Genomic DNA, 72,089 nt, shown 5'->3' with positions numbered 1-72,089 from the left:
GCAGCTCCAGCAGCTCAGCCAGCAGTGGGCCATGCTCCTCCCCCCTGATCGGTAAACAGGAGCAGGTCATCCACATACTACACCAACTGCTGGGGTCTGCTAAAGCCCTTTAAACAGTTCGCCATGCATTGGTGAAAAATGCTGGGGCTGTTGTGGAAGCCCTGGGGAAGACAGTTCCACGTGTATTGTTGGCCCTTAAAGGTAAAGGCGAACTTGTACTGGTCCTCCCGTTTTAAAAGAGTGGACCAGAACCCATTTGAAATGTCCAACACCGTGAAAGTGGTCGCGGATGCTGGAATACTCCCCATGAGGTCCGCTACGGCTGCTACAGTGGGTGCACAGGCAGGGATATTCTTATTTAGTATTCGATAGTCCACGGTAGCCCTCCATGAGTTGTCCCATTTCTTAACCGGCCACAGTGGAGAGTTCACATGGGTAGCTATCGGTCTTAACACCCCTTGCTCTACCAGTGATCCCAGTGTCGTTGTCATGACTGCCTCTGCCTCCCTGGGGAAGTTATATTGCTTTTGTGGTTGGGTCATGGGGTCCCCTTCGATACTAACTTCCACCCCCGTTACCCTGCCACAGTCATGTTTGTGGGTGGCGAATGCTGCAAGGTGTGCCCGTACATATGCCTGGTACTCCACTGGTGTGTTACTGACCAGTAATTCCAAGTCATAACCCTCCTTTGGCTTCACGGTACACAACGTTCCCTTGGCCCCTTTTTCTGGAATCACCGCCACCTCACCTCACTGTGTAGAGGGAGATTTACTCTGTATCTAACCCCCTGTACCTGCCCTGGGAGTGTTTGATGGGATAGTGTAGAGGGAGCTTTACTCTGTATCTAACCCACTGTACCTGCCCTGGGAGTGTTTGATGGGACAGTGTAGAAAGCGAGAGTGAGAGAGGAACAGACAGAGAGAGAGACTGACAGAGAGACAGGCAGTCTGAAAGAGAGAGCGAGAGAGAGGGACTCTATATCTCACCCCGTGCTTTACCTGCCCGGGGAGATTTAATGGAACAGTGTGGAGGGAGATTAAATGCCCAACTCTCTCTGTCCCTCTGTCAGTCTCTCTCTCTGTCTAGTCCTCTCTCTCGCTCTCTCTTCCAGTCTATTTGTCTCTCTCCCACTGTGTATCTCTGTCCCTCTCTCTCCCTCTCTCGCTCTCTCGTTCAGTCTCCCTATCTTCCTCGCTCTCTGTATCTCTGTTCGTCTCTCTCTCTTGCTCTCTCTGTCAGTCTCGCTGTCTCTCTCTCTATCTCTCTCTCTGTCTCTCTCTGTCTCTCTCTCTTTCGCTCTCTCTATGTCTCTCTGTCTCTGTACCTCTGTGCCTCTCTATATATCTCTGTCTCTAACTCCCTCTCTGTGTCTCTCTCTCTCTATCTTTCCCTCACTCTCGATCTATCTGTCTCTCTCTCCCTCTTGCTCTGTTTCTCTTTCTCTCTCTGTATCTCTCCATGTCTTTATTTTTGCCTTACCCTCATTTTCTCTATCAATCTTCCCTGTCTGTCCCTATGGCTCCCCATAGACAGTGGTTCCTCGGATCCAAAAGGATCTAGTGGCTAATGATAAAATTAGCCCCCAGGATCCCTTTTCCCTCCTGCTCCCATTTCATCAGGACACACTTCCATTTGGTTTTGAGAGTCCCTAACTGAATGGTGAGCGGGATGGGAAACAAACCAGTTTGCTCGTTGCCTGTGAACCCCACTAGACTGTACGGGACCCCATTCGATAGAGGTGAGGTAGCCGGGTTATCTGCATGTACAAGGGTGCAGGAAGCACCAGTATTTAGCAGGTAGGTCCCATTCACTTTCTCCACCTCCATTGTAACGCACGGTCTCTTCCAGGCATCGTACTTCAGGGAACACAGGTACATAGGCTGCGCTGGCTCTAGTCATACACATGGGTGGGTTGGAGCAGAGGGTTTTACCGTACCGGCTACTGTACCGGTTGCGGTAGTTACTGCTCCCAGTCCGTTTATAAGTGTCTGCAGGGTGGCTACGAGTGTCTCATATGAGTCGAGTGTTCCTGCACCGGCCTTACGGGCTGGGGTTGGAGCGGCCTTTCCCTTACTCTCTTTCCAAGGGTTCCTACAGTCCTTCCTTCAGTGCCCACTTTTCCCACCCCCAAAACATTCACCACCTTTGTGGGGAGGGTGCCCACCTTCCTGATGCCACTCTCTCTTGCCTTGGCTGGGTTTAATCTCATGGACCTTCCCGTTCCGGTAAGCCAGGGTCAACTGTCCGACCACTGCCTTTTCGGTGGTTCTGGGGTCTCTTGGATCGAACCAGACCTGGGCTTTTGCCTTTACTACAGGTAAGCTGTTTGCCACCAGGCTGCGGAGCCAGTGAGCCAGCTCGTTAGGGGCCATGGGGGCAATGAAATTGCTTACTAGGGGTCCTGCTGCCCCATTTGCACCAGGTGGGCCAAACGTCTGCTGCCGGACCGAGTGCATTGGCCCTGGTTCCAGCCCTCCTTGTATTGGCTAGCCTGCTTCCCCCTGCTACCAAACCGATTTAAAACTCGGGACTGCCGGTGTTGGTAGTTCGCAATCCTTGTCTGCCCCGCACTCTGGCTGACACCCCCGCTGCTCTGGGCTGTTCCCGGGAGCTGCAGGCGGTGACTGCGGGGTTTCTCCTTGCTCTACCAGGTATTCCTGGGCTAAACCCTGGTTTTTCAAGCACACCATGCATTTAGCCCGGGATAGAGCAAGGTTCAAGCCTTGGATCAGCTGCTGGCAGGGGCCATGGTCACCAACCTCAAATTCCCTGGTACTGGCTACCTTATAGGCTACCTGAATGTCTTTCACCCTCTCCCCATAATCTTTAACTTGCTTGGCGAGGCAGGAATTCTATTCCCGCAATACAAGTTCGCTATTCTTGGCTTCAATAATCTGACTCTGTAAAAGGTCCAGTTGGGTTTAGTGCCTTTCTTTAGTGAGCTCTCTACTTTCCTTTCACTGTCCCACCTCTGTCCACAGCCTTTCCCCGACTCTGGCCCTTGCACTGGACCTCTCTTCTGCCTGCCTCAATACTCCCTTTATTTTCTTATTCTCCTCATCTAGAAGCCGGATCTGTCGCTGAAGGCAAATTAGCCAAATCGCCTTCTCTATTGACTTTTTATGGTCGTTGCTCTCGGTCCATTGAGCTGCAGCATCTTCTGCATGCTCAGCATACAATAGATCGAGTACCCACTCCTTAGCCACATTTACCCTCTTAAACACATACGAGGAAATCCTCTCTTCCATTTTGATTCTTTTCATGAAACCAGTCTCTCTCTTATCACGTCCCTTGCCCCAGAGTCCCTTGGTGGTCGCCATTATGTAAGGGGTGGTTTTCGGAGGGTCAGCTTTCCCTTCTGCCCTTAAATGAATCGCTCCCACACCCTTGGTTCTAGACACTTGAATTATAAAGGGGCTGTGACAGACTTGGGCAAACAATCGGTTTCAAGATAAGAAGCAGGTATGGCTTTATTGTGTTTAAAAGGAAGTAAAAGGCACATCTTTAATAACACACAGACTAGTAAGAGCAATAGACACGAAGGGTACAACATGTTGAATAAATTGTCAACATACAGCATATGGGGAAAAGAATACAGCTTCAACTCCAAATGGGGTCAAGAGGAGAATGCAGATACATTTACACAAGTTATCCAAGCCACTCCCCTCCCAATTCCCCTGACTAACTAGGTTATAGCTCTGGGGGTTCAGGAGCTATGCTCACCAATCCCTTTTGACTGTTGCCGGTGAATCGCAGTTTCGGGGTTCGCTGTACTTGGCCTTCTAGGCGAGCCGTATCCCGGACGGAGGAGAGGACTTCGGACTGCGTAGTCTTCAGTTGGGGTGATGCAGTAAGTTGCGTTTTGGATGTATGGAGTAAGTAGCCACTTTCTTTGGTTAGGAATAGTTTTAGTTAGTCCTTTTTGGTAATTTCTCACCCATTGGTCGTTCAGAAGTAGATTGTAGAGTGGAAATAAATGTCGATTCTTCGGTTTTTGCTGAGTTGGTTTCGGTTGGTCGTTTCGCTGGTTGTGGTGGCCCGGGTTGTCAATTTGGTTGTTGAAAACCTTCCGTTTCGTGGGCCTCGTGCTGTTTGCATGTCGGTCGGTCCTTGATGATTTCTTGCACTTTTCTCCACGACTCCATTTCTTCACTCCCCACCTCCGGCTGCTTGTGTTCTTTTCCTTGTAAAACTGGGAATAGATATATCCAAATAAAAGGCTTCCTTATCTCCCACCAAATCTGGCCCAGCTCTTTGTTTCAAGGGAGCTGCTCATTAGTTTTGAGCTCTCTTCTTTGTCAGAATTTGTCGGGCTTGTTCAGCAGTAATTTGATTAAGTTGTATAGTTTAGATAATGGTTGGTAATTTGATTATCTCTTAGGGGGTGAATTGGTGTTGCACAGTTCCCCCAGACATCTGAGATCCTTAATACACCAATTTGCTTCACAGAGGTTAGTCCCATGTCATGTATTCGGTAATTCTTTTTTTCGCAGCCAAAATGTTGTAGAATCTTAAAATTGATATGCTGCTTCCCAGAGGTGTTTAGGGGATCTCAGGCTTCTGTAATTTAGATCCAAATTAAATTCCCTTTCTTATGAGTTAAAACACTGTTGGGGCTCCATGAATGCATCCCCTTTTATCCCCTGCAGGCCTCATCTTCCTCTTTAAACTCATTTGTGTCCTGAAGTTTGTCCTTCCATTTTAGAAGTCCAGAAAGGGATTCTTCTCCTTTACAGGGGAACAGGTACAAGGAATCTTTGCGAAATATTGGTAAATTCTACATCTCCAAAGCAAGTAAAGCAAGTATTCAATATGGAAAACAAAACTGCACGCAGTATTCCAGGTCTTGCCTCACCAATCTCCTTTATAACTGCAACAAGACTTCTCTGCTTTTATACTCCATCCCCTTTGCAATAAATGGACTGCATCCCAGAGTACTTAAGGAGGTGGCCTTGGAAATAGTGGTTGCATTGACAGTCATTTTCCAACATTCCATTGACTCTGGATCAGTTCCTATGGAGTGGCGGGTAGCCAATGTAACCCAACTTTTTAAAAAAGGAGGGAGAGAGAAAACAGGGAATTATAGACCAGTCAGCCTGACATCGGTAGTGGGTAAAATGATGGAATCAATTATTAAGGATGTCATAGCAGTGCATTTGGAAAGAGGTAATATGATAGGTCCAAGTCAGCATGGATTTGTGAAAGGGAAATCATGCTTGACAAATCTTCTGGAATTTTTTGAGGATGTTTCCAGTAGAGTGGACAAGGGAGAACCAGTTGATGTGGTATATTTGGACTTTCAGAATGCTTTCGACAAAGTCCCACACAAGAGATTAATGTGCAAAGTTAAAGCACATGGGATTGGGGGTAGAGTGCTGACATGGATTGAGAACTGGTTGTCAGACAGGAAGCAAAGAGTAGGAGTAAATGGGGACTTTTCAGAATGGCAGGCAGTGACTAGTGGGGTACCGCAAGGTTCTGTGCTGGGGCCCCAGCTGTTTACACTGTACATTAATGATTTAGACGAGGAGATTAAATGTAGTATCTCCAAATTTGCGGATGACACTAAGTTGGGTGGCAGTGTGAGCTGCGAGGAGGATGCTATGAGGACTGCAGAGCGACTTGGATAGGTTAGGTGAGTGGGCAAATGCATGGCAGATGAAGTATAATGTGGATAAATGTGAGGTTATCCACTTTGGTGGTAAAAACAGAGAGACAGACTATTATCTGAATGGTGACAGATTAGGAAAAGGGGAGGTGCAAAGAGACCTGGGTGTCATGGTACATCAGTCATTGAAGGTTGGCATGCAGGTACAGCAGGCGGTGAGGAAAGCAAATGGCATGTTGGCCTTCATAGCGAGGTGATTTGAGTTCAGTGGCAGGGAGGTGTTGCTACAATTGTACAGGGCCTTGGTGAGGCCACACCTGGAATATTGTGCACAGTTTTGGTCTCCTAACCTGAGGAAGGACATTCTTGCTATTGAGGGAGTGCAGCGAAGGTTCACCAGACTGATTCCCGGGATGGCGGGACTGACCTATCAAGAAAGACTGGATCAACTGGGCTTGTATTCACTGGAGTTCAGAAGAATGAGAGGGGACCTCATAGAGACGTTTAAAATTCTGACGGGGTTAGACAGGTTAGATGCAGGAAGAATGTTCCCAATGTTAAGGAAGTCCAGAACCAGGGGACACAGTCTAAGGATAAGGGGGAAGCCATTTAGGACCGAGATGAGGAGGAATTTCTTCACCCAGAGAGTGGTGAACCTGTGGAATTATCTACCACAGAAAGTTGTTGAGGCCAATTCACTAAATATATTCAAAAAGGAGTTAGATGAAGTCCTTACTACTAGGGGAATCAAGGGGTATGGTGAGAAAGCAGGAATGGGGTAATGAAGTTGCATGTTCAGCCATGAACTCATTGAATGGCGGTGCAGGCTAGAAGGGCCAAATGGCCTACTCCTGCACCTATTTTCTATGTTTCTATGTTTCTATGTTTCTATGTTTCTATTCCATTGGCCTTCTGATCAATTGCTGTACCTGCATGCTAAACGTTTGTGTTTCATGCACAAGTACCCCCAGGTCCCGCTGTTACTGCAGCACTGTGCAATTTTTCTCCATTTAAATAATAACTTGTCTTTGATTTTTTCTGCCAAAGTGCATAACCTTGCACTTTCCAACATTATACTCCATCTGCCAAATTTTTGCCCACTCACTTAGCCTGGCTATGTTGTTTTGCAGATTTGTTGTGTCCTCCTCACACATTGCTTTTCCTCCAATCTTTGGCTATGTTACACTCGGTCCCTTCTTCCAAGTCGTTAATATAGATTATAAAGAGTTGGTGTCCCAGCACTGATCCCTGCAGCACCCCACTAGTTACTGTTTACCAACCAGAAAATGAACCATTTATCCCGACTTTCTGTTTTCTGTTAGTTAGCCAATCCTCTATCCATTCTAATATATTACCCCCAACCCCTTGTGCAGTAATCTTTTATGTGGCACCTTGTCCAAATGCCTTCTGGAAGTCCAAATACACCACATCCAATTGGTTCCCCTTTATCCACCCAGTTCATTACATCCTCAAAGAATTCCAGCAAATTTGTCAAACATGACTTCCCTTTCATAAATCCATGCAGACTCTGCCTGACTGAATTATTTTTTTCCAAAAGTTGGAGGAGCAGTGACCGGAGGAGGTGTGAGCAGTGGCCTATAAAGGCCCAGCGGGAGTCCGGGGATCGGCGGCAGTCGGAGGAGCAGCGGCTGGAGGAGCAGCGAGCAGCGAGCTACAGCTGGTGCAGGGTCAAAAGTAAGAAAGAAGTCAAAAGTAATCAAAGGGTGACGTCACAGCCAAGAGGGTAAGTGATTGGCTGGTTGAGTGGTGAGTAGTTTTCTGTTTCTTTGTCTTTCCTCTTGTTCTTAGCAGCAAAAAACCTTTGGCATGTTGCCAAATTAAGTAATCTAATGGTTAAGTCATGGCAGGAGAGCTCGGACACGTGTCATGCTCCTCCTGTGCTATGTGGGAAGTCAGGGGCGCTTCCAGTGTTCCTGATGACTACATGTGCAGGAAGTGTATCCAGCTGCAGCTCCTGACAGGCCACATTGCGGCACTGGAGCTGCGCATGGAGTCACTCTGGAGCATCCGCGATGCTGCGGATATCGTGAATAGCACGTTTAGTGAGTTGGTCACTCCGCGGGTAAAGGTTACTCAGGCAGATAGGGAATGGGTGAACATCAGGAAGAGCAGTGGAAGGAAGGTAGCGCAGGAGTACCCTGGTGTCATCCCCCTGCAAAACAGATACACCATCTTGGGTACTGTTGGAGGAGATGACTCATCAGGGGAAGGCAGCAGCAGCCAAGTCCATGGCACCAGGGGTGGCTCTGCTGTACAGGAGGGCAGGAAAAAGAATGGGAGAACTATAGTGATAGGGGATTCTATTGTAAGGGGGAAAGATAGATGTTTCTGCGGCTGCAATCGAGACTCCAGAATGGTATGTTGCCTCCCTGGTGCAAAAGTCAAGGATGTCTCGGAGCGGCTGCAGTGTATTCTGGAGGGGAAGGGTGAACAGCCAGCTGTTGTGGTACATATAGGTACCAACGATATAGGAAAAAAACGGGATGAGGTCCTACAAGCTGAGTTTAGGGAGCTAGGAATTAAATTAAAAAGTAGGATCTCAAAGGTAGTAATCTCAGGATTGCTAACAGTGCCACGTGCTAGACGGAGTAGGAATTGCAGGATAGCTCAGAAGACTAAGTGGCTTGATGAGTAGTGCAGGTGGGAGGGATTCAAATTCCTGGGACATGGGAACCGGTTCTGGGGGAGGTGGGACCAGTACAAACCGGACGGTCTGCACCTGGTCAGAACCGGAACCAATGTCTAGGGGAATGTTTGCTAGTGCTGTTAAGGAGGGGTTAAACTAATATGGCAGGGGGATGGGGATCTATGCAGGGAGATAGAAGGAAGTAAAATGGGTGCAGAAGCAAAAGATAGAAAGAAGAAAAATAAAAGTGGAGGGCAGAGAAACACAAGGCAAAAATCAAAAAGGGCCACATTACAGCAAAATTCTAAAGGGAGAAAGTGTATTAAAAAGACAAGCCTGAAGGCTCTGTGCCTCAATGCGAGGAGTATTCGTAATAAGGTGGACGAATTAACTGCATCAACAGCAAATATGATATAATTGGGATTACAGAGACATGGCTCCAGGGTGACCAAGGCTGGGAACTCAACATCCAGAGGTATTCAACATTCAAGAAGGATAGACAGAAAGGAAAAGGAGGTCGGGTAACGTTGCTGGTTAAAGAGGAAATTAACGCAATAGTAAGGAAGGACATTAGCTTGGATGGTGTGGAATCTGTATGGATAGAGCTGCGGAATACCATAGGGCAGAAAACGCTCGTGGGAGTTGTGCACAGACAACCAAACAGTAGTAGTGAGTTTGGGGACAGCATCAAACAAGAAATTACGGATGCGTAAAGGTACAGCAGTTATCATGGGCAACTTTAATCTACACAGAGATTGGGCTAACCAAACTGGTCGAAATAGAGTGGAGGAGGATTTCCTGTCGTGTATTAGGGATGGTTTTCTTAAAAAATATGTCGAGGAACCAACTAGAGGGCTGGCTATCCTAGACTCGGTGATGTGGAATGAGAAAGGACTAATTAGCAATCTTGTTGTGCGAGGCCTCTTGGGGAAGAGTGACCACAATATGGTACAATTCTTTATTAAGATGGAGTGTGGCACAGTGAATTCAGAGACGAGAATCCTGAACTTGAGGAAAGGTAACTTCAATGGTATGAGGTGTGAATTGGCTAGAATAGACTGGCAAATGAGACTTAAAGGGTTGATGGTGGCTAGGCAATGGCAAACATTTAAAGATCATATGGATGAACTTCAACAATTGTACATCCCTGTCTGGAGAAAAAACTGAAACGGGGAATGTGGCTCAACCGTGGCGAAGAAGGGAAATTAGGGATAGTGTTAATTCCAAGGAGAGGCATATAAATTGGCCAGAAAAAGCAGCAAACCTGAGGACTGGGAGAAATTTAGAATTCAGTCGAGGAGGACAAAGAGTTTAATTAGGAGCAGAAAAATAGAGTATAAGAGGAAGCTTGCAGGGAACATAAAAACTGACTGCAAAAGCTTCTGTCGATATGTGAAGAGAAAAAGATTAGTGAAGACAAACGTAGGTCACTTGCAGTCAGAATCAGGTGACTTTTTAATGGGGAACAAAGAAATGGCAGACCAATTGAACAAATACTTTGGTTCTGTTTTCACGAAGGAAGATACATATAACCTTCCGGAAATACTAGGAAACCGAGGGTCTAGCGAGAAGTCGGAACTGAAGTAAATCTTTATTAATCAGGAAATTGTGTTAGACAAATTGATGGGATTGAAGGCCAATAAATCCACAGGGCCTGATAGTCTTCATTCCAGAGTATTTAAGGAAGTAGCCCTAGAAATAGTGGATGCATTGGTGATCATTTTCCAACAGTCTATCGACTCTGGATCAGTTCCTATGGACTGGAGGGGAACTAATGTAACAACACTTTTTAAAAAAGGATGGAGAGAGAAAATGTATAATTATAGACCAGTTAGCCTGACATCAGTAGTGGGGAAAACGCTGGAATCAATTATTAAAGATGAAATAGCAGCGCATTTGGAAAGCAGTGACAAGATCGTTCCAAGTCAGCATGGATTTATGAAAGGGAAATCATGCTTGACAAATCTTCGAGAATTTTTTTAGGATGCAACTAGTAGAGTGGACAAGGGAAAACCAGTGGATGTAATGTGTTTGAACATTTAAAAAGCTTTTGACAAGGTCCCACACAAGAGATTAGTTTGCAAAATTAAAGCATATGGTATTGGGGGTAATTTATTGACATGGGTAGCGAACTGGTTGGCAGACAGGTAGCAGGGAGCAGGGATAAATGGGTCCTTCTCAGTATCGCAGGCAGTGACTAGTGGGATGCCACTGGACTCAGTGTTGGAACACCAGCTATTTACAATATACATCAACGATTTAGATGGAATCAACGGAATTGATTGTAATATCTCCAGGTTTGCAGGTGACTCTAAGCTGGGTGGCGGTGTGAGCTGTGAGGAGGATGCTAATAGGCTGTAGGGTGACTTGCACAGGTTAGGTGAATGGGCAAATACATGGCAGATGCAGTATAGTGTAGATAAATGTAAGGTTATCCACTTTGGTGGCAAAAACGTGAAGGCAGAATATTATCTGAATGGTGACAGATTAGGAAAAGGGGAGGTGCAACGTGACCTGGGTGTCATGGTACATCAATCATTGAAAGTTGGCATGCAGGTACAGCAGGCGGTGAAGAAGACACATGGCATGTTGGCCTTCATAGCTGGGGAATTTGAGTATTGGAGCAGGGAGGTCTTACTGCAGATTTACAGGGCCTTGGTGAGGCGTCACCTGGAATATTGTATTCAATTTTGGTCTCCTAATCTGAGGAAGGATGTTCTTGCTATTGAGGGAGTGCGGCGAAGGTTCACCAGACTTATTCACGGGATGGCAGGACTGACATATGAGGAGAGACTGGATCGACTGGGCCTGCATTCACTGGAGTTTAGAAGAATGAGAGGGGATCTCATAGAAACATATAAAATTCTGACGGGACTGGACAGGTTAGAGGCAGGAAGAATGTTCCCGATGTTGGGGAAGTCCAGATACAGGGGTCAGAGTCTAAGGGATAAGGGTGAAGCCATTTAGGACCGAGATGTGGAGAAACTTCTTCACTCAGAGAGTTGTTAACCTGTGGAATTCTTTGCCACAGAGAGTTGTTGATGCCAGTTCGTTAGATATATTCAAGAGGGAGTTAGATGTGGACCTTATGGCTAAAGGGATCAAGGGGTATGGAGAGAAAGCAGGAAAGGGGCACTGAGCTGAATGATCAGCCATGATCTTATTGAATGGTGGTGTGGCTCGAAGGGCCGAATGGCCTTCTCCTGCACCTATTTTCTACGTTTCTATGTTTCTATGTCCTGCTACTGCTTTTTTAATAATGGACTCCAACATTTTCCCAACCACAGACGTTAGGCTAACTGGTCTATAGTTTCCTGCTTTTTGTCTTCCTCCTTTTTTAAATAGGGGCATTACATTTGCAGTTTTCCAATCTGCTGGGTCCTCCCCAGAATCCAGGCAGTGCATGTCCACAGATCCCTGAAAGTAGCAGGGCAGGTCGATAAGGTGGTTAAGAAGGACTATGGAATGCTTGCCTTTATTATCCGAGGAATGCAATACAAGAGATGTGGTCGGTGGGGCAGGTTTGGTCACTGCTGGAGTATTGCGTGCAGTTCTGGTCGCCATATTACAGGAAGGACATGATTGCACTGAAGAGGATACAGAGATTTACGAGTCCGTTGCCTGGAGTGAAGAATCTTAGCCATGAGGACAGATTGGATCGGCTGGATTTGTTTTCCATGGAACAGAGCCTGAGGGGAGACTTCATTGAGGTATATAAAATTATGAGGGGCCTAGATATAGTGGATAGAAAGGGCCTATTTCCCTTAGCAGAGGGGTCATCAACAAGGAGGCATAAATTTAAAGTAATTGATAGAAAGTTTAGAGGGGAAATTTCTTCACGCAGAGGGTTGTGGGGGTCTGGAACTCACTGACTGAAAGGGTGGTAGCGGCAGAAACCCTCACCACATTTTAAAAGTGCTTGGATGTGCACCTGAAGTGCCGTAACCTGCAGGGTTATGGACCTCGAGCTGAAAGTGGGATTAGGCTGGAAAGCCTCTTGTTGGCCGGCACGGACACGATGGGCCGAAATGGCCTCCTTCCGTGCTGTAAACTTCGATGATTCTATGATCTCCTTCACAAAGAGTTGAGGTGCGTGTGAGGTGACTTGGGCACATCTTTCCTCACGTGACAACATTTCAAAGGCAACTCAACGACTGTAAAGCACTTTGGGGCATCATGAGTTCCTGACAGACGCTGCAGAAATGCAAGTCCTTCTTTGCAAAAGTTCGATGCAAATTCAAAATTCGCGCTCGTCTAGGATTTGAACCCGGGATCTCTCGCATATTTCAAATAACAACCCCGAAGCGAGAATCATACCTCTAGACCAACAAGCCAACTATGCAGTTTATGTGGAGATAAGGTGTAACCATTATTAAGCATTTTTAGTTTGTTGCTATTCCTGATTGGAGGAACACATGAGACGGAATCAGTGACTTTGTCTTTTTGACATGTCTTCTGAAGCGCCACACGGTCCCACTCCTGCAGTCAATGAGCTGTCGGGACGTTAATGTATCCATCATCATCATCATCATAGGCGGTCCCTCGAAATGAGAATGACTTGCTTCCACGCCAAAAAACATGAGTTCATGGTAGTATGCTGTTACTCCTCAATGTGCGATCCCCAAGTTTGGCCAGGGAGCATACAGCACCTTTGGTGCCTGACCTGACGGCCTCTGCGTTTCACTCAACAAGTGAGACACCATAAGTAAAGAATAATCGCGAGTTGACAGACAACCAAAAAGTGCGAATTCTGATCCCGGCAGGAACTTCTATATTTCTGAAAATGTCCCACCAAGGTGGAATTGTGATCTCTAGAATCTTTCTCCCGATCTCAATTGTTTTCTGTTCTCGAGAATCGAAATATTTTTGTGAGATTACTACAGCTGCTAGCAGAGCAGTAAGTTGTTCGGGTAGTGGGGAATTTCATCGCCAAATGTACAACATAATCCTGCAGGTTTGTGATGTTTTCTCTCACAGTGAGGTGAACAGTGGAGGGTTCAGGAATGGGGACAATCCGTTCCTGGGACACTTGAATTTCTGCCTCGGGTTTAAAGCAAAAACTGCTGTCACTGACCGGACACCAGAAGTGACCATGTTGGTAGTGGGGCGCACTGGTGGTGACACAATATGTCCCACCCCCGAAGTATGCTCCCTGTGGGGGAACATGGTTTTGTGCCATTACCTCCATGGTACAGTTGATAGACTGTGCACCAGTAGCTTTAAACCCACACTGTGGTTTAGAATAGTGTTCAAGTGCTGGGGACACAGTATTATGTGTGCACCCGGAGAGGTCAGTACCCGTCACAGCGTGTTCCCACTTTATGACATAGGGTGGGACTGCTGTGAAATGAACATGTGCACCTCCTTGAATGACTCCAATGTTCTCCACCCTGTATACAGTGTGGGAAGGGCTGTCCCACCCATGACCGACATCCTTAGTACTATCCCCATGATGGTGTGATTAGAACATCGCGATCGACTGGGACAGGGTAAGTTTCAGAAGCTAGGCCGAGCTGGCACGGGCTTAGTGAGTTACTGTACGGGTGGAGGGCTGCGAGGTGCTTGTTACTGATCCAGGAGGGGACTAAACCTTGTTTTAAATCCTCCAGGTTGTTGCGGCCCTCGCCCAACAACCATGCCCCGTACAGCACACACACCTCGTTCTGTGCAACCTGGTCAGAAGCATTCCTATCCTCCCCTATGAGTGCATTCCCTGTCTGTGCATGTTTTTCCAGCTCAGCCACGATTTCCTTTCAATGGATCATCATAGCCTGGTTCTCGTGTAGCTCTGAGCCTTCTCCTGTGTTTTCTTCTTTCATGATGTTTCTCAGTTGGTTCTTTAGACCATTTATCTGCATGTGTAGTTCTATATCGTCCAGGCTATTTATCACAGAGGATCCTGCATGATATGCAGTTAAAATGTCGTTCAAGGTTCCCCTTCTAGGTCTTCCCGTGCCCATGGTGTCCCTAGCGTATAGGATGTATATATCTGTTTTGTCTACATTCTCAAATTCTAACTCATAAAAGTTCTTGAACATTTCTCTGAGTAGGGCCTGGTATAGCTGCTCTGTTTCCTTCGGGCACCAGTCAGGTATATGCACCTCGGTAAAGTTTAAAATAACTGAAGCTACTGCATAATGTAGCCCCTGGTATAACACCTTTTCGGTTGGTACCAATACTAATCCGTTCCTGAGTCACTTGGTGGTGGTCGGACACTTTTCTATTATTGTTCTCACTGGCGGGGTCGTGGGCCGGGGTTTCTTAATGTGTGCTATAAGTTCGGTGGTGTTAATTGGGAGTGGGGAGTGTGGGACCACACACCCGTGTAGGCTGGAATCCCACCTCATCCCTTCCCCCTCATCTTGCCATTGCCTGGCAAAGGCGATTGATATGTCTGCAGGACAGATCTCCTCTGACCACCACATGCAGACGTAAATTCCCTGTTCAGACTCCCACCACTTGTTCTAACACACCTTCACTCCTCCCCGTGTCCCCGTGATGGTACGGTACGTGTCATTCCCGAGTCTTTCCCAGTCAGAGTGCTGATCCCCCACATCCTTGCTCAGCTTCCTGAGCCAGCACCATCTACCCAGGGAAATCTTTCCTTTACAAGTCAAACATACACGTTTTCCCTCCGTGACACTGACCCACGCAGCAATGACCCGTATCCTGGGGCATGGAACGGAGGCCTCCCCAGAGGTAAACCCTTCCTGGCTGGAGTAGTGGGTGGAATGAGACCCCATCCACCCTGGCCACCTTCCCTCGTGGGCGTACACGGCGAGCTATTCCACACCCGGGGTGCCACCCGCTGCAGTCACGATCGGTGCTCTCTCTCCTGAGACCATAAATGGGGTATTCTTCCACATGTCCTCAGCTGCCACTGCTCATCCTTATCAGGGTCAGCAGGAACAGGACCCTGTTCATGTTGTTATCGATCTTGTAGTGCCTCTTTTACTGCCGACAAGGTGGGCTCTTTTCCTTTCCCCAATACATATGTCACTATTTAGTCACCGGCTGTCGGCTGAAACTCTTAACTTCTATATTCATATAAACATCCTTATCCTATTCTACTCGTTTCACACCTTCCAGACGTGTGGTTTCTTTTCGGTTGTGTTGCCCTGAAATCATTAGACGCATAATCTACTCTACGCTAGATTCTTACTAAACATACCTTAACACATATCGTATTATTTATGTACATCTGCCACCCATCTCCGGGTGGTCAGGTTAATTCCTGTCCTTCTCTTTTCTTCTCTGGCCTCTGTGTTTCCAGCGGGGCCGGTCGTAGGTCGGACTGTACCGCAGGACCTGGAGTGTCCTGACCGGAGGTGGGTCTGAGTCCCACACTATTGGGGGAATGTCCCCTCCGGTGATACAGCACACCACTCCTTTGGGGGTGGCTGCCTGGTTCATTTTGTCCCCTGGGGGTTCTGTCTGGTTGAGGGCCGTGGGCCGGGGACCCCCAATTAGTGGCTGGTCCACCACTATCACTTCTGGGGCTCCCTCGACGCCCGAGGCTACCGGCTGGGTGTCCCTGCTCGCAGGCTGGTCCTTGATCTTAGGTACCCTTTCACGGCAGGTCCTTCTCCCGGGGCTGAACCACTTAAATTGGGGCGCTGGTGACCACGGTGCCTTCGGCCGTGGCGTGCGGAGAGTCCTTCTCAGGGTTTTGACCCCTGGGGGTGCGTCCAAGTCCCAAATGATTGGGGGGATAGCTCCTCAAGTTACTCAGTCCATCGCCCCTCTGGGTACAGTCTGTGGGTCTGCCACGTCCCCTGTGGGATTTCCACAGTCGGGGGCTGCTGGCTGAGGGTCCCTGCCTTTAACACGGTTCTCTGTTCCTGGCTGTCCCTTACGTTTAGCTGCTGTCCCGGGGTTGAAAAGTTTGCACTGGTTTATGTGGAACCACTTTGTACGGCGAGGCATTTTCACGGCACAGACCATGGGGCTTGCCTTGTCGACAATGTGGTACGGCCCCATGTACAGTGCCTCATAAACCCCTACTCGAGCGTAGTTCCATACCATAACCTGGTCCCCTATCTCCCATTCGTGGTGTTTGCGGGGATTTAACAGCAGTCAGTTGCTCCGATGTTGATTTCCCATATTGTCAGCAGCCTGCCAGTGAATCTGTTTAACGTGTTCAAACAGGTTCCTGACAAAGCTGTCCCAGCTCGCTTCCCTAAGCTGACCTTCCGTGAGTACCGGGGCTAATACATGGGTGGGGGTTCGCCTGGCTCTGTCGGTCATGAGCTCATACAGGGAGTACCCCGTGATCTTTGACTGGCTGGCCCGGATCCCTATGAGGACCAGTGGTCGGACCTCTACCCACCTCTTGGGTGAGTCCCCTGTCTCTTTTCGCAGCCTTTCTTTGATGTTGCGGTTTAAACGCTCCACAGCCCGGATGACTGCGGGTTGTGGGCGACATGCCATTTACCTTTAATGCTGAGCACCTTAAGGATCTCCTGCATCACCTGCCTGGTGAAGTGGCTCCCCTAGTCGGACTTCACGTACTGGGGTAGTCCCCATCGGGAGAACACCTCCCTGACCAGGATCCTGGCTGTTCCCAGGGCAGTGGCTGTTCGGCATGGGAAGGCTTCCACCCATTTGGTGATTACATCCACCAACACGAGACAGTACTTGTAAACTCCCTGGGCAGTGGGTAGGGGCCCAATGTAATCGACCTGGATCGACTGCCAGGATCCCTCTACCCTCCTGATATGTCCCTTAGACACTTTCCTTTTCTGGGGGTCGGGGCTGTTGGCAGCGCACACCAGACAGCTGGCACAGAACTCGCGGACGTCTTCCCTGAGTCCTGGCCACCACCCTGCCTGTTCCACCCGTTGCCAAGTGGTCTCAGGTCAAGGGTGTCCTGCTCCTGGACCCTCGTGGGCCAGCTGGAGGAATTCTCTACGCTGTTGTTGGGGTACTACCCATTGCTCCCCCCTGAACAGCATTCCTTCTGTATGGGCCGTCTACCCTATCCCCTTTTTCTAGTGTGTTCAGGACAGTTTTGGGGACGGTGTCTTGGATCTGAACTGTTTTTTGGTCCGGGGACAATGCTATCCCTGCCCTCCCTGTCATCCCAATCCTGCCCCTGACTGCTGCGATGGGGCCTGGGTTGTACGGATCCCAGAGCTTGCCCGTGCGCGCACCTTGCTTGGCCAATATGTCAGCCTGCTGGTTTCCCTCGCTACGGGGTTCAGTGATGGAATGTGCCTTCACTTTATGTATATAGATCGTCCCTTCCTCCCCCACGGCTGTCATGATCTTTTCCAGTCAGGGCTTAATTGCCAGGGGTCTCCCGTCTGCAGATGTGTATCCGCGACGGGACCAGATAGCCAAGTACTCCAGACACGAATTGCATGTGAACATACTGTCCGAGAAAATCGTGTGTGGGCTGGCGAATTCTTCGGGGTGTGTGACTACATATACCACCGCAGACAGTTCAGCGTGCTGGGCACTCATCGTACTGGGGAGTTTAATTGCCAGTGCAATGCCTGCCTCTGGGTCATAAACTCCGCAGCCTGTGAATCGTTCACCCGCAGATCCGTGCTTGAACCGTCCACAAAGATCTCTCGGCCTTTGCGGTGTAACCCAGCCCGAAAACCTATGTTAATTTCCCACCGTACACCGGTGGGCGGTCCCTGGATAGATCATGTTGGCTGCGAGTCTTGGCTCGCAGAGACCCTTTACCCTCAGGTCCATCTGGGAGAGGACTCGGGTCCAGCGAGCAATGCAGGCACTGCTCTCTGTCCCGTCCATGATCCGACCGTCCAGGAGCATTTGGGTGGGCGTATGGTGGGTAAGGAGTGTGATAGGGGACCCCCCTGTGAAGATCAGTGAACTTTTCACAGCCCAGTGTGTGGCTAGGAGATGCCGCTCACAGTTGGACTGTCCCTTCTCCACATCCGTGAGTATCCTGGAGGAGTAGACCACTGGTCTCAGCGGCCATTCCACTCTTGGAGCAGTACTGCACTCAGGCTGTCCCTTCACTGGCTGCTACCTCCAGGAAAAACTCTTTACCCCCATCAATAGCCCCTAGAGCTGGTGCGATCTGAAGGTCTTTCTTGAGTTGGATAAATGCTGCCTCTCAGCCTTCGTCCGATTCCCACTCCATTCCCTTGTGTCGGAGTCGGAGCAGAGGGGCTGCTGTGGCTGCATAATCCTCAATGAGATCTCTGCAGTACCTGGTTAGCCCGAGAAAAGATCTTGCTTCTGATACTGTGTCGGGAGCTGGTAACTTCTGCACTGCTTCCCTTTTAGCTTTGTCAATGGCCCTTTCCCCAGCGCGCACAGCCAGTCCCAGGAATTTTATGTCCTTCAGACCGATCTGTGCCTTTGTGGGATTCACTTTAAACCCTTCTTCTTTCAGCAGCTCCAGCAGTTCAGCCAGCAGTGGACCATACTCCTCCCCCTCATCGGTGAACAGGAGCAGGTCGTCCACATAATGTACCAGCTGCTGGGGTCTGCTGAAGCTCTTTAAACAGTTGGCCATACATTGATGGAAAATGCTAGGGCTGTTGTGGAAGCCCTGAGGGAGACAGTTCCAAGTGTATTGCTGTCCTTTAAAGGTAAAAGCAAACTTGTACTGATCGTTCCTTCTTAAAGGTATGGACCAAACCCGTTGGAAAAGTCCAGCACTGTGAAGGTTGTCGCGGAGGCTGGGATACGTCCAATGAGGTAGGCGACAGCAACAACAGTGGGTGCACAGGCGGGGATGTTGCGGTTGAGTACGCGATAGTCCACCGTGGCTCTCCAGGAGTTGTCCCGTTTCTTAACCGGCCACAACGGAGAGTTCACATGGGTAGCTATTGGTCTCAATACCCCTTGTTTCACTAAAGAACCCAAGGCTGTTTCCATGTCTGCCTGCGCCTCCCTGGGGAAGTTATAATGTTTCTACGGTCGGGTCATAGGATCCCCATCTATGCTAACCTCGACCCCGTTTATCCTCCCACAGTCGTGTTTGTGAGTGGCAAAAGCTGCAAGGTTTGCCCTTACATACTCTTGGTACTTCATCGGAGTGTTACTGACCAGTGATTCACGGTCGCAACACTCCTTTGGCTTCATGGTGCACACTGTCCCCTTTCCCCGTTTTTCTGGGATAACCATTACCTCACTCTCCTGTCCCGTACAGACTGACCCCCAAAGACAGTCGTTTCTTAAATCCACTAGGATCCCGTGGCCGAGAATAAAGTCAGCCCCCAGGATCCCTCTCCCTTCCTGTTCCCACTTCATCAGGACACAAGTCCACTTGGTGTGGGGTGTTCCTAAATGAACAGAGAGCGGAACGGAGAATGACCCAACCTGCTCGGTGCCTGTGAAACCCACCAAACTCTAGGGGACCCCGTTAGACAGAGGTGAGGCGGCGGGGTTATTTACATAGACAAGGGTGCTTGATGCACCGGTATCCAGCAGGTCAGTCCCTTTCACCTTCTCCACTTCCATCTGAACGGTCGGTCTCCCCCACGCATCGTACTCGAGGGAACACAGGGGAACAGGCTGTGTCTGTTCTAGTCACTGTTTTGGCTGGGATGGGGCAGATGGGATTTCGGTACCGGTGGCGGTGGCTACCCTCCCACAGCCATCCAGCATTGTTCGCAGCGCAGTCAGAAAGGTATCAAACGTGTGGGGAGGGGCTGGCTTCTCGGTCTCGGTCTTTTTGGCAGGGGCAGGAGAACTCTTCCCTGCGCTACTCTTCCATGGGTTTCTGCAACCATTTCTCCAGTGCCCACTCTTTCCGCACCCAAAACAGGTACGTTTTGTATCAGAGGGGTTGCACCCCTCGTGGCACCATTCCCTCTTGTCCTGACTAGGTCTGATTTTGAGGACCCTTCCCTTGAATGGGTGCTCTTCCATTCCCCTGCCGTTCCAGTAGGCTCGGGTCAGTTCTCTGACCACTCCCTGTTCGGTGGCCTGGGGATCTCTCGGGTCAAACCAGGCCTCAGCCTTTCTCCTTATCCGTGGTAAATTGTTTGCCATCAGGCTTCGGAGCCAGTGGGCTCTCTCATCCCGGCTTAGGTGATTCCGGTCGAGGTCCCCTCCACAGACGCTCTGGTTCACAGGCCACAGCCTGTCTGCGAAAACCTGTCGGGTTTTCCCTGTGAGCTGCACTGTTGGGACTCCCATCATTACAGTCCATGGCTTCTAGAATATCTTCCTGGACAGCGGCACATGTCCTCTGCCCCCTTTTACTCTCGGCAGAGAGGGACTGGTACAGCTTGCCGTCCAGTGAGAGGAGGTGCATATTTGCTATCTCAGCATCATCACACCCGTTAATATCCCCTGCCTGTTCCACTTCCATAAAGTGGACCGAGGTGTCCCCCTTTGGGGTGAGCTTTCCCAGGTGACTTATCATAGCCCTAAGGTGTTGGGTCGTGTGGGGAACCACAAACTGACTTTCCAGGGGCCCCAGACCCCCAGCACCAGTGGGCGGGCCAAACGTTTGTTGCCGGACCAGGCACATTGGCCCTGGTTCTGGCCCTTCCTGTTCTGGGTCGCCTACCCCTCCTCTCTGCTACCAAGCCAAGCTGAAACTCGGTGCCACAGGTGGTGGTGGTCCGCTATCCCTGTCCGCCCCACAACTCGTTCACCCTCCTGCTGCCGAACCGGTATAGTCACCGGCACCACAGGTGGTGGTTGAATAGTTTCCTCCTTCTCATCCAGGTTTACCCGGGCCATACCCGGGTTTATTAGGAATACCTTGCCTTTTGCCTTGCACAGAGCAAGGGTTGAACTTTTGTTTGTTGCTGGCAGGGACCGTGGTCTCCTGACTCAAACCCATTAGTGCTGGCTACTTTATAAGCTGCTGTACATCTCTTAACCTATCCTCCAGCTCTTTTACTTGAAGGGTGAGGCGAGTGTTTTCCTCCCACAGTATCTTTTCATTATTCTTAGCCTCGGTAACCTGACACTGAAAATAGTCCTGGCTGTTTTTGAACCATTCCATTCGCTGTGTCTTTCCATGTTTTAGTTTACGGAGTTCCCCCCACACCTTTCTTCTGCCATAGCCCTGTCATGTGATGTTTCTGCACATTCACATTGTTCTGCCTGCAGTGACGCAATGTTCTTATCTAGGGGTTGGACCTGTTGCTATCGTCAGGACAACCAAATTGCCTTTTCTACTGATTCCTTCTGGTACTTGCTGGCTGTCCACTGGGCCGCAGCGTCTCCTGAACGCTCAGCGCGCAACAGACCAAGCACCCATTCCTTAGTGACATTCACTTTCTTGTACACATAGGAGGAAATCCTCTCTTCCATCTTTGTTCTTTCCTCCAAAACAGCAATCTCTGCATCACATCCTTTATACCAAAGTCCTGCCGTGGTCGCCATTCTGTCGGGCGTGGTGTGTGGGGTGAGGTTCACCTCTGACCTTCTGAGCGGTTTGAATCACTCGCACTATCTGGGTTCTAGACTTTGGATTTATTTGGGGATGTGACAAAGTGCAAGAGACAATTGGTTTTGGTGCAAAGAACCTCAAGTTTATTAAGTGCAACAACGTAAAATGTCGAGCTTGTAATTACTCGAATAAAAAAAACACTTATCACACTTTAAAGGGGTTACAGAAAAATAATACACCTCCCACCTCCCAATGCCTAACTCTGACTCGGTGAAACTCGAGGGCAAACAGGGATTATGCTCACCAATCCTCTTGTTGTCAGTTGGCGGTGGTTTGCAGTTTCGAGGTTAACTGGACTCTGTAAGTTCTGCTTGCCGTACCCCGAACATCGTGGAAGATTTCTTACTGCGTAGTCTTCAGTTGGGTGGTGTCCGCTGATGCGGTAGGGTGCGTATTGGATTTATGGGGTGAGTACCCACTTTCTTCCGTCAGCAGTAGGTTTTAAAGTTCTTTAGGTAATGTTTCACCTGTTGGTATCGAGGAACAGATTGTAGAGGGGAAACTTTCGAAGCTTCGGTTTCTTCTTGAGGACTTTTGTTCTTAGAATTTGCCGATCGCGGTGTTTTCGATGTTACCACGTTGGCTGTGGTCAGTTGCTGCCGCGATGATGATGTCCGAAGTTACTGGGAACTGCTTTCTCTGATGTGATGATGTTCTTCCTTCTCCTTCGGTAGCAGGCAGTGTGGTCCAGGAGTGTCGTCGAGGCTGAAGATGTTGGAGCTCAGAAGAGCTGCATAGGAGGCTGTGTAGCAAGCTCTCTGGAAGGCTTATTACAAACTGCTGCGGCGATCTCTCTCCTTTTTCCCTCCTTCACGTTCTCCTTCTTTCGGTAAAAAACAAGGCCCCAGTTATACTTTGGGAGCCGTTCTAATCTGCGTGCCAAATGAGCCCCGATTCTTTGTTTTAATTTTGGCGGGCTTGATATCTCTTTGTTATATTTTGGCGGGCCCATAAATGGTAACCTGTCTCGGATGTGTCGATCTTTTGAATTTGTTTCTTGATCGGGAAAATTAGATTTTTGGTATTTGCAATGTCAGCCGAGGCCTGGGTTTTCCATGCGGGCTGGATGGGCCATTGTCATTATGTTAACGCTGGAAGGGTTTCCTGCTCAGAGTGATGGCTGGCTATCTCTGGGTTGATTGTTGCTATGTTAATGTCTCCCGGGGAGATGGGTTTTCGAGTTTACACAATTACCCGGACAATTTGTTCAGCTTCAATATCCCAGACAGCTTCAATACCCAAACTGCTTTCTTTGAACGATCCTTTAGTTCTCAGCCCTTTCCACACGGACCCAATCTGCCTTGTAATATTCCAAATTCGATTAAAACTTGTAGTTTCTTCCATGTGCACTTTAGGATCCCAAACTTTCTGGTTGATAGTTCCAAATTAAATTTCCTTTCCAATGAGTCCACACACTGGGGGGTTGTCCAACGAATTTTTGCAATCCTACTCCTGCACCTATTTTCTATGTTTCTATGTTTCAAAAACTTTGGCATGATTGGTTCCATGGTGTAATGGTGAGCATTCTGTACTCAGTAAACCAGTGATCTGAGTTCACATTGTGGTGGAACCTCAATTCTTGCTGTCCCAGCTGCTGAAAATTTGGGACAAACAAGTGAAAGACACCTGGTGTTGGTGGGCAATTTTGTTGCCTTTGTCAGTGATGCTTGATCTGCAAGTCCAGTTGTCAAATCGTGTGTTGAACCATCAGTTACCTGTTACAAATCAGCGGAGGATAAACCAGTTTTTTTATCTAATGCTGCCTTTACCTGCACAATATGTGCTGATCTGTGCAATATGCTTTCAGCTGGATGAATAAAAGCAATGCTTTTTGAAATGCAGGCACTGCATGTTTTGTACTCAAAATAATTTGCATTTTCTTTTCATGCCAAGCATTTTACATTAATGCATTGCCACGCCAATGCACTTTTTACCTGGCAAGACTGAAGTACAAGCTGTGATGAACAGTGTAAAACAAAAACAGGCACTTGAGAACCCATCGCCTCGACAGCATCTGTGTGAATTGGTCTGCATCGATAATTAGCAGAACGTAAAGAGGGGAACACAATGGAAGAGAAAAGGCTGAGCCAAAGTGTAATGTTGGAGATGATTTTATTGTTTTTGAGAAATGCTTCAAATAATTTTTGCATTGTTGGTTCCATGGTGTAATGGTAAGGACTCTGAATTCAGCGATCTGCGTTCAAACCTTGGGGGAACCTGAATGCTTGTTGTCCCAGCTGCTGAAAATTTGGGACAAACAGATGAAAGACACCTGGTGGGCAGTTTTGTTGCCTTTGTCATTGATGCTTGATTGACAAGTCTCGTTGGCAAATCGTGTGTTCATTCACTGGAGTTTAGAAGGATGAGAGGGGATCTCATAGATAGGTATAAGATTCTGACGGGACTGGACAGGTTAGATACAGGAAGAATGTTCCCGATGTTTGGGAAGTCCAGAACCAGGGGTTATAGTCTTAGGATAAGGGGTAGGCCATTTAGGACCAAGATGAGGAGAAACTTCTTCACTCAGAGAGTTCTTAACCTGTGGAATTCCCTGCCGCAGAGAGTTGTTGATGCCAGTTCATTGGATATATTCAAGAGGGAGTTAGATATGACTCTTACGGTTAAGGGGATCAAGGGGTATGGAGAGAAAGCAGGATAGGGGTACTGAAGGAATGGTCAGCCATGATCTTATAGAATGGCGGGGAAGGCTCGAAGGGCCGAATGGCCTAATCCTGCACCTGTTTTTTTCTATGTTTCTATGTTGCTAACCATCAGTTACCTGTTACAAATCAGCGGAGGAGAAATCAGTTTATTGTCTAAAATACTGCCTTTACCTGCACAATGTGTGCTGAGATTATCTGTGCAATATGCATTCAGCAAGATGAACAAAAATAACGCTTTTGAAATGCAGGCACTGCCACGATAGATAAAAAAAGGCCGAGCCAAAGTGTAATGTTGGAGATGATTTTGCTGTTTTTGAGAAATGTTTCAAAGATTTTGGTGTAGTTGGTTCCATGCTTTTATGGTGAGCACTCTGGACTTTGAATCCAATTATCTGAGTTCAAATCTCAGTAAAACCTGAATGCTTGTTGTCCCAACTGCTGAAATTTAGGGACAAACAAGTGAAAGATACCTGGTGATCGAGGGCAGTTTTGTCGCCTTTGTCATTGATGCTTGATCCACAAGTCTCGTTGTCAAATCGTCTGCTCAACAATCAGTTACCTTTTACAAATCAGCGGAGGAGAAATCACTTTGTTGTCTAATGCTGCCTTTGCCTGCACAATGTGTGCTGAGATTATCTGTACAATATGCATTCCGCAGGATGAATAAAAGCAACGCTTTTTGAAATGCAAGCACTTCATAGAAACATAGAAAATACTTGCAGGAGCAGGCCATTCAGCCCTTCGAGCCTGCACCATCACTCAATAAGATCATGGCTGATCATTCACCTCAGTACCCAATTCCTGCTTTGGCTCTATACCTCTTGCTCCCTTTAACCGTCATGGCAACATCTAACTCCCTCTTGAATGCATCCAATGAACTGGCATCAAAAACTCTCTGCAGTAGTGAATTGCACAGGTTAACAACTCTCTGAGTGAAGAAGGTTCTCCTCATCTCGGTCCTAAATGGCTTACCCATTATTCCTAGACTGTGTTCCATGGTTCTGGACATCCCCAATATTGGGAACTGACGCGAAACATGAGAAAAGGCCGAGCCAAAGTGTAAAGTTGGAGATGACTTTTTTGTTTTTGAGAACTGTTTCAAAGGTTATTGCGTGGTTGGTTCCATGGTGTAATGGTGAGCACACTGGAGTTTGAATCCAGCAATCTGAGTTCAAATCTCATGGGAACCTCAATTCTTGTTGTCCCAGTGGCTGAAAATTTGGGACAAACAAGTGAAAGATACCTGGTGCTGGTGGACAATTTTGTTGCCTTTGTCAATGATGCTTGATCTGCAAGTCACGTTGTCAAATCGTGTGCTCTGTATGAGCACAGTCCTGCATTGCTGAACTCTTTGCTTCAGCACGCAGTCTGAAGTTTGGATTAAAAAACAGGAAGATTGAAGTTTGGATGGAAAAGAGACTGTTAGACAATGTGGTGCCTTCAGCCAGTGAGATGAGTAACTGGTCATTGTCTGGATGTTAAATATTTGAGTACCTTGTTACGGTGGGAATTATGGAAATTCAGGACTAAACGATTTGACGATGTCTGTATGTTCAGTATTTGAGTGTAACCTTGTTACTATTTAATGAGATCTGTAGGTTAAACAAGCAATATTAAGTCTGTCTGTTAAACGATTCAGAAAGCAGTTAGTCAGGATTGTCTGAATGCAAAGAATAAGAGTTCAAAGGCTTTTTCAGTGTAAAGATGAGACTTTTGTGGACTGTAGAGACACAGACAGCAGAGACACTGGACATTCGGAAGGTGTGTGTGTCAAGCAGCCACGGAAATCGAAGCAAGCTGCCTTTGTGAAGTGTTCTCAGTAACTTTCATACTTGGTTTGTTTAGTATGAATGTTTAAATAAAAGACCCGATCCTGCCTTTACTACAACGGAGTGTGTGCGGGTAATTCGTTATTAAAAGCAACGAAGCGAAAAGAGCAAGACAGCCGTTTACAACATTTTTGTGATCCCGACGTGATTTTCAAAAGTTCGTTAGCTTATTCGAAGACCCCGACGTGAAGCAGAAAGTTGGCTGAGTTGTTGGAAGAAGTGTTTCCCACACATCAGTTCGAGGGGTGAGCATTCTCTTAGTTGTCGTGATTAAAGGGATCTACAGTTAGTAATGGGAGGCTCAGGAGATATTCCAGTTGAAGTCCAGTCATTTCTTAATGAATAGATTGAGTCGAAAGGGAGACCTTATGGGATAAGACAGGAAACAATGACAGGAGGATGGAGAGAACACGGCAGTCCTTAGTGGAGAGTGTCCAGTTGAAAAAGATTAAAGTGTTTGGGTTAAAAAGTGATAAAAAGAGAAAAGCGTTCGTGTTGCAGTGTCTCATGCTGGGGATTCAAACGTGAGGAGAAGAGGCTGAGGCTCGAGATAGGGAAGTCTCAGAACTCAGAGAGCAGCTAACAGCAGTGAGTAAAGAAGTAGAGAATTGGTGATTTCAGGCACTCGGGGCAGCCAGGATTGTTCTGACACTGGATCAGCATCTTGCTGATGAACAGAAGCGTAAACAAGATCTAGAGAAAGGAATATCTAAGCTGCAGCAGATGGTGGTATTAGGTTAGCCAGCGGAGACAGCAATTGATAAAGCCGGGTGGTATTCGGAGGATTCTCCGGTTCTGAGAGTTGAAAAGGGGATGAAGGGACAGGGAGAATGCCCACCGTTCCCATCCACAGCTCCTTTGTCTTCTCTGACTTCGGAGCCTCGAACCCGTGTGGTTCGCATGGCAATGTTAGGTACGGAGGTGGAGCAGTTAGATGCCTCTTCGGTTACTCAGACGCTTAACACCCCAAAACATTACACACGACCTTCCGGTAATGTGGAGAGTGGGGGAAGCACGCTCGAGCGGACAAGGCGAGAGCAGGATCATGATTCCTCTACTCCCTGTGGAGCTCGTGAAGGGAACACGACCTTAAGTGGTTTTGGGGATACCTGGTATGAGCGAGGAGGGGTACAGTTACAGGACATGAGAGCTATCCTTCGTGAAGTGGGACCTGCACCTCTTCAGGATCTTAAAAAGTTTGCCCAATGGTGGTGTAATATTCTGGGATGGTGGCAGTCTGGGAACATATCAGAGAAACCGAGGGTTCACATGGTTCTGTGAGCTTTTGGGAATCACCGGGGAAAATAATAGGTTTTGAAACAACTTTCAGGTCTCATGCTTGGTAGAATAATAGCTGCAACCTTTGTTACTCACTCAGGGCCACAGTTAATAAAGCGGCTTGCATTATTACCAGGGGAAGGACCCAGGGAAGCTGGGGAACGTATATTCCAGTTGTGTAAACGTTTGGGAAGTAATTGGATTGATATCAGCCATTACGGGGCTGGTACACATAGAGAGATCATTTTGACTCTCCTATCCCCGTCAGTAGTTCTGGAAGTAGATGCCTGGGGTGGGGACGATCATTTTGATAAATGGTTGGCAAGGGTAGAAAGCTTGTATCAGGGAGCTGCAGGAATTTCAGTCATGGAAGTGAGACAGGGGTTACAGCGATGGAAGGCAGAAGGGCCTGAGTGGATGAATCCCGCGAGGAGTCACATAAAAGGAGCAGGACCAGGTGGTGGCCGTCAGTTGATAGAGGACAGGGATAGACTGGCTAAAGAATTAGAAAAGTTAAAAGAAAAGTTGAAGAATCAGGAAAGAGAAGCTGGAGACACAGACAGGAATGATACCTCGGTTAAGTTGCTGAGGTCGGGGGTCGATTCCGCAGGTGATGGAGGATCCCTACAGGGATGCCGCGCCTCAACCACACATGTCGTTCTTTAGGACCCTTACTTCAGGATAGGGGTGGCCAAACCCTTATCGAGGCTTGTGTGGAAGGGCAGCGGGAAATGGACACCGGGTCTGCTGTACAAATGAAGGTGCTCCTGGAGGAAGGGGATTCCCCTCTTCAGAGACAGTTCCCCAACACCCCAGATACACGAGGAGCAGTTACTGAACAGTCAGAGATGAAAGCAGTGGGAGAAGCTTGTTCAGAAACATTTAAAGTTTCTGCAGGAATGGGCTGTCTCAGAACTGATGAGATTTTCAGTGAAAACCTGAAATGTTGGAGTTACAAACATGATTTTAAAGGATGTGAAATAGAAGTTGGATCGTTGCAAATGTCGAGAGAGTGAATTACAGCAGTTCCGAAGGGTGAACTGAGAGAAGGACTGGGTCTCTCGACTGACTATTCAGCATTTCCGTCATCCTTTACTCGATGTTGTTACACTTCTCCCACAAAGCAGAGGGAATTGTTAAAACCTGTGCAGAGGGTAACAGACTTGGTTGAAGACACCGATTGTGAGATTACATTTCTGAATGTAAACAGCATGGAATTCAGTTGGAAACATCAAAAATTGAAAATTGACTTTTAAGTAAAAATGGATATGGTGATCAGAGACCAACGGACTTTAAAATGGCATCCTGAGAATCTGAATCTACAAGAACCCTACTTTGACCCTAAGCGCGCTGCTATTTGGAAGAAGGAAATACGGGAATGGAATACAAAATTTCAACAGCTGCAGAGTTTGAATCAAGCAATCGTTGTCGACATTAACCATCACACTGCGGAAATCGAGAACGTGCACACAACTTTGGACCAGATTGAACATGTAAGCTGGTGGGAGTCATTGTTGGGATGGAGCCCGACGGCAACAGGCGTGATGAACACAATTATACACTCTGGCCTTATGCTGGTGCTGGTTCAGCTGATCGTGCTGGTCATTTTGATTTACTGTGGATGTTGTGTTGGAAAACAAGGACAACAACTGGACAATGCTGTTGAATGAGCTCGAGCCACCATGCAAATGTATGTTACCCAGATAAGACCTGCAGAGAGGCGAGGAGAAGAAGTGGGGGAATGTGGGAGCACATTCCCGCATTGCTGAACTCTTTGCTTCAGCACGCAGTCTGAAGTTTGGATTAAAAAACAGGAAGATTGAAGTTTGGATCGAAAGAGACTGTTAGATAATGTGGTGCCTTCAGCCGTTGAAATGAGTAACTGGTCATTGTCTGTATGTTAAATATTTGATTGTACCTTTGTTACTATTTAATGACATCTGCAGGTTAAACAAGCAATATTAAGTCTGTATGTTAAACATTTCACAAAGCAGTTAGCCGTGATTGTCTAAATGCAAAGAAATAAGAGTATAAAGATGAGACTCACACACGCAGACACCAGAGACACTGGACATTCGGAAGGAGTGTGTCTCAAGCAGCCACGGAAATCGAAGCAAGCTGCCTTTGTGAAGTGTTCTCAGTAACTTTCATAATTGGTTTGTTTGGTATGAATGTTTAAATAAAAGACCTGATCCTACCTTTACTACAACGGAGTGTGTGCGGGTAATTTGAGGTTAAAAGCAACGAAGTGAAAAGAGCAAGACAGCTGTTTAAACCATTTTGTAACAGGTAACTGACGGTTGAACACACGAATTGACAACTAGACTTGTCGATCAAGCATCAATGACAACGGCTGCAAAACTGCCCACCAGCACTTGTTTGTCCCAAATTTTCAGCAGCTGGGACAACAAGCATTCAGGTCCCACAAAGATTTAAACTCAGATCACTGGATTCAGAATCCTGAGTACTCAACATTACACCATTGAACAGATAATGTAAAATCTTTGAAACATTTCTCAAAAACAACAAAATCATCTCCAACATTACACTTTGGCTCGGCATTTTCTCATCCACTTCGTCAGTTTCCTCTCTTTACGCTCTGCTAATTATCGATGCAGAGCAATTCACACAGATACCGTCGAGGCTATGGGTTCTCACGTAGCTGTTTCTGTTTCACACTGTTCATCACAGCTTGTACTTCAGTCTTGCCAGGTAAAAAGTGCGTTGGCATTGCAATGCATTAATGCAAAATTCTTGGCATGAAAAGAAAATGCAACATTTTGTCGAGTTAGCGAGAAGGTGACGAGGTTTGGGGTTGATGTGTGTCGCTTTCAATCTTTGAAATTTCATCAAGCAAAGAAACGGTGAATCGAACTGTCCCTGTAAGCATTGTGTTCACATTTAATCACAGGAATATCCGCAGTCAGGAGCTGAAAAGGAATTAAAACCAAATACCGGCTTCGGGACATTCAGAATACTTCATCACAGACAAGGCACTGGAAGGCTGGAAGGTCGATCACACCGGTTGTGGGAGAGCTGGTTGGCGGTGACATGGAAGTGTCTGCAGTCTGCGGGACCAGACTGCTTCCATACATCCACAATGAATGTCCCACGCTTTATTTGGAAAAAAAACAACTGAGAGTGGACAAGTTCCATCCCGGTCGGAGCAATCTGAAGCTTTAACTGACTGACACCCTGGTTTGGGATGTCTTGCGATGTTCATTTGCGTAAGTTTCTGTGGCGCAATGGGTTACCCCTGTTTGGTTATTAATAGAAAAGTTGGTGGTTCGAGCCCCCCCAGGGACGATGTTTTTAACAGTTTTTTCCTGAGGATTCGGTGCCGCACAGTTCCAGGTTGTCATTGTGTGCTTTGGTGTCACGAATATATTCCACAAACATTGCCAGCTGTGCTGTTATCCAGTGAGTTCCCACTCCAATACTTTTATGAGCATGCAGTTCAAATGTCGAGTTTGAGTGTATGCAGAACTGTACAGAGATATCAAACAATTTAACAAGGCTGTGGGACATTGTGTTTTGTTAATATTGAACAACTAATATGAATAAATCCATTTTTTATAAAAATTAATTCAACAAGTTTTCAAAATGCTTCCGTCCAGTTTCGAACCAGGGACATTTCACGTGTGAGCTGATAACCACTACATTACGGAAACACGACAGCAATGTCAGGAACATCACCAGAGCTTTAACCTACACTGCTGGCCTATACTTCAGGAGCTGGTTTTACGAGAATAGAGTGATGGTGCTATATTTAGGAAGGCTGTGATTGTGGCAGGAATTGATCTAGTGTTTCCCAGACTTTACACATCGGAACAGGAGGTGACCATTTAGCAGCGAGTGGTTAGGATCTGGAATGCACGGCTTGAAAGGGCGGTGGAGGCAGACTCAATCTTATCTTTCAAACGGGAGCTGGATAAGTGTCTGAAGGAACAATAATTGCAGGCCTAAGGGGAAAGGGTGGGGGAGTGGGACTCGCTGAGAGTCGGCACGGGCTCGACGGGCCGAATGGCCTTCCGTGCTGTAACCATTCCATGATTCTATAAGTTAGTGGCACATTTCATAGTGTGGGTGGAAGCAGAACATTGCAAAGGGACATGGATTGAGTCGGCAAAACTAGAGGCATCTGATTCAGGAGATTCGGGGGGCGCGGAAATTCGGAAGTTTAATGACTTTGAAAGGAACATTTTTGTTTTGTGCAGTTTCTGTCAAAGGAATGTTTGTGAAAGGAATTTTTTGCACAGAGGAATGCAGCATTTAATCTTCTGCCTTAACACTTCTTTCTGGGTGTCGGGGTCACATATCTTTTCGATGTCATTCTTCTAGAATTTATATTTCCTTTGGTGTTTCACAATAACCAGATTCTTGCTCTAAAGTCAGTCGCAGTGTTTCCCCAGTCTCCTGTTGATGTTACCAAAAATGAACATTTTGAACCAGACCCCGGAAACACACTGTGCAAAATGGGACATGTTTTAACAGTTAACGTAGGGCTCTAATCCACAAATTCGAGATTCAGAGTTTCATGATCTACCGATTGATCTCACGGGGCTCCTGCCCAAATACACGTTTTTGTCACTGATTGCAGCCAGGCGCCTGTTGGCTCCGCCCCAGATGTTTAAACTTGCTGTCGAGGAACTGCCAGGATCTTCTTGAATGGTGGACCAGGCTCGAGGGGCCGAATGGCCCACTCCGGCTCCAAATCCTGACATGTTTATGATCTTATGACCTTTCACAGGAGAACAAACTCGCCCCTGAGCATGCATGAGGAGAAAGCTGCAGAAAATATTCCCACCCGGTGAGCTTTCGCATGTGAGGCGAACGTGTTAACCGCTACACTGCGGAAACATTTCCACTTTCAGCACCCGGTCAGACAGAAATATTAAGTGAGCAGCTGAACTGCTGAATCCCAGTTTTTAGGAGCTCGTTGTGGTGTCAAATAAGTGTTGCTTAATGATTAAAAATAACACATGTCAGAAGTGGGATGAGAAGCCAAGCTTTACAAAGCAGATTACAATTTCAACACAACACCTTAGACCGCTCAGCCATCCTGAGTATCAAAACTGCATCTGGCCACCTGCAGGTTGATTTTGAACTTTTGTGTCCTGTCACATGAAATAAATGAGGGCAGCAGGCGTATCTCTGCCTGACACCAGGAAAACAATGAGACAGACCTTGGAGCAAAGGTCTGGTTATCGTGAAACAGCAAAGAATGTATTACTTCTCGAAGAACAATATCAAAAATTACAGTGACCCAGATGTGATTTGAACACACAAGCTTCTGATTTGGAGTCAGACACACTACCGTTGCACCACGAGGCCGACGCAGGGAGCCTCGAATGTCCGTCGATATGAAGGTTTCACAATACAAGGGGCTTTAAAATCCCTGCCCATTCCCACCAGGAATCAGAAGCAACACTCACCTGCCAGTCACTGTATGTTTTTTTCTGAAACATTTGTGTTGCTTTCACGGGAAAGCATCATTAATTAACCCCTCACCTTCTTTTGCACAGTGAAAAAAATGCTAACTGAGGGACAGTCGATACTTCAATCATTTGTCCTGTGCTTTGGGGAGTGGGCAGGGTAGTGGACCTGAGTCCATGATCGCATCGACCATGATCATATTAAATTTCGGAGCAGGCTCGAGGGGCGTATGGCCGACTCCTGCTCCTATTTCTTATGTTCTTATGTTCTTGTGCATGTTAACCCATTTTACACACTGTATTTTAGGAGTCTGGTTTAAAATCTTCATTGCCGATGAAACCAGGAATCTGGGGCAACTATTGTCAACTTTAACAGCACCAGTTATTCCTACCGTGCTCAGAAAATAGAGTCAGTCGTGAAGATAAAATCCCATGGTGCTCATTTTCAGATTCAACGCAGTAGGATTTCAAATAAAGTGAAATAATGTTACAGTGAAAAGATTTGGAAGTGTTATTTGCATTTTTGTCTTTAATGGCGACTTTGTGGCGTCTGACTCCCGTTCATGCCTCTGCTGAACAAGAAAGGAGGGTTTGACGTTGACCAGACTGCACTGACCCTGATATTTGTGAGCTCATCCTTTATATTCAGTGGTTTCTCGCCCTTTGATGGGCTGCAGTGTGGCGGATATTACGTTGGCCTCACACGCGAAAGGTCCCCGGTGGATCCGTTTTCTCTCACTGAAAGTTATCTATTTATTGAAGTGAAATAAAGAGCAATTAAGGAATAAGGAACCCTTTTGCCAGAAGAATAAATAGCAAATACAAACAGAAAATGCTGGAAATCTCAGCAGGTCAGGCAGCATTTGCCAGGAGACTAAACTCACCTCCGATTGTTCATCCACAGCAAGTTTAAACATAATATAGAATCGTGGAACGGTTACAGCACGGAAGTAGGCCGTTCGGCCTGTCGAGCCCGTGCCGACTCTCAGCTAGTCCCACTCCTCCGGCCTTTACCCGTACCTCTGAGATATTGTACCTTCAGATACTTATCCAAATCCATTTTGAAAGATAAGGTTAATTCTGCCTCCGCCACCCTTTCAGGCAGCGCTTTCCGGATCCCAACCACTCGCTGCCAAATGGCCTCCTCCTGTTCCTATGTTCCTGTGTATAAAGTCTGGGAAATACGAGATCAATTCCGGCCACTCTCACAGCCTTCCTAAATATAGCACCGTCATTCTATTCTCGTAAAACCAGCTCCTGAAGTATCGGCCAGCTGTGTTGGTTAGAGCTCTGGTTATGTTCCTAAGACAACATCTGCCACCGTGTGTCTGTAGTGTAGCGGTTATCATGTTCCCCAAACACACCAAAGGTCCCCGGGTGAAATCACTTTGAAAACATTAAAATGGGCCGAATGGCCGACTCCTGTTCCTAATTCTTACGTTCTTATGATCTTATGTCCTTTCACTGGAGAACAATCTCTCCCCTGAAAAAGTTTGAGGAGAAAGTTCCAACAAAATATTTCTGCCCAGTGAGCTTTCCCGTGTGTAAGGTGAACGTGTTAAACGCTACACTGCGGACACATCTCCACTTGCAGCACCAGGTCAGACGGAAATGTTAAGCGAGCAGCTGAACTGCTGAATCCCACTTTTAAGGACTTTGTCGTGTGTCAGAACAAATTCTTGGTGAGCCTCCATTTGCCGGCGAAGTTTGAACTTGCGGTTAGAACTTTTGCAAAGAATGACTTGCATTTTTACGTGGCCTTTCAACAACTCAGGATATCCTCAAGTGATTTAAAGTCAATGAAGTACCGATGGAGCCTTGTAATGTGGGGAAAGATCTGCCCCAATCACCCCACACGCATCTCAACTCTTTCAGAAGCAAGAGAGTGTGTAACCTGGGTCAATAACATAAAGTAATGGGCTCATTAACGATTAAAGCCCATTGTTAATCCTCTCACACACCTCAATTATGTTTATGTAATGAATTGATGGAAACTTCAATAACTGAACTTTACTGAGTTAAGGAACTTTAATCACTGATGAAGTTTTATCCCCTATCTGATTTTACACAAACTGTATTTTAGGAGAGTGAGTTAAGATGTTCATCGCTCATGATAAAAGGAACCTCGGGCTACTTTAAAAAAATGTATTACACAGAAAAATATTCTCCAAAATAATGTTTCTGTCCGTGCTCAAACCGAGGATATTTCACATGTGCAGCGAAGGTGATAACCGTTACACGACGGAAACCTCTGCTACACCTCGAAAAAAAGCATCCTGCAGCGCTGCCTCACTTCCCAGCAACAGATCAAAGCCGCAAACAAACCCATCGATTATTCCCACTTCCCCACCTCCACAGATACTGCCCGACCTGCTGAGTGTTTCCAGCATTTTCTGTTTTTACTGAATACACAAACACAGGTATTTGTTCAAAATCAAACTGGAGGTGGCCACACACAGATTAAACAGAGCCAGAGAGACAGACAGGATCGGGAAACACTGGGAAATGGGACGAAACCAACAGGCGCCTGGCAGCAATCACCGACAGGGATGTGTGATTTACATAATCTTGGCTAGCTCAGTAGATACAGCATGAGACTCTTAATCTCACTATTGTGGGTTTGAGCCCCATGTTGGGCGAATCATTATCGTTAAATTTTATGTCGCTTTCTCGGGCAAAATTTATTAATTAACCAATCAGCTTGTTTTGCACAGTGAAAGTAATGTTAACTGAGGGAAAGTCGATAATTGAATAATTGGTTCTGTGCTTTGCATGTTAACTGTTAAACCATATCCCATTTTACACACTGTACTTCAGGCATCTGATTCAGAATGTTTATTGTAACATGAATGTGCCCCTGGGGAATCAGTGAGACAGGTTTTAGAGCAAGGGTCTGGTTATTGTGAAACAGCAAACACAATATCAATTCCGGAAGAACAACAGCTAAATTAACTGATTTGAACATGCAGCCTCCTGATCGGGAGTTAGACCCGTAACCTTTGCACCACGATGTCCAGATTCTACAACAGTCCCAGCGGATCGGAAGGTAGAAAATGTAACATCGCTAGTCAAGAAAGGAGGGAGAGTAAAACCGGGAACTACAGGACAGTTAGTCTGACATCAGTCATCAGGAAAATGCTGTAATCCATTGTTAAGGAAGTGGTGTCAGGGCACTTAGAAAATTATAACATGATTCGACAGAGTCAACATGTTTTTATGTAAATGTCATGGTCAGGTACAGAAAATAATCAAATAAAACTAATGTTAAGCTGGCCTTCATATCTAGCAAACTAGATCACCAGCAAGTGATCAGGAAGGCCAATGTAATCTTGGCCTTTATTGCAAAAGGGATGGAGTATAAAAGCAGGGAAATCTTGCTACAGTTATACAGGGTATTGGTGAGGTCACACCTGGAATACTGCGTGCAGTTTTGTTTTCCATATTTACGAAAGGATATACTTGCTCTGGAGGCAGTTGAGAGAAGGTTCACTCGGTTGATTCTGGAGATGAGGGGGTTGACTTATGAGGAAAGGTTTTGTAGATTGGGCCTCTACTCATTGGAATTCAGAAGAATGGGTGGTGATCTGATCAAAATGTATCAGATTATCAGGGGGCTTGACAAGGAGGATGTTTCCACTGATAGGGAGACTAGAACTAAGGGGCATAATCTTACAATAAGGGGCCGCGAACTCACCCAGTTTGTAAAGTTACAAGTGTCCCACAAAGGGCAGGAGAAGCCAGAGAGTCTGTAAACTAAGTGTGTAACAGAAAGTAACGGGGTTATTAACGGTGATTACAGCAATTCATCATCATCATAGGCAATCCCTCGAAATCGAGGAAGACTTGCTTCCACTCTAACAGTGAGTTCTCAGGTGACTGAACCGTCCAATACAGGAATTACAGTCTCTGCCACAGGTTGGACAGACAGTGGTTGAAGGAAAGGGTGGGTGGGACTGGTTTGCCACACGCTCCTTCCGCTGCCTGTGCATGTGTTCTGCATGCTCTCGGCGATGAGACTCGAGGTGCTCAGCACCCTCCAGATGCTCTTCCTCCACTGAGGGTGGTCTTTATCCAGGGACTCCCAGGTGTTGGTGGGGATGTTGCATTTTATGAAGTGGCTTTGAGGGTCCTTGAAACGTTTCCCCTGCTCACCTGGGGCTCGCTTGCCGTGTCGGAGTTCCGAGTAGAGCGCTTGCTTTTGGAGTCTTGTGTCAGGCATGCGAACAATGTGGCCCGTCCAACGGAGCTAGTCGAGTGTGGTCAGTGCTTCGATGCTGGGGATGTTGGCCTGATCGACGACGCTAACGTTGGTGCGTCTGTCCTCCGAGAGGATTTGCTGGATTTTGCAGAAACATCATTGGTGGTATTTCTCCAGTGACTTGAAGTGCCCACTGTATAAGGTCCATGTCTCTGAGCCATACACGAGGACGGGTATCACTACAGCCCTGTAGACCATGAGCTTAGTGGCAGATTTGAGGGCCTGATCTTTGAACACTCTCTTCCTCAGGCGGCCGAAAGCTGCACTGGCGCACTGGAGGCATGTTGAACCTCGTCGTCGATGCCTGCCCTCGCTGATAATAGGCTCCCGAGGTATGCAATTATTCATCCTCTCACAGACCTCAATTATTTTCATGTGATAAACTGATTGAGAATAGAAAGAGGGTTAGTGCTCGGGATCTTAACAACTCGACCACCAAGGGAAAATTACGATAATTGTATATATTATATATATATATATATATATATATTAATAGAATCATAGAATCAGAAAGTTTCAGCACAGAGTGAGGCCATTTCGGCCCATCGTGTCCACGCCGGCCGACCAAGAGCTATCCAGCCTAATCCCACTTTCCAGCTCTCGGTCCAGAGCTCTGTTGGTTGCGGCACTTTAAGTGCACATCCACGTATCTTTTAACTGTGGTGAGGGTCCCTCCCTCTACCAACCTTTCAGGCATTGAGTTCCAGACCCCACCACCCTCTGGGTGATGAAATGTCCCCTCATATCTCCTCTAAACCTTCCCCAATTACATAAAATCTACGCCCCCTGTTTGTTGACCCCTCTGCCAAGAGAAACAGGACCTTCATATCCACTCTATCCATGCCCCTCAATTTTATGCACCTCAATCAGGTCTCCGCTCAGATGCCTCTGTTGCAAAGAAAACAGACTCAGCATCTCCAAACGATCCTCATAGCCAAAATTCTCCAGTCCAGGCAACATTCTAGTAAATCTCCTCTGCACCCTTTTCAGTGAAATCACATCTTTCCTGTAATGTGGTGACCAGAACTGCACGCAGTACTCCAGCTGTGGTGTAGCCAGTGTTTTGTACAGTTCAAGCATAACCTCCTTGCTCTTGTGCTCCATGCCTTGACTAATAAAGACAAGTATTCCATATGCCTCCTTAACCACATCAACTACCTGGCCTGCTACCTTCAGGAATCTGCGGACCTGCACTCCAAGGTCCCTTTATTCCTCTACACTTTTCAGTGTCGTACCATTTAATGTGTATTCCCTTGCCTTGTTAAACCTCCCCAAATGCATTACCTCACACTTATCTGGATTGAATTCCATTTGCCACAGTTCTGCCCACCTGACCAGTACATTGATCATCATCATCATAGGCGGTCCCTCGATCGAGGACGATTTGCTTCCATGAGTTCACAGGTGTTTCGATGAAGGACCCGATGTTCCAGTCCTGGACTCCAATTGAGGGGGTGGAAGATGCCTTTGTGTGGATTATTTTAACGTGAGGTGACCGTTGCACACCAGCCACCACATGGGCTTGACAGAGCGAGGTCTTGGTCCAGTGGCAAGGGTTAACCAAGACGACAGGAGACCAGCTCTGCTGCATGTACCCAGTGCCCACACATATCGCAATGTGGGCTGGCCCGTGCTGCCCCTGGGCCCTCGGCTCTTCTGGGTCCCGTAGCCTCATCTGTCGCACCTCCTCCACGATCTGTCGCCGCTCCTCCACCATAAACATTCACCGCATCTCGCCACAAACACTCACTGCTCATCCGCCCCGACCTTCCCACTCCTCTGTACCTGGGCCCTGCCGATGTTCCTGCTCACGCTCCAAAATGACGACCATGGTTTTGATGACGTCACCCAGACGCCCATCTCAAAAACGTCGGTATTTGTTTAAATACATTAAAACTGTTCACATATATGGAATAAAGCTTGAAGCACCTCCCGGAATTCCTTATAAGATGGGATTATGGTTTGTTGATCCAGATTCCAGAATCCATGGAGAGATGTTACCCGTGGTATAAGGTGGTGTGGCTGGATTCCGATGGACTGCATGGATAGCTTAACAAATTCGCTTGTTGTTTTAGTATCATCGCGCTGGTCCCTCGGAGAAGAGTGTGAAGTGGTGGGCGGATCAATGTGGCCAGGATTCGTGTCCTGGTCAATATTTATCCCTCAATCAACATCACAGAGACAGATGATCTGGTCATCATCACACTGCTGCCTGTAGGAGCCTGCCGTGTGCAAATTGGCGGCTGTGTCTCCCACACTACAAGAGTGACCGCACTTCAAAAAGTACTTCATTGGCTGCAAAGCGCCTTGAGACATCCATTGATATCTTCCTGTAGTCCGCCACTTTCTTCTTCATTATCAACCACTCAGCCTGTTTTAGTGTCATCTGCAAACTTCTTACTCATACCCTCAACATTTAAGTCCAAGTCATTGATGTATACCACAAAAAGCAAGGGACCCAGAACTGAGCCCTGCGGAACACCACTGGACCACAAAATCACCCATCAAACATTACGCTTTGATTCCTGCCTCTGAACAAATTTTGGACCCAACTTGCCACTTTGCCCTTGAATCCCATGGGCTTTTACATTCGTAACCAGTCTTCCAAGTGCGACCTTATCAAAAGCTTTGCTAAAGTGCATATACATTACATCATACCACTGCCCTCATCAACCCTCCTGGTTACCTCCTCGAAAAATGCAATCTATTTAGTCAGACACGACCTTCCCTTGACAAATTCATGTTGACTATCCTTGATTAATCCATGACTTTACAAATGAAGATTTATCCTGTCCCTCAGGATTTTTACAAATAATTGTAAAAGGTTCGGCTGGCCAGCCTGTATTTACTCAATCCCTTTCTCCCTTTTTAAACAAAGGTACAATGTTAGCAGTGCTCCAATCCTCTGGCCCCGCACCTGTAGCCAGTGAGGATTGGACAATGGTGGTCAGAGCCTCTGCTATTTGCTCTTTTGCTGCTCTTATCAGCCTGGGATACATTTCATCCTGGCCTGGGGAATAATCCACTTTCAAAGCTGCTAAACCACCAATACTTCCTCTCTCACTATGTTTATTTCATCTAATATTTCACACTTCTCCACCCTCATTGCAAAGTCCACATCGCCCCTCTCTTTTGTGAAAACAGATGCAAAGTATTCATAAAGACTCATACCCAAGCCTTCCGCCTCCGCGTACAGATTCCCTTTATGGACGCTAATAGGCTCCACTCTTTATCTTGTTATCATCATGCTTTTAATGTATTTATAAAACATCTTTGGGTTTTCCCAGATTTAATTGCCAACATTCTCTCATGCTCTCTCTTTGCTTTCCTGATATATTTTTTAATTGCACCTCAGCATCTCTAGAGTTTCTGCAGTATTGAGTTGTCGGTATCTGTCATAAGCTTCCCTTTTTTTCGTTCACTTTCCCTGTATGTCCCCTGCCATCCCGGGAGCTCTAGATTTGTTAGTCCCACCTTTGTTTTAAGGGAACATACTTGCTCTGTACCCACAGGATCTCCTCCTTGAATGCCTCCCACTGCTCTGACACTGATTTACCAGCAAGTAGCCGTTCTCAGTCCACTTTGGCCAAATTCCATCTCAGCTCAGCAAAATTGGCTTTACCCCAATTGAGAACTTTTATTCCTGGTCCCCTTTGTCCTTTTCTATAACTACCCTAAACCTTACTGAGTATGATCACTCGCACCAAAATGCTCTCCCACTAATACCCCTCATACCTGCCCCTCTTCGATCACAAGACCCAGTCCAGAACCGACCCTCCCTTGATGGGCTTGTTACATACTGGATAAAGAAGTTCTCCTGAATGCATTTTAGGAATTCTCCACCATCTGTACCATTCACACTATCATTTCACCAGCTAATATTCGGGTAGTTAAAATCCTCCACTATTACAGCTCTAGAGGTTTTGCACTTCTCAACAATCTGCCCATATATTTGTTCTTCTATCTCCCTCTAACTGCCTGGGGGTCTATAGTGCACTCCCAGTAGTGTGATCGCCCCATTTATGTTCTTTAATTCAACCCACATGGCCTCGTTTGATGACCCCTCTAACACATCATTCCTTTTCACAGCTGCAGGATCCGTCAATAATCTCTCACAACTCAACTGAAAGCAGCCGGAATGTGCAGCTTTGAGAGGGGCTTTCTGCACCGTCAGGGCTGGAAACTGTAGAGTTTGAATGTGTACCGAACTGTACAGAGTATTCAACAAATGTAGCAGGACTGGGAGACATTATGCTTTGTTAATACTGAACAAGAAATGCACATTATTCAATGCTTCTCATATTGAATTGAACACGTTTTCAGCTGGTTTTGAAACAGGAACCTTTTGCGTGTTAAGCGAATGTGATGACCACTACACTACGGAACCCACGCTTTCAAAGCAGACTGCAACCTGATGCAGCAACTTAGACCGCTCGGCCATCCTGACTGCTCAATATTCTGTGTGGCCACCTGCAGTTTGATTTTGAACTTTTTTGTCCTGTCACATGAAGTAAATGAGGACAGCAGGCGTATCTCTGCCTGACACCGGGGAAACATTGAGACAGACCTTGGAGCAAGGGTCTGGTTATTGCCAAACAGCAAAGAAAATATTAATTCTGTAATTGCCCAAAAGAACAGGGACCTCAACATGATTTAAACACGCAACTTTCTGATCAAGAGGTAGACACACCACCGCTGCACCACGAGGCCGAAACACTGAGTCTGAGATGTTGATCTATATGAAGGTTCTGCAATAAAAGGGGCTTTAAAATCCCCGCCCATTCCCACTGGGTGTCAGAAGCAGCGCTCACCTGCCAGTCACCGTATGTTTATTCGTTAAACTTTTGTGTTGCTTTCACGGGAAAGCATCATTAATTAACCCATCACCTTCTTTTGCACAATGAAAGAAATGCTAACTGAGGGAGAGTTGATACTTTAATCAATAAATACAGCAAATGCTGGAAATCTCAGCATGTCAGGCGGTATTTGCTCGGAGACTCAACTCGGCTCCAATTGTTCATCCACAGCAAGTTTAAACATAAAGTTCGCACTTGGGATCGAACCAGTGATCATATACATATAAAGCAAACGTGACAACCACTACACTACGGAAACCTCTGGCACAATGACCCCAACAGAGGGGAGCTGACCAGTGAGCTCCCTCTGTGCTGATCGGGAATGTGTTGGCTCACCTTAAACAACTTCTGTCCCACACTCAAAGCTCTCAATCCTTCTCCTCTGCTGCATTTGCAGAAATGTCACGGATCACCCAGCCACAGTGTTCACTTCCACACCCTCACAGTGGGGCCACAGAGGCTCCTATCATCTCCCCGCGATCAGCGAACACACCCAGTTTGTAAAATTAAACCCCGAACACGTGTCCGGCAAAGGGGAGGAGAAGCGGGAGAATGTGTAAGCTCGTTCTGTAACAGATAGTAGTGGGGTTATTAACGGCGATTACAGCAATCATTAATCCTCTCACACACCTTAATTATGTTTCTGCGATGAACTGATTGAGAATGGAAAGAGGTTTAATGCTCGAGATCTTAACCACGCGACCAGAGAACAGCTTCGATAATTTGTATAAATACAAAAAAATATATTTATTTATGGACCTGAATATCAACGGCTAGCTGCCGAGACCTCATGGAGCAACGGTCGTGCATCTAACTTTGAGCGAGAGAAATTGTTCCACAGTGACACCCACTTCATCTTTTGTTCCCTTTTAAAGACTAGAAATTGTGGCAGGGGGAATAAATAGAGAAATAAAAGCACAGGATACAGACAAGAGGAAGAGAGAAAGCACTTTACAGCTGTTGAGTTATATTTGAAGTGTTATAGTGTGGGGAAAGAGGTGCCCAAATCACCCCACACGAACCTCAACTCTTTGCGAAGGAGTTCGGTTCAAATAATCAGATGCCTCAGGGACTTGGACTTTCTTGGAATAAGTTCTGCTTGTTCCTGCATTATAGCTTGAAACAGCAACTGGGCTTCCATCTCATGGAAGCAGCGTGTAGCGGTTAGCGAGTAGGTGACGAGGTTTGGGGTTGATGTGCATCGCTTTCAATCTTTGAAATTTCACCAAGCAAAGAATCGCTGAATCCAACTGTCCCTGTAAGCATTTAGTTCACGTTGAATCACAGGAATATTCGCAGTCAGGAGCTGAAGAGAAATTAAAACCTAATACCGGCTTCAGGACAATCAGAATACTTTGTCACAGACAAGGCACTGGAAGGCTGGAAGGTAGATCACACCGGTTGTGGGAGAGCTGGTTGGCGGTGACATGGAAGTGCCTGCAGTGTGCGGGACCAGACTGCTTCCACACATCCACAATGGATGTCTCCCCCGTATTTTGAGGCTGTGCCCCCAAGTTCTAGTCTCCCCGACCAGTGGAAACAATCTCTCTGCCTTTATCTTGTCTATCCCTTTCATTATTTTAAATGTTTCTACAAGATCACCCCTCATCCTTCTGAACTCCAACGAGCAAAGACCCAGTCTACTCAATCTATCATCATAAGGTAACCCCCTCATCTCCGGAATCAGCCGAGTGAATTGTCTCTGTACCCCCTCCAAAGCTAGTATATCCTTCCTTAATTAAGGTGACCAAAACTGCACGCAGTACTCCAGGTGCGGCCTCACCAATACCCTATACAGTTGCAGCAGGACCTCCCTGCTTTTGTACTCCATGCCTCTCGCAATGAAGGCCAACATTCCATTCGCCTTCCTGATTACCTGTTGCACCTGCAAACTAACTTTTTGGGATTCATGCACAAGGACCCCCAGGTCCCTCTGCACCGCAGCATGTTGCAATTTCTCCCCATTCAAATAATATTCCCTTTTTCCTGTTTTTTTTCCCAAGGTGGATGACCTCACACTTTCCGACATTGTATTCCATCTGCCAAACCTTAGCCCATTCATTTAACCTATCTAAATCTCTTTGCAGCCTCTCTGTGTCCTCTACACAACCTGCTTTCCCACTAATCTTTGTGTCATCTGCAAATTTTGTTGCACTACACTCTGTCCCCTCTTCCAGGTCATCTATGTATATTGTAAACAGTTGTGGTCCCAGCACCGAGCCCTGTGGCACACCACTAACCACCGATTTCCAACCCGAAAAGGGCCCATTTATACCGACTCTCTGCTTTCTGTTAGCCAGCCAATTCTCTATCCATGCTAATACATTTCCACTGACTCCGCGTACCTTTATCTTCTGCAGTAACCTTTTGTGTGGTACCTTATTGAATGCCTTTTGGAAATCTGAATACACCACATCCATCGGTACACCTCTATCCAACATGCTCGTTATATCCTCAAAGAATTCCAGTAAATTAGTAAAACATGATTTCCCCTTCATGAATCCATGCTGCGTCTGCTTGATTGCACTATTCCTATCTTGATGTCCCGCTCTTTCTTCCTTCATGATAGTTTCAAGCATTTTCCCTACTACAGATGTTAAACTAACCAGCCTATAGTTACCTGCCTTTTGTCTGCCCCCTTTTTTAAACAGAGGCATTACATTAGCTGCTTTCCAATCCGCTGGTACCTCCCCAGAGTCCAGAGAATTTGGGTAGATTATAACGAATGCATCTGCTATAACTTCCGCCATCTCTTTTAATACCCTGGCATTTCATCAGGACCAGGCGACTTGTCTACCTTGAGTCGCATTAGCCTGTCCAGCATTAGCCCCCCAGTGATAGTGATTGTTTCAAGGCCCTCTCTTCCCACATTCCTGTGAGCAGCAATTTCTGGCATGGTTTCTGTGTCTTCCATTGTGAAGACCGAAGCAAAATAATTGTTTAAGGTCTCAGCCATTTCCACAGTTCCCATTTTTAAATCTCCCTTCTCATCTTCTAAGGGACCAACATTTACTTTAGTCACTCTTTTCCGTTTTATATATCGGTAAAAGCTTTAACTATCCGTTTTTATGCTTTGCACAAGTTTACCGTCGTAATCTATCTTTCCTTTCTTTATTGCTTTCTTAGTCATTCTTTGCTGTCGTTTAAACTTTTCCCAATCTTCTATGTTCCCACTAACCTTGGCCACCTTATACGCATTGGTTTTTAATTTGATACTCTCCTTTATTTCCTTGGTTATCCACGGCTGGTTATCCCTTCTCTTACTGCCCTTCTTTTTCACTGGAATATATTTTTGTTGAGCACTATGATAGAGCCCCTTAAAAGTCCTCCACTGTTCCTCAATTGTGCCACCGTTTAGTCTGTGTTTCCAGTCTACTTTAGCCAACTCTGCCCTCATCCCACTGTAGTCCCCTTTGTTTAAGCATAGTACGCTCGTTTGAGACACTACTTCCTCACCCTCAATCTGTATTACAAATTCAACCATACTGTGATCACTTATTCCGAGAGGATCTTTTACTAGCTTCAATCATTAATTTTCTCTTTACATGTGATGAACTTTTATCCCTATCTCGTTTACACACTGTATTTTAGGAGAATGGTTTAAAATTTTAAGTGCTTATTGCCATGTATTCAACCAACATTGTAACCCATATATAATCTGACCTCAGTTGTACACTGTGAGAACAATAACCACTAGGTGGTGAACTTGTTGGAGACACTTCTAACCTGGATCTTCAGGTATAAAAGGGGAAGCTCCACCCACTTTCATCACTTGAGTGCTAAGGAATAAAGGACAGGCCACAGACTGACCTTCTCTCAAGCATGGGCCTCGTGTGCATTTCTACTGTATAGTAAGGATGTATCAATGGCGACGAGAAACTGGGATTTAAACCACGTGAGCATGGCCGCTAGCAGAATAGACGAGAGATACTGTGTTAAGGAATGGTTGGGACAGAGAATCAACATCGTTGAAGCAGCACACAGTTCTACAGGCAGACAAGGGCAATCGGGCATGCCCCAACATGTAGTCGAACCCAGAGGGGGAGTTCGACAGAGATAATGGCAAGCAGAACGGCGATTCACACCATTGCAAGGGACAATGTGGCCAGTAATGGGGCCATCAACACCTGTTAATGGCACACTCAAGGACAGTCACAGGGGTAGTCAGGGACGACTGATGAGCAAGGGATCTTTTGTTTCCAACAACAGCTCATGTTGGAGGCATGGAGGCACAAACTCAGCCGGAGTTTGCAGAGATGAACAAAATACCTACAGAAATTGCAGAAATGAACGCTGGGGGAAATCGCTGGAAGCTGAAGTTCAGTGAGTTCATGTGGAGCACGTATACAGTTCATACACCAGGACGCCACCGATAATGATGAAAGTGCTCCTCAGTGGCATCCCAGTATCAATGGAGCTAGTCACGGGGGCTAGCCAGTCCCTGATGGGTATCAAATAGTTTGAAAAGTTGTGGGCGTCCAAAATTATCACCGATTGACGCACAGGTACGGACATAAAACAAGGAGATCATTCCGGTGCTTGGCAGCGCACGGTAATCGTGACCCACAAAGATTCGGAGAACAGGTTGCCACTCTGGGTTGTCCCGGGGGACGGTCCCGCACTACTGGGGAGGAGTTGGCTTGCTGTCATGAACTGGAACTGGGGCAATGTTAATGCTATTTCCTCTGTGGAGCGAGTTTCATCCTCACAGATCCTGCAAAAATTTGACTCATTATTTCAACCCGGCATTGGCACTTTCATGGGGGCCAAGGTAGTGATTCACATAAACCCGGACAGGCCAGGACACCACAAGGCCAGAGCGGTGCCGTACGTGATGCGGGAAAAGATAGAAGGTGAATTGAACCGCCTGCTGAGGGAAGGTATCATTTTGCCAGTCGAATTCAGTGACTGGGCGAGCCCGATTGTACCGGTGTTCAAAGCGGATGGGTCAATCAGGATATATAGTGATTACAAGGCCTCCATCAATCGGGTGTCACTCCAAGACCAGTACCCGCTACCGAGAGCGGAGGACCTCTTTGCGATGCTATCCGGTGGCAAACTTTTTTCAAAATTCGATGTGACCTCAGCTTACATGACCCAGGAGCTGGCGAGAGAGTTGAAGAAGCTGACCACCATCACGACACACAAGGGGTTGTTTGAGTACAACAGATGTCCGTTCGGGATTCGCTCAGCCGCCGCGATCTTCCAACGAAATATAGAAAGCCTCCTCAAGTCGATTCCAGGGACGATGGTTTTTCAGGACGACATTCTCATCCCGGGTTACGAGACTGAAGAACACCTCCACAACCTGGAGGAGGTGCTATGCAGACTGGACGGTGTAGTGCTGCGACTGAAAAAGGCGAAGTGCATCTTCCTAGCTCCAGAGGTAGAATTCCTATAGATGAGGGTATGAGTAGACGGGATGAGCCCTACTGCATCCAAGACGGAAGCGATCCAGAGAGCACCCAGACCCGGTACACGACGGAGCTGCGTTTGTTCCTGGGGCTCCCCAACTATTTGGTAACTTTCTTCCCAAATTGAGCACGCTGCTCGAGCCGCTACACGTGCTCCTAAGCAAAGGTCACGAATGGGTCTGGGGGGACAGCCAGGAAAGGGCTTTTAATAGACCACACAATTTGTTATGTTCCAACAATCTGTTAACGCGATATGACCCATGTCAGAAACTTGTGTTAACGTGCGATGCGTCGTCCTATGGTGTCGGGTGTGTGTTGCAGCATGTCAATGCCAAGGGTCAGTTACAGCCGGTAGCTTATGCCTCCAGAGGTCTGTCCCAGGCAGAAAGGGGCTACGGGATGATAGAAAAGGAGGCGCTCGCATGTGTATATGATGTAAAGAAAATGCACCAATAACTGTTTGGCAGAAAATTTGAGCTGGAGACAGATCACAAACCCCTAACGTCCCTTTTGGCCGACAACAAGGCCATAAATGCAAACGCATCGGTCCGCATACAGAGGTGGGCACTCACGTCAGCCACCTATGACTACACAATTCGGCACAGACCGGGCACTGAAAACTGCACCGATGCACTCAGCAGGCTCCCACTTGCCACCACTGAGGGGGCTACCGAGCATGGCGCTGAGATGGTCATGGCTGTTGAAGCTTTCGCAAGTGAAGGCTCACCTGTGACAGCCGGTCAGATTAAGGTCTGGACAAATAGAGACCCGCTATTGTCTCTAGTCAAGAAATGTGTCCTGAATGGGGACTGGGCAGCCACGTACAGGGCATGCCCTGAGGAATTTAAACCATTTCACAGGGGCAGGGATGAACTCTCGATTCAGGCCGATTGCCTACTGTGGGGAAACCGCGTAGTCATGCCCCAGATGGGCAGAGAGGTGTTCATCAGAGAACTCCACAACGAGCATCCGGGCATTGTCACGATGAAGGCAATTGCCAGGTCACACGTTTGGTGGCCAGGGATAGATGCAGATCTGGAAGTTTGTGTTCGCAGGTGCAACACGTGTGCCCAGCTGGGCAATGCACCCAGGGAAGCCCCTCTTAGCCCCTGGCCATGGCCCGCCAAGCCTTGGTCACGCATCCATGATGACTACGCAGGTCCTTTCATCGGAAAAATGTTTTTGGTTGTAGTAGACGCCCACTCCAAATTGATCGAGTGTGACATTTTAAATTCAAGCACATCCTCTGCCATGGTAGAAAGTCTACGGGCAATGTTCGCCGCCCACGGTCTACCGGACATCTTGGTCAGCGACAATGGCCCGTGCTTCACAAGCACTGAATTCCAGGACTTCGTGGCAGGCAATGGAATTAACCATGTCAGAAAGGCACCGTTCAAGCCAGCCTCAAACGGCCAGGCAGAACGAAAAGTGCAGATAATCAAACAGGGGATGCTCAGAATCCAAGGGGGTTCCCTACAAAGCCACTTATCACGCCTCCTGTTGGCCAATAGATCCCGACCACACTCGCTCACAGGGGTTCCACTCGCAGGGCTGCTAATGATAAGGACGCTCAAAACCTGTTATCCCTTATACACCCCACCATGAAAGAAATTGTTGAGAACAGGCGCCAATCACAATATAACTACCATGACAGGAATGCGAGGGCACGATATATTGGTGCAAACGACCCTGTTGTTGTCCACAACGACACTGCAGGGCCTAAATGGCTCGCAGGCACTGTGATTGCCAAAGAGGGCAATAGGATTCTGGTAGTTAAACTTACCAATGGACAAATCTGCCGCAAACACGTGGATCAAACAAAAAGGAGGTTCAGCAACCCCAAAGAAGAAGCAGAGGAAGAACATGATATTGACTTCACTCTAGCACAGGTGACCGAACACCGGAACCAAAGGGAGGAGAGCCCAGTCACTGTGGGCAGTCCGGATAGGCCTGAGGCACCGCAAACAGCAGACACACAGGCCAGCGCCCAACAACCGGAGCCCCAACTCATGCGCTCTACAAGAGAGCGTAAACCACCAGAGAGACTCAACCTGTGATCCCAAAAAGACTTTGGGGTCATGTATTTAACCAGCATTGTAACACCATTTTTAAATTCAAAACCTTCTAAAATTGACGACATGCAGCCAACGTGCAAAATTAAGAATTCTTTTAATTACCGTTAATTAGCCGATACCCTTCTTCAGAATGAAATAAATAATAATATAATTACTGAGGCACAGTGGTATCCTCAATCATTCATTTTCTCTTTACATGTGATGAAGTTTTATCCCTATCTCATTTACACGCTGTGTGAGAATGGTTTAAAATTGTAAGTTTTTATGACTCAGTTGTAAAACCATTGATTGTGTGTGTGTCTATTCTTGATAGGAGGAGCACTTGAGACCGAAGTTCCAGTTCTATATATGTATCAATAGAATCAATTTCCAGCAGTTTCTTTAAACCCAATAACATAATTTATTTCTGATGGGCTGGATGGAGGAACATGATCCATGTAAAAAATTGTTATCGTTTTTCTTGAACTGAATGCTCATAAAATATTGGAGTGGGAACTAATTGGATAACAGCACTGCTGGCAACATTTGCGGAATAGATTTGTGCAGCCAAAACGCACAATGACAACCTGGGATTGTGCGGCACCGAATACTCGGGGAAAAACAGTTAAAAACTTCGTCCCTGGGTGGGTTCGAACCACCAACCTTTCGATTAACCGCCAAACGCGCTAACCCATTGGGCATTAGAAACTGATGGATGTATGACGTGCAAGACATCCAAAACCAGGGTGTCAGTCAGTTAAAGCTTCAGATTGCTCCGACCGGAATGGAACTTGTCCACTCTCAGTTGTACTTTTCCCAAATAAATGGAGGGACATTCATTGTGGATGTGTGGAAGCAGTCTGGTCCCGCACACTGCAGACACTTCCATGTCACCGCCAACCAGCTCTCCCACAACCGGTGTGATCTACCTTCCAGACTTCCGGTGCCTTGTCTGTGACGAAGTATTCTGATTGTCCCGAAGCAGGTATTAGGTTTGAATTTCTTTTCAGCTCCTGACTGCGGATATTCCTGTGATTCAACGGGAACTAAATGCTGACAGGGACAGTTGGATTCACCGTTTCTTTGCTTGGTGAAATTTCAAAGATTGAAAGCGACGCACATCAACCCCAAACCTCCCGTGAGATGGAAGCCCAGTTGCTGTTTCAAGCTTGAATGCAGGTACAAGCAGAACTTATTCAAAGAAAGTCCAAGTCCCTGAGACGCCTTATTATTTGCACCAAACTCTTTGCAAAGAGTTGAGGTTCATGTTTGGTGATCTGGGCACATCTTTCCCCAAACTACAACACTTCAAACATAACTCAATGGCTGTAAAGCGCTTTGGGGCGACATGAGTTCCTGAAAGGCGCTGCAGATATGCAAGTCCTTCTTTGCAAAAGTTCGATGCAATTTCAAAATATGCGAGCAATATCAGGGCTCCTCTGGGACCCCTCGTAAATTTCAATGAACAACTCCAAAGGGAAATCACAGCCCGAGACCAACGAGCCAACTGTTTGACAAACGTGAAGATAAGGTGTAACCATGATCAAAGCATTTTTTTGTGTGTCGCTATTCAGAACATAAGAACTTAAGAACAAGGATCAGGAGTAGGCCATATGGCCCCTCGAGCCTGCTCCGCCATTTAATATGATCATGGCTGATCCGATCATGGACTCAAGTCCACATCCCTGCCCGTTCCCCAAAAGCCTTATTCCCTTATCAGTGAAGAAGCTATCTCTGTCTTAAATTTATTTAATGTCGTGGCTTTCTCAGCTCTCTGAGGCAGTGAGTTTGACAGATTTACAACCCTCTGAGAGAAGAAATTCCTCCTCATCACAGATTTAAATGGGCGGCCCCTTATTCTGAGATTATGCCCCCAAGTTCTAGTCTTCCCTATCAGTGGAACCATCCTCTCTGCATCCACCTTATCAAGCTCCATCATTACCTTATACGTTTCGATAAGATCACCTCTCATTGTTCTGAATTCCAATGAGTAGAGGCCCAACCTACTCAACCTTTTCTCATAAGTCGACCGCTCATCTCCAGAGTCAACCCAGTGAACCTTCTTTGAACTGCCTCCAAAGCAAGTATATCCTTTCGTAAATATTGTAAGTGTTTGTGATCCTCGCCCAATTGCCAGATGGACGGTTTGAATCGCCCCCACCTTACGAAAGTTCTAGATCCGGGAATTATTATTCAGAGTGTAAATTAAATGAGTCATGGAATGGGATGCTTCAGTGATAAATCGTAGTATATTTATTTGGTCTAACATACACTGTCTAAAACATGCACTGCTAAACTAAATCACTGTCTCTGTGGAGAATAAAATCCCGGTTACAAACAACATACATACAGTACAGAAATGAACCTAGTAACACACAGTAATTCCCTGGTGGATTCTCACCCCACCCCTACCAATGAATTACCCTCCCCAGAATAGCCCTGAAAAGCTTCACTTCTGAGAAAACCCTGAGCCCATACCCAGCTGGCCTGGGATATCTGGTTACTGGCTTGGGACACTCGCGACCATGTTCACCACCATACGCAGCTCGTTTTCTTGCTCAGCTCAGCTGTGGGAAGTCACTGCCTGGTCTACAGTCTCGGTGGCTTCTTCTGCAGTACTGCGGCCCCTTCCTCTGGTACATCGATCGGTGGAGCGAGAGCGAGAGGGAGAGGGGGCTCTCTCTAGACACAAGCTGCAAGCTGCAAGCTCCAAGCTTCACACCAAGCTCCAAGCTAAAAATAAAGTGGAAAGGACCCTGTCTTTCTAGGAGTCTTGCTACCCCTATCTTTCCTGCCAATCTTTAAAACCCCTTTGTTTCTAAGCACGGGTACTTAGTCAGTGATGGGCCATCCCACCCATGCATTGGGCTGATGGCCCTTAGTCTGGGCATCTCTCTGAGCCTTTGTGTTGGGAAAGACCCAGCTCCTCCTTGGCTGGCCAGGCTGGTGGGTTCATTGTTCTGTGTCTCCTTCTGAGATGGAGGTGAGAAGTGCTTTTACAAATTAGAGTGGCTTTGTCAGTGGCCCCACTTCCTGGCTGACAGCTCATTTGTCAATGGATGACTGACAGCTCTTTTGTCCCAGCTAACTGCCATGCGGTCTCTGGAGTTTTAACAAAACCAGCTTTTTCACATATCTGCGCAGGGTGTCCCCAGCACAGGGAAAATAGTCTCAGAAAAATAAAATCGACAAAATATTCTCGACTGAGTCCATTCTTTAAACAGAAACTTTGTGATATCTTCATTCTGCTCTGCTAATTATCGATCTTGCCACGTAAAAAGTGCGTTGGCATTGCAATGCATTAATGTAAAATTAATGAAAAGAAAATGCAACGTTTTGTCGAGTGCAAAACATGCAGTGCCTGCATTTCAAAAAGCATTGCTTTTATTCATCCTGCGGAATGCATATTGCACAGATAATCTCAGCACACATTGTGCAGGCAAAGGCAGCATTCGACAACAAAGTGATTTGTCCTCCGCTGATTTGTAGCAGATAACTGACGGTTGAGCACACAATTTGACAACTAGACTTGTAGATCAAGCATCAATGAACAAGGCAACAAAACTGCCCACCAGCACCAGGTGTCTTTCACTTGTTTGTCCCAAATTTTCAGCAGTTGGGACAACAAGAATTTAAGTTTCACTGAGATTTGAACTCAAATCTCTAGATTTAAAGTCAAGAGGGCTCACCATTACACCATGGAACCAACTATTCCAAAACATTTGAAACATACTTCGTCACAGACAAGGCACTGGAAGGCTGGAAGGTAGATCACACCGGTTGTGGGAGAGCTGGTTGGTGGTGACATGGAAGTGTCTGCAGTGTGCGGGACCAGACTGCTTCCACACATCCACAATGAATGTCCCACCCTTTATTTGGGAAAAGTACAACTGAGAGTGGATAAGTTCCATCCGGTCGGAGCAATCTGAAGCTTTAACTGACTGACACCCTGGTTTTGCATGTCTTTCAGTGTGTATCTGTGTTTCAATGGTTTAGCGCATTCTGCTGGTAACTGAAAGGTGGGTAATCCAAAAACATCTCCGGGCGAAGCCTTTTAATGTTTTTCCCCGAGGATTCGGTGCCGCACAGTTCCGGGTGGTCATTGTGCATTTTGGCTTCACGAATATATTCCGCAAACATTGCAAGTTTTGCTGTTATCCAGTGAGTTCCCACGCCAATACTTTTATGAACATTCAGCACAAGTAAAACGATAACAATTTTTTACATGGATCATGTTCCTCCATCCAGTCCAATTGAAATAAATTGTGTTATTGGGTTTAAAGGAACTGGTGAAAATAGATTCTATTGATGCATATATCGAACTGGAACTTCGGTCTCAAGTGCTCCTCCTATCAAGAATAGACACACACACAATCAATGGTTTTATAACTGAGTCATAAACACTTACAATTTCTCATACAGCAAGTAAATGAGATAGGGATAAAAATTCATCACATGATTAAAGATACTACTGTCCCTCAGTAACTATATGATTATTTATTTCATCCTGAAAAAGGTTATCGTTTATTTAACGGTGATTAAATGAATTCTTAATTTTCATATTAGCTGCATGTCGTCAATTTTATAAGGTTTTGAATTGAAAAAAGCTGTTACAGAAGTTACCGCCCTGACCTGGAATCGAAGCTGTTTTTCGGTGGCAGAAGGAGTGGTTTTACCTAATCATTTAATGGTGATTTCAAAGAATCACGTGACGTTAAATTCAGATCAAGGTTACGATGTGTTTCGGTGTGAAACAAGTGGATTGAAAAGGACAACAATGACACCAAACATTACGATGCAGCGATGCAGCAATGCAGCGTTCCCTGGTGGTCCAGTGATTAGGATTCGGCGCTCTCACCACCGCGGCCCTGGGTCGATTTCCGGCCAGGGAAATTGCATTTCCATCAAAATTAAAACCTTAAAAGAAAGAGTTACATGCATCTCATGTGGAAAAAAATATTCATTGATTTAAACATCATTATTTAATCCATTGTAGAACTTCAATCATTTAATTTGCCCTGAGTATGTGAGGAACTTTTATCCCGACCTCATTGTATTTTAGGAGCATGGTCCAGCCCCGGTATCTCCACCTGTGAAAGTAGGAAACTGCTGGAAATACACAACAGGACGGGTAGCCTTTGACAAACAATTAAACCCAGGTTACAGACTCTCTTCTTTTCCGTGTCCTTTGCGGGACACTTGTTCCCCTTTAATTTTACAGACTGACTGAGTTCACTAACCGTGGGGAGAGAGTAGGTTACTCCGCGGCCCCACTGTGCTAACATGGAAGATAACACGATGGGGATGTGGGATAGTGGGTGGGGATCAGTGACATGTTTGTGTAAAGGGCAGCGGAGGAGAAGGATTGACAGCTGTCAGTGAGGGACAGAAGTTGTTTAAGGTGAGCCAATACATTCCCGATCAGCACAGAAGGCATTCACTGGTCAGCTGCCCTCTGCTGTAATTCTGGTCAGAGCGGTTTCCGCAGTGGAGCCCTTATCACGTTTGCTTTCCACGTGAAAGGATCCCGTGCAGGAAGATTATGTTTAAACTTGCTGTGGATGAACAGTCATGGGCGAGTTTATTCTCCTGTCAAAAGAGCGACCGTGGCTTCTCCCTTATTCTTTAATTGCTCTTTATTTCACTTCACTAAATAGATATATTTGAGTGAGAGAAATTGTTCCAGAGTGTCGCACACTTCATTTTTTGTTCCCTTTTAAACACATAAAATGAGGCCGGGGAATAAATACAGAAAACAAAGCAGAGGGATACAGACAAGAGGAAGAGAGAAGGGGTAATACTGTCCCCACCCAGAACTAATGCAGAAACTCCTCTGCTGCGCTCGGGGTGGCCACCCGCAGCCTGGATACACTAACGTCCCAACAGTTCATTGACTGTCGGAGTGGGACCGTTCGGCGCTTCAGAAGACAGGTCGAAAAAGCAAAGTCACTGATTCAGTCCCATGTGCTTCTATGACTGACACCGGGGAAACGGTGAGACAGATTTTGGAGCATAGGTCTGGTTATTGTGAAACAGCAAAGAAAATATGAAGTCTGGAATTAAATTATTTAATGTGTATCCTGCTCGTTTCGTGGTTAGGCATTCACAGAGGGAGCCCGAGTTCGGAAAGTAACTTTTTAATTCAAACTTTTTTCAAATAATTACATACAATTAATTAAACTCTGTGGGAGGTGGGGTGATTAAAACATCACCGATCGGAAAGGAATTGTCCGCAGGAAGCCTCCAACCGGAATTTTTGGGCTAATATTCCCACCCGGATTGTTTTGCAGACTTACAATCAATACTTCAATAACTGAACTGTAATAATTTCAGGAGCTTTCATCATAGATTATATTTCACACCCTATCTGACTTAACACACTCTGAATTTTTGAAATTGGTTTAAAATGTTCATTGCTCAGAAGACAAGGAACCTGGGGTACTTTTTTCAATTTATTTCACAGCAAATATATTCTAAAATGATGTTTCGGCCCGAGCTCAAACCGGGGCCGTTTCGTGCGTGAGACGAACGTGATAACCACTACACTACAGAAACCACTGCTGAACTTATTGCCCAGAGAGAAGTGTTAAGCCAGAAGGTGTAATTCTGAATCCCTTTCTGTGAAAAAATCTTTTCACAAACATTTCTCTGACCGAAGCTGCACAAGTCAAAAATGTTCCTTTCAAAGTCGTCAAACTTCAAATTAACGCACCCCGCGAATCTTCTGGATCAGAAAGCTCGAGTTGTGCCGACTCAATCCATAAATCTGACTTTACTCACCCTGTATTTTAGGAGATTGGTTTAAAATGTTCATTGCTCATAAGACACGGAACCTGGGGCTACTTTTGTTCAATGTATTTCACAGCAAATATATTCTAAAATAAAGCACGCGCCCAGGCTCAAACCAGGGACATTTCATGTGGGAGATGAACATGATAACGGCTACACTACGTAAACCTTTCCTGAACCCAGCCCCCGGTTCGTCATTTGTACCACAATTTAACCCAATGAGATCGGGATAAATGTTCTTCACATGCTCATGGCAAAATAAATGGTAAAAGATTTACAAAATAATGTATGTATTAATTAATGATGTTCAAGTCAATGATTCTTATTTTTTATACATGATTTGCATATAGATCTGTAAAATAAATGAACTCTTTTTTTTATAAGGTTTTGAATTAAAAGTACAACTTCCCAGGGTGGGAATTGAATCCAGGACACAACGTTGAGAGTATTGAATCCTTACCACTCGACAACCAGGGACCGATAGACCGTTTCACTGCTGCATCATTATAGTTCATGACATTATTGTCATTTTCAGTTCACTTGATTCACACCGAAAAAGATTGTAACTGTTGTGTATGCATGCCTGTTTACTGTGTGATGTCTGTAACACTGCTATGCAACACTGAATATACTCTTACACACTACACACCTTACTTACACCAGAGGATGCTGCTGCTTGAGACTGAAAGGTTACCTGCAACCCAGTATATAAAGGAGCTCACAGCTTGGTGTCCTCACTCGAGGAGCTTCAAATAAATGACTACAGGTCTACACAGTTTAAGTATCATATCCTGCCTCGTGGAGTCATTACTCAGGGTGCCTACATACACTACAGTAAACGCCACCAGAAATCACATTCAAATGATTCACTGAATCCACCCCTTGTACCACCGCCGCACAGGTTCGATTCTTGGTCAGGGAGATAATATTTACAACACAGTTTTCAAACAAATAGCCCTATATAAATGTCAACATGCAGCTAATGTGAAAAAATTAATTCATTTAATCATGTTCAATGAACCGATAACTTTCTTTTGCAGAATTAAAGAAATGATAATATGGTTACTGAGGGATAGTGGTACATAAAAACATAAGAACATAAAAATTAGGAACAGGAGTCGGCCATCTCGCCCCTCGAGCCTGCTCCGCCATTCAACAAGATCATGGCTGATCTGGCCGTGGAAGCAGCTCCACTTATCCGCCCGCTCCTCATAACCCTTAATTCTCTTATTGGTTCAAAATCTATCAATCTGTGACTTGAATACATTTAATGCGCGAGCCTCAACTGCTTCCTTGGGCAGAGAATTCCACAGATTCACAACCCTCTGGGAGAAGGAATTCCTTCTCAACTCGGTTTTAAATTGGCTCCCCCGTATTTTGAGGATGTGCCCCCTAGTTCTAGTCTCCCCGACCAGTGGAAACAACCTCTCTGCTTCTATCTTGTCGATCCCTTTCATTATTTTAAATGTTTCTATAAGATCACCCCTCATCCTTCTGAACTCCAACGAGTAACGACCCAGTCTACTCAATCTATCATCATAAGGTAACCCCTTCATCTCCGGAATCAGCCTAGTGAATCGTCTCTGTACCCCCTCCAAAGCTAGTATATCCTTCCTGAAGTAAGGTGACCAAAATTGCATGCAGTACTCCAGGTGCGGCCTCACCAATACCCTCTACAGTTGCAGCAGGACCTCCCTGCTTTTGTACTCCATGCCTCTCGCAATGAAGGCCAACATTCCATTCGGCTTCCTGATTACCTGTTGCACCTGCAAACTAACTTTTTGGGATTCATGCACAAGGGCCCCCAGGTCCCTCTGCACCGCAGCATGTTGCAATTTCTCCCCATTCAAATAATATTCCCTTTTTCCTGTTTTTTTCCCAAGGTGGATGACATCACACTTTCTGACATTGTATTCCATCTGCCAAACCTTAGCCCACTCATTTAACCTATCTAAATCTCTTTGCAGCCTCTCTGTGTCCTCGACACAACCTGCTTTCCCAGTAATCTTTGTGTCATCTGCAAATTTTGTTGCACTACACTCTGTCCCCTCTTCCAGGTCATCAATGTATATTGTAAACAGTTGTGGTCCCAGTACCGATCGCAGTGGCACACCACTAACCACCGATTTCCAACCCGAAAAGGGCCCATTTATCCCGACTCTCTGCTTTCTGTTAGCCAGCCAATTATCTATCCATGCTAATACATTTCCACTGACTTCGCGTACCTTTATCTTCTGCAGTAACCTTTTGTGTAATACCTTATAGAATGCCTTTTGAAAATCTAAATACACCACATCCATCGGTACACCTCAATCCACCATGCTCGTTATATCCTCAAAGAATTCCAGTAAATGAGTTAAACATGATTTCCCCTTCATTAATCCATCCTGCGTCTGCTTGATTGCACTATTCCTACCTAGATGTCCCGCTATTTCTTCCTTCATGATGGTTTCAAGCATTTTCCCTACTACAGATGTTAAACTAACCAGCCTATAGTTACCTGCCTTTTGTCTGCCCCCTTTTTTAAACAGAGGCGTTACATTAGCTGCTTTCCAATCCGCTGGTACCTCCCCAGAGTCCAGAGAATTTTGGTAGATTATAACGAATGCATCTGCTATAACTTCCGCCGTCTCTTTTAATACCCTGGCGTTTCATCAGGACCAGGGGACTTGTCTACCTTGAGTCCCATTAGCCTGTCCAGCACTAACCCCCTAGTGATAGTGATTGTTTCAAGGTCCTCCCTTCCCACAATCCTGTGACCAGCAATTTCTGGCATGGTTTCTGTGTCTTCCATTGTGAAGATCGAAGCAAAATAATTGTTTAAGGTCTCAGCCATTTCCATATTTCCCATTATGAAATCCCCCTTTTCATCTTCTAAGGGACCAACATTTACTTTAGTCACTCTTTTCCGTTTTATATATCGGTAACAGCTTTAACTATCCGTTTTTATGCTTTGCACAAGCTTTCCTTCGTAATCTATCTTTCCTTTCTTTATTGCTTTCTTAGTCATTCTTTGCTGTCGTTTAAAATTTTCCCAATCTTCTATTTTCCCACTAACCTTGGCCACCTTATACGCATTGGTTTTTAATTTGATATTCTCCTTTATTTCCTTGGTTATCCACGGCTGGTTATCCCTTCTCTTACCGCCCTTCTTTTTCACTGGAATATATTTTTATTGAGCACTATAAAAGAGCTCCTTAAAAGTCCTCCACTGTTCCTCAATTATGCCACCGTTTAGTCTGTGTTTCCAGTCTACTTTAGCCAACTCTGCCCTCATCCCACTGTAGACCCCTTTGTTTAAGCATAGTATGCTCGTTTGAGACACTACTTCCTCACCCCAATCTGTATTACAAATTCAACCATACTGTGATCACTTATTCCGAGAGGATCTTTTACGAGCTTCAATCATTAATTTTCTCTTTACATGTGATGAACTTTTATCCCTATCTCGTTTACACGCTGTATTTTAGGAGAATGGTTTCAAATTTTAAGTGCTTATTGTCATGTATTCAACCAACATTGTAACCCATATATAATCTGACCTCAGTTGTACACTGTGAGAACAATGACCACTAGGTGGTGAACTTGTGGGAGACACTGCTAACCTGGACCTTCAGGTATAAAAGGGGAAGCACCACCCAATTCCATCACTTGAATGCAAAGGAATAAAGGACAGCTCACAGACTGAACTTCTCTCAAGCATGGGCCTCGTGTACATTTATACTGTACAGCAAGGACGTATCACTTATGACTCCAGGAACCCGGTGCAACTTTTGTTAAAATTAACAGGACCAACTATTTCACAGAAAAAATCTTCTCTGACATAATGTTTTTAGATCATGCACTGGTCGATCATTCTTCGGTGCAAAGTGGATGAACTGACCCTTCCCCACATTGAACCCCAGTAATCATAGTTCAGGGGAGATTTAATAGAGATTTTCAGAATTATGGGGAAACTGTTTCCACGGGCAGGAGTGTCGGTAACCAGAGGACACAGACATGAGATAATTGGTAAACGGAAAAATCCGGGGCGGGGGATGTGGGGTGAGGAGATGTATTTTTACCTGCTCCTGATCCTTACATGTTTATGATCTTATGACCTTTCACAGGAGAACAATCTCGCCCCTGAGCATGTATGAGGAGAAAGCTCCAGAAAATATTCAATATTCCCACCCGGTGAGCTTTCGCCTGTGAGGCGAACGTGTTAACCGCTACACTGCGGAAACATCTCCACTTTCAGCACCCGGTCAGACGGAAATGTTAAGCGAGCAGGTGAACTGCTGAATCCCACTTTTAAGGAGTTGGTCGTGGTGCCGATCAAATGGGTTTTGCTTCATGACGATAATAAAGAAGTGGGACTCGAACCCACACTTCCAGAAAAAACTGCAAACTGAACACAGCACCTGAGACCGCTCGGCCATCCTGACTATTTAATGCTGTATGTGGCCACCTGCAGGTTGATTTTGAACTTTTGTATCCTTTCACATGAAATAAATGAGGGCAGCAGGCGTATCTCTGCCTGACACCGGGGAAACAGTGAGACAGACCTTGGAGCAAGGGTCTGGTTATTGTTAAACAGCAAAGAAAATATTAATTCTGGAATTATCCAAAAGCAATGTGACCCCGACGTAAAATAATCAGGGGCTCAGTTTTGCCAGTATTTTCACAACTTAATGTTGCAATATGAAACAATGCAGGAAATCAGTGGTGAAGATAAAATCCCACGGTGCTCATTTTCAAATTCAACACAGTACGATTTGAAATAAAGTGAAAGAATTTTACAGTGAAAAGTTTTGGAAGTGTTACTTGTATTTGTGTCTTTAATTGAACTTTGTGGCGTCTGACTCCCGTTCATGCCTCTGCTGAATAAGAAAGGAGAGTTTGACGTTGACCAGACTGCACTGCCCCTGATATTTGTGAGCTCATCCTTTATATTCAGTGTTTTCTCGACCTTTGATGGGCTGCAGTGCAGCGGATATCACGTTGGCCTCACATGCGAAAGGTCCCCGGTGGATCCGTTTTCTCTCACTGAAAGTTATCTATTTATTGAAGTGAAATAAAGAGCAATTAAGGAATAAGGGAGCCCTTTTGCCAGGAGAATAAATAGCAAATAAAAACAGCAAATGCTGGAAATCTCAGCAGGTCAGGCAGCATTTGCCAGGAGACTAAACTTGCCTCCGCTTCTTCATCCACAGTAAGTTTAGGGAAATTCCAACGTCCTGGGCCCATACAAAGTTTCTACGGATTGCGGGATTTACGCATATCTTGCCCAGCAAATATCCTCAAAAACCTTGCAGCTAAAAAAGCAAGCGCATAGCGTAATTTTACAGGCGCAAGTGTTTAAAAACACTCATAACCACAATAAAATAAAATAAACACAAATAAAAAAAAAACTCTGCCAACTAAGGTAAGTTTATTTTTAACCCAAATTACAAAGCTTAAAAAAAATTGGAACTATCTTGTTTTTTTCTAATGCGTTTATTAACTTTAATTTCAATTAATTTTAATTGTGTGAGGTCTGTTTTTTATTATTTCTCAGTGTGTGTGTGTTTTTTGTTCTCATGAATAGCACTGAGAACCCGTAGGTACGCGAGTCTCATTGCTATTAATGGGAAAGCTGTGGAATACGTACCTGATTGGCTGAGCAGTCACACATGGGATCCCTCCGGACGGGAGCGTGCTTCGCAGCGCGGGAAGAGAAGGCCTCCCCATTGGAATCCACGGTGCCTCCTAGACCACCAGGTAGGTTCGTAAAACATCTCCGGTCGGAAGGGAATTGTCCGCGGGAAGCCTCCAACCGGAATTTTTGGGCCAATATTCCCACCCGGATTGTTTTGCAGACTGACAGTCGAGACTTCAAAAACTGAACTGGAATAATTTCAGGAGCTTTGATCATAGATGACATTTTACACCCTATCTGACTTAACACACTCTGTATTTTATCAGATTGGTTTAAAATGTTCATTGCTCAAAAGACAAGGAACCTGGGGCACTTATGTTCAATTTATTTCACAGCAAATATATTCTAAAATTATATTTCTGCCTGGGCTTGAACTGGGGACCTTTTGTGTGTGAAAGACTAACATGATAACTGCTACACTACTGAAACCCCTGCTTAACTGCCTGCCCAGAGAGAAGTGTTAAACCAGAAGGTGTAATTCTGAATCCCTTTCTGTGAAAAAATCATGACACAAACATTTCTCTGACCGAAGCTGCACAAGTCAAAAATGTTCCTTTCAAAGGCGTTAAACTCCCAAATTTCCGTGCCCCCCGAATCTTCTGAATCAGAAAGCTCTAGTTGTACCGACTCAATCCATAAATAACAAATAAAAACAGAATTGCTAGAAATCTCAGCTGGTCAGACAGCATCAGCGTTTTTACCAGGAGACTAAGCTCGCCTCCGATTTTTCATCCACAGCAAGTTTAAACATAATATAGAATCATGGAACGGTTACAGCACGGAAGTAGGCCGTTCGGCCTGTCGAGCCTGTGCCGACTCTCAGCTAGTCCCACTCCTCTGGCCTTTACCCGTACCCCTGAGATATTTTTCCTTCAGATACTTATCCAAATCCATTTTGAAAGATAAGATTAATTCTGCCTCTGCCACCCTTTCAGGCAGCACATTCCGGATCCTAACCACTCGCTGCCAAATGGCCTCCTCCTGTTCCTATGTTCCTGTGTATAAAGTCTGGGAAATACGAGTTCAATTCCTGCCACTCTCACAGCCTTCCGAAATATAGCACCGTCATTCTATTCTCGTAAAACCAGCTCCTGAAGTATCGGCCAGCTGTGTTGGTTGGACCTCTGGTTATGTTCCTTAGACAACATCTACCACCGTGTGTCTGTCGTGTAGCGGTTATCATCTTCACCAAACACACCAAAGGTCTCCGGGCGAAATCATTTTGAAAACATTAAAATGGGCCGAATGGCCGACTCCTGTTCCTAATTCTTACGTTCTTATGATCTTATGTCCTTTCACTGGAGAACAATCTCTACCCTGAACATGCATGAGGAGAAAGGTCTAACAAAATATTTCCACCCGGTGAGCTTTCCCGCGTGTGAGGCGAACGTGTTAAACGCTACACTGCGGACACATCTCTACTTGCAGCACCAGGTCAGACGGAAATGTTAAGCGAGCAGCTGAACTGCTGAATCCCACTGTTAAGGACTTTGTCGTGGTGTCAGAACAAATTCTGGGTGAGCCTCCATTTGCCGGCGAAGTTTGAACTTGCGGTTAGAACTTTTGCAAAGAATGACTGCATTTTTACGTGGCCTTTCAACAACTCAGGATATCCCCAAGTGATTTAAAGTCAATGAAGTACCAATGGAGCCTTGTAATGTGGGGAAAGATGTGCCCCAAACACCCCACACGCATCTGAACTCTTTCCGAAGCAGGAGAGTGTGTAACCTGGGTCTATAACATAAAGTAATGGGCTCATCAACGATTAAAGCCCATTATTAATCCTCTCACACACCTCAATTATGTTTATGCAATGCATCGATGGAAACTTCAATTACTGAACTTTACTGAGTTAAGAAACTTTAATCATTGATGAAGATTTATCCCCTATCTGATTTTACACACACTGTATTTTAGGAGAGTGAGTTAAAATGCCCATCGCTCATGATACAAGGAACCTGGGGCGACTATTTAAAAGGTATCCCACAGAAAAATATTCTCCAAAATAATGTTTCTGTCCGTGCTCAAACCGGGGATATTTCACATGTGCGGCGAAGGTGATAACCGTTAAACGACGGAAACCTCTGCTTGCACCTCGAAAAAAAGCATCCTGCAGCGCTGCCTCACTTCCCAGCAACAGATCAAAGCGACAAACAAACCCATCGATTATTCCCACTTCCCCACCTCCACAGATACTGCCCGACCTGCTGAGTGTTTCCAGCATTTTCTGTTTTTACTGAATACAGGCTTTCGTTCAAAATCAAACTGGAGATAGCCACACACAGATTGAACAGAGCCAGAGAGACAGACAGGATCGGGAAACACCGGGAAATGGGGCGAAACAAACAGGCGCCTGGCTGCAATCACCGACAGAGACATGTGATTTACATAATCCTGGCGAGCTCAGTAGATACAGCATGAGGCTCTTATTCTCAGGGTTGTGGGTTTGAGCCCCACGTTGGGTGAATCATTATCGTTAAATTTTATGCCGCTTTCTCGGGCAAACTTCATGAATTAACCGATCAGCTTCTTTTGCACAGTGAAAGTAATGTTAACTGAGGAGAGTCGATAATTGAACAATTGGTTCTGGGCTTTGCATGTTAACTGTTAAACCATATCCCATTTTACACACTGTACTTGAGGCATCTGATTCAGAATGTTTATTGTAACATGAACGTGCCCCTGGGGAAACAGTGAGACAGGTTTTAGAGCAAGGGTCTGGTTATTGTGAAACAGCAAACACAATATCAATTCCGGAAGAACAACACTAAATTAACTGATTTGAACACGCAGCCTCCTGATCGGGAGTTAGACCCGTAACCGTTGCACCACGATGTCCAGATTCTACAACAGTCCCAGCGGATCGGAAGGTAGAAAATGTAACATCGCTATTCAAAAAACGAGGGAGAGAGAAAACCGGGAACTACAGGACAGTTAGTCTGACATCAGTCATCGGGAAAACGCTGTCATCCATTGTTAAGGAAGTGGTATCAGGGCACTTTGAAAATTACAACATGATTTGACAGAGTCAACATGGTTTTATTTAAATGTCATGGGCAGGTACAGAAAATAATCAAATAAGACGAATGTTAAGCTGGCCTTCATATCTCGCGAACTCGATCACCAGCAAGTGAGCAGGAAGGCCAATGGAATCTTGGCCTTTCGTGCAAAGGGGATGGAGTATAAAAGCAGGGAAATCTTGCTCCAGTTATACAGGTATTGGTGAGGCAACACCTGGAATACTGCGTGCAGTTTTGTTTTCCATATTTACGAAAGGATATACTTGCTCTGGAGGCAGTTCAGAGAAGGTTCACTGGTCGATTCCGGAGTTGAGGGGGTTGACTTATGAGGAAAGGTTGTTTCGATTGGGCCTCTACTCATTGGAATTCAGAAGAATGGGTGATGATCTTATCCAAATGTATAAGATTATGAGGGGGCTTGACAAGGTGGATGCAGAGAGGATGTTTCCACTGGTGGGGGAGACAAGAACGAGATCTTAGAATAAGGGGCCGCCCATTTAAAACTGAGATGGGGAGAAATTTTTTCCCTCAGAGGGTTGTAAATCTGTGGAATTCGCTGCCTCAGAGAGCTGCGGAAGCTGGAACATTGAATATATTTAAGTCAGAAATCGATAATTTCTTAAATGATAAGGGGATAAGGGGTTATGGGGAGCGGGCGGGGAAGTGGAGCTGAGTCAATGATCAGATCAGCCATGATCTTATTAAATGGTGGAGCAGGCTCGAGGGACGGTGTGGCCGACTTCTGCTCCTATTTCTTATGTTCGTATAACTGGAACACAAGGGGACAGATGTTGTGTGCAGCTATACAAAGTCCTGGTTAGACCTCACTTGGGGGACTGTGTTCAGTTCTGGTACCGCACAGGCAGCATCTGCTTTTTTGCCAGGAGACGAAACTCGCCTCCGATTGTTCATCCACAGCAAGTTTAAATATAATGTTCCCGCCTGGGATAGAACCAGGAAATGTTCACATGGAAAGCAAACGTGATAACCGCCACACTACAGAAACCTCTGTTACAGGAAGCACAACAGAGGGGAGCTGAACAGTGAGCTCCCTCGGTGCTGATCGGGACCGATGCTGATGTGGAAGCAAGTCATCCTCGACTCCGGGGGACTGCCTCAGAAGAAGAGAGGAGGATCAGGAATGTGTTGGCTCACCTTCAACAACTTCTGTCCCTCACTGAAAGCTCTCAATCCTTCTCCTCCGCTGCCCTTTACAGAAATGTCACGTAATTACCACCCACCATGTTCACTTCCACATCCTCACAGTGGGCCACAGAGACTCCTGCCGTCTCCCCGCAATCAGCGAACTCACCCAGTTTGTAAAGTTACACCCGGAACAAGTGTCCCGCAAAGGGCAGGAGAAGCCAGAGAGTCTGTAAACTCAGTGTGTAACTGAAAGTAACGGGGTTATTAACGGTGATTACAGCAATTCATCATCACCATAGGCAGTCCCTCGAAATCGAGGAAGACTTGCTTCCATTCAAAAAGTGAGTTCTCAGGTGACTGAACCGTCCAATACAGGAATTAGAGTCTCTGTCACAGGTTGGACAGACCGTGGTTGAAGGAAATGTTGGGTGGGACTGGTTTGCCACACGCTACTTCCGCTGCCTGTGCATGTGTTATACATGCTCTCGACGATGAGACTCGAGGTGCTCAGCGCCCTCCAGATGCTCTTCCTCCACTGAGGGTGGTCTTTATCCAGGGACTCCCAGCTGTTGTTGGAAATGTTGCATTTTATGAAGTGGCTTTGAGGGTCCTTGAAACGTTTCCCCTGCTCACCTGGGGCTCGCTTGCCGTGTAGGAGTTCCGAGTAGAGCGCTTGCTTTTGGAGTCTTGTGTCAGGCATGCAAACAATGAGGCCCGTCCAACGGAGCTGGTCGAGTGTGGTCAGTGCTTTGATGCTGGGGATGTTGGCCTGATCGAGGACGCTAACGTTGGTGCATCTGTTCTCCGAGGGGATTTGCTGGATTTTGCAGAAACATCATTGGTGGTATTTCTCCAGTGACTTGAAGTGCCCACTGTATAAGGTCCATGTCTCTGAACCATACAGGAGGACGGGTATCACTACAGCCCTGTAGACCATGAGCTGAGTGGCAGATTTGAGGGCCTGATCTTCGAACACTCTCTTCCTCAGGCGGCCGAAGGCTGCACTGGCGCACTGGAGGCAGTGTGGAACCTCGTCGTCGATGCCTGCCCTCGCTGATAATAGGCTCCCGAGGTATGCAATTATTCATCCTCTCACAGACCTCAATTATTTTCATGCGATAAACTGATTGAGAATAGAAAGAGGGTTAGTGCTCTGGGTCTTAACCACCCGACCACCAAGGAAAAATTACGATAATGGTATGTATTATATCTATATTAATAGAATCATAGAATCAGAAAGTTTCAGCACAGAGTGAGGCCATTTCAGCCCATCGTGTCACCGCCGGCCGACCAAGAGCTATCCAGCCTAATCCCACTTTCCAGCTCTCGGTCCAGAGCTCTGTAGGTTGTGGCACTTTAAGTGCACATCCACGTATCTTTTAAATGTAGTGATGGTCCCTCCCTCTACCACCCTTTCAGGCATTGAGTTCCAGACCCCCACCACCCTCTGGGTGATGAAATGTCCCCTCATATCTCCTCTAAACCTCCCCAATTACTTTAATTCTTCGCCCCCTGGTTGTTGACCCCTCTGCCAAGGGAAACAGGATCTTCCGATCCATTCTATCCAGGCCCCTTAATTTTATACATCTCAATCAGGTCTCCGCTCAGATGCCTCTGTTACAAAGAAAACAGATTCAGCATCTCCAAACTATCCTCATTGACAAAATTCTCCAGACCAGGTAACATTCTAGTAAATCTCCTCTGCACCCTTTCCAGGGAAATCACATCTTTCCTGTAATGTGGTGACCAGAACTGCACGCAGTACTCCAGCTGTGGTGTAGCCAGTGTTTTGTACAGTTCAAGCATAACCTCCTTGCTCTTGTATTCCATGCCTTCACTAACAAAGGCAAGTATTCCATATGCCTTCTTAACCACATTAACTACCTGGCCTGCTACCTTCAGGGACCTGTGGACCTGCACTCCAAGGTCCCTTTGTTCCTCTAAACTTTTCAGTGTCGTACCATTTAATGTATATTCCCTTGCCTTGTTAAACCTCCCCAAATGCATTACCTCATACTTATCCGGATTGAATTCCATTTGCCACAGTTCTGCCCAACTGACCAGTACATTGATCATCATCATCATAGGCGGTCCCTCGATCGAGGACAATTTGCTTCCATGAGTTCACTGGAGTTTCAATGAAGGACCCGATGTTCCAGTCCTGTATCAAATTGAGGGGATGGAAGATCCCTTTGTGTGGATTTTTTTAACGTGGGGTGACCGTTGCACACCTGCCACCACATGGGCTTGACCAGAGCTGGGTCTTGGTCCAGTGGAAAGGGTTAACCAAGACGACAGGAGACCAGCTCTGCTGCACGGACCCAGTGCCCACACATATCGCAGTATGGGCTGGGCCCGTGCTGCCCCTGGGCCCTCGGCTCTTCTGGGCCCCGTCTCCTCATCTGGCGCACCTCCTCCACGATCTGTCGCCGCTCCTCCACCATAAACATTCAACGCATCTCGCCACATACACTCACCGCTCATCCGTCCCGACCTTCCCACTCCTCTGTACCTGGGCCCTGCCGATGTTCCTGCTCCCGCTCCAAAATGACGACCAGGGTTTGATGACGTCACCCAGACGCCCATTTCAAAAACATCGGCATTTGTTTAAATACCTTAAAACTGTTAACATATATGTAATAAAGCTTGAAGCACCTCCCGGAATTCCTTCTAAGATGTGATTATGGTTTGTTGATCCAGATTCCAGAATCCATGGAGAGATGTTACCCGTGGTATAAGGTGGTGTGGCTGGATTCCGATGGACTGCATGGATAGCTTACCAACTTCGCTTGTTGTTTTAGTATCATCGCGCTGGTCCCTCGGTGAACAGTGTGAAGTGGTGGGAGGATCAATGTGGCCAGGATTCGTGTCCTGGTCAATATTTATCCCTCAATCAACATCACAAAGACAGATGATCTGGTCATCATCACACTGCTGCCTATAGGAGCCTGCCGTGTGCAAATTGGCGGCTGTGTCTCCCACACTACAAGAGTGACCGCACTTCAAAAAGTACTTCATTGGCTGCAAAGCGCCTTGAGACATCCATTGATATCTTCCTGTAGTCCGCCACTTTCTTCTTCATTATCAACCACTCAGCCTATTTTAGTGTCATCTTAAAACTTCTTACTCATACCCTCAACATTTCAGTCCAAGTCATTGATGCATACCACAAAAAGCAAGGGACCCAGCACTGAGCCCTGCGGAACCCCACTGGATCACAAAATCAACCATTACGCTTTGATTCCTGCCTCTGAACAAATTTTGGACCCAACTTCCACTTTGCCCTTGAATCCCATGGGCTTTTACATTCGTAAGCAGTCTGCCAAGTGCGACCTTATCAAAAGCTTTGCTAAAGTGCATATACATTATATCATACCACTGCCCTCATCAACCCTCCTGGTTACCTTTTCGAAAAATGCAATGAACTTAGTCAGACACGACCTTTCCTTGACAAATTCATGTTGACTATCCTTGATTAATCCATTTCTTTCCAAATGAAGATTTATCCTGTCCCTCAGGATTTTTACAAATAATTGTAAAAGGTTCGGCTGGCCAGCCTGTATTTACTCAATCCCTTTCTCCCTTTTTAAACAAAGGTACAACGTTAGCAGTGCTCCAATCCTCTGGCCCCGCACCTGTAGCCAGTGAGGATTGCACAATGGTGGTCAGAGCCTCTGCTATTTCCTCTTTTGCTGCTCTTATCAGCCTGGGATACATTTCATCCGGGCCTGGGGATTTATCCACTTTCAAAGCTGCTAAGCCACCACTACTTCCTCTCTCACTCTCTTTATTTCATCTAATATTTCACACTTCTCCACCCTCATTGCAAAGTCCACATTGCCCCTCTCTTTTGTGAAATCAGATGCAAAGTATTCATAAAGAATCCTACCCACGTCTTCCGCCTCCGCGTACAGATTCCCTTTTTGGACTCTAATAGGCGCCACTCTTTATCTTGTTATCAGCGTGCTCTTAATGTATTTGTAAAACATCTTTGGGTTTTCCCAGATTTAATTGCCAACATTCTCTCATGCTCTCTCTTTGCTTTCCTGATATATTTTTTAATTGCACCTCTGCACCTCTAGAGTTTCTGCAGTATTGAGTTATCCGTATCTGTCATAAGCTTTCCTTTTTTTCGTTAACTTTCCCTGTATGTCCCCTGACATCCCAGGAGCTCTAGATTTGTTAGTCCCACCTTTGTTTTAAGGGAACATACTTGCTCTGTACCCTCAGGATCTCCTCCTTGAATGCCTCCCACTGCTCTGACACTGATTTACCAGCAAGTAGCCTTTCTCAGTCCACTTTGGCCAAATTCCATCTCAGCTCAGCAAAATTGGCTTTACCCCAATTGAGAACTTTTATTCCTGGTCCCCTTTGTCCTTTTCTATAACTACCCTAAACCTTACTGAGTATGATCACTCGCACCAAAATGCTCTCCCACTGATACCCCTTCTACCTGCCCCTCTTCGATCACAAGACCCAGTCCAGAACCGCTCCTCCCTTGATGGGTTTGTTACATACTGGATAAAGAAGTTCTCCTGAATGCATTTTAGGAATTCTCCACCATCTGTACCATTCACACTATCATTTTCCCAGTTCATATTCGGGTAGTTAAAATCCTCCACTTTTACAGCTCGAAAGGTTTTGCACTTCTCAACAATCTGCCCACATACTTGTTCTTCTATCTCCCTCTAACTGCCTGGGGGTCTACAGTGCACTCCCAGTAGTGTGATCGCCCCTTTTTTGTTCTTTAATTCAACCCACATGGCCTCGTTTGATGACCCCTCTCACACATCATTCCTTTTCACAGCTGCAGGATCCGTCAATAATCTCTCACAACTCAACTGAAAGCAGCTGGAATGTGCAGATTTGAGAGGGGCTTTCTGCACCGTCAGGGCTGGAAACTGTCGAGTTTGAATGTGTACCGAACTGTACAGAGTATTCAACAAATATAGCAGGACTGGGAGACATTGTGCTTTGTTAATACTGAACCAGAAATGCACATTATTCAATGCTTCTCATATTTAATTGAGCACGTTTTCAGCTGGTTTTGAAACAGGAACCTTTTGCGTGTTAAGCGAATGTGATGACCACTACACTACGGAACCCACACTTTCAAAGCAGACTGCAACCTGAATGCAGCAACTTAGACCGCTCGGCCATCCTGACTGCTCAATATTATGTGTGGCCACCTGCAGTTTGATTTTGAACTTTTGTGTCCTGTCACATGAAGTAAATGAGGACAGCAGGCGTATCTCTGCCTGACACTGGGGAAACGGTGAGACAGACCTTGGAGCAAGGGTCTGGTTATTGCGAAACAGCAAAGAAAATATTAAATCTGGAATTACCCAAAAGGACAGGGACCTCAACATGATTTAAACATGCAACTTTCTGATCAAGAGGCAGACACACCACCGCTGCACCACGAGGCCTAAACACTGAGTCTGAGATGTTCGTCAATATGAAGGTTCTGCAATAAAAGGGGCTTTAAAATCCCCTGTCAGAAGCTGCGCTTACCTGCCAGTCACCATAGGTTTATTTGTTAAACTTTTGTGTTGCTTTCACGGGATAGCATCATTAGTTAACCCATCACCTTCTTTTGCACAATGAAAGAAATGCTAACTGAGGGAGAGTTGATACTTCAATCAATAAATACAGCAAATGCTGGAAATCTCAGCAGGTCAGGCAGCATTTGCCAGGAGATTAACCTCGCCTCCCATTGTTCTTCCACAGCAAGTTTAAACATAATGCTCCCACTTGGGATCGAACCAGGGACCTTACACGTATAGAGCAAACGTGACAACCACTACACTACGGAAACCTCTGGCAAAGCAGCCCCAACAGAGGGGAGCTGACCAGTGAGCTCCCTTTGTGCTGATCGTGAATGTGCTGGCTCACCTTCAACAACTTTTGTCCCACACTCAAAGCTCTCAATCCTTCTCCTCCGCTGCCTTCACAGAAATGTCATGGATCACCCAGCCACCGTGTTCACTTCCACATCCTCACAGTGGGGCCATAG

This window comes from Pristiophorus japonicus, unplaced genomic scaffold (assembly GCF_044704955.1).
Source record: "Pristiophorus japonicus isolate sPriJap1 unplaced genomic scaffold, sPriJap1.hap1 HAP1_SCAFFOLD_147, whole genome shotgun sequence".
Taxonomy (NCBI): domain Eukaryota; kingdom Metazoa; phylum Chordata; class Chondrichthyes; family Pristiophoridae; genus Pristiophorus; species Pristiophorus japonicus.
Note: the sequence above shows the minus strand (reverse complement) of the source record.